This window comes from Hyperolius riggenbachi, chromosome 6 (genome assembly GCF_040937935.1).
Source record: "Hyperolius riggenbachi isolate aHypRig1 chromosome 6, aHypRig1.pri, whole genome shotgun sequence".
Lineage (NCBI taxonomy): Eukaryota > Metazoa > Chordata > Amphibia > Anura > Hyperoliidae > Hyperolius > Hyperolius riggenbachi.
This window is the reverse complement of record NC_090651.1, coordinates 269,998,425-270,070,513: the sequence shown is the minus strand read 5'-3', so window position 1 is coordinate 270,070,513 and position 72,089 is coordinate 269,998,425. Positions and strand designations below refer to the sequence as shown.

General features: G+C 47.1%; 1 long non-coding RNA gene across 4 annotated transcripts; it reads right to left on the bottom strand.

Moving 5' to 3' along the window:
• Positions 1-14,377: 14,377 nt before the first annotated feature.
• On the bottom strand, positions 14,378-41,016 carry LOC137521483 (uncharacterized). Of its 4 annotated transcripts, none has more exons than XR_011022135.1 (4): positions 40,913-41,016; positions 40,379-40,471; positions 40,203-40,246; positions 14,378-14,445 (listed from the first exon to the last, which is right to left on the bottom strand). It is a non-coding gene; the product is annotated as an uncharacterized lncRNA (long non-coding RNA). The 4 variants fall into 4 exon arrangements; XR_011022137.1 differs by lacking the exon at positions 40,913-41,016 and adding an exon at positions 40,710-40,881; XR_011022136.1 differs by lacking the exon at positions 40,913-41,016 and adding an exon at positions 40,550-40,629.
• Positions 41,017-72,089: the final 31,073 nt, after the last annotated feature.

Below are 72,089 nucleotides of genomic sequence, written 5' to 3'. Positions count from 1 at the left end.
TTAAAATCAAAGTAGGTGAAATCCGCTGCACCCTGGAGACTAGGATAGTGCTGGAGCAAGGCGACTTTAACCAAAGTAAACAGCAAAGGAAGGAAGGAAGTTCCGCACAAAATCCTAAGTAGAATGTAGTCCCAGTTTTATTGAAGAATATAAAAGCTGAACAGCCTGGTAGCTGACATGTTTCGGACACGCAGGTCCTTAATCATAGCACAAGATCATGTTAAAAGCACAACGAGTATATAGTCTAAATCCCACCCCTAACACAGGTGGATCAAATGACACACCCTCCCACGTTTGATCCACCTGTATTAGGGGTGGGATTTAGACTATATACTCGTTGTGCTTTTAACATGATCTCGTGCTATGATTAAGGACCTGCGTGTCCGAAACATGTCAGCTACCAGGCTGTTCAGCTTTTATATTCTTCAATAAAACTGGGACTACATTCTACTTAGGATTTTGTGCGGAACTTCCTTCCTTCCTTTGCATAATTAAAATCCACACATTTTATTTTGCCATTTGTCCCGGCTATTGCAACGTTAAAATGATATCCCTAGTACAGTGTATGGTGACAATATTTTATTTGGAAATAAAGGTGCATTTTTTTCAGTTTTACATCCATCACTTATTTTTAGCCCATTATTTCATAATTATATGCCCTCTTGTCATAAATATTATTTTTTTTCTTCCCTAAAGTCAGTAGGTGTACTTTACTATTTGGCCACTAGTTGTCCTCGCTAAACAAAAATCCTATTAGCGTACTTTGTACGCTACATAGGATACAATGTATCACTACATTGTAACAACGGAAATGACGCAGGTTTCCATCGGAAACCTGCGATTACATTTGCCGGCGGGGAGATTATGAATGGAAACATTGTTTCCATTCATTGATTTAACGATCGGGTGTCGGAAACCGGAGGAAATCAGCGGTGGGAGATAGTGTGGTGGCTCTATGTAAGAATAAACACTGTTTTTGATCGAAAATAGTGTTTATTCTTGGCGGACATGCTCGGATTGGCACAGGGGACTGTTGTCCCCTGCAGCCAATCACCCCTGCTAGCAGCAGCAGCGCGATCGTGGGCATCTGCCCGCACGATCACCTGCAAACTCCCCGAACTGCAGGGAAGTGACTAGGGCGTCAATGCGGCTCTAGCAGCTGCCGCTGCAGACGTGAAGCTCACGTCCGCGCAGCATAAATGGTTAAACCGTTCGGGTGTAGACAATTCAATTCTATAATCCATCTAATTTCTGCTTGTGCTAAATCTCTGTCCATGTTTATCCCTTTCCATATCCTCGTACGTTGGTCAATCACACAAAACATTAGACCAGAGAGATCTTTATTGTGCTGCTCTTTGAAATGCGCAGAAACTGAGTGGTCCTCAAACCCATTGCGTATGTTTTTAATGTGTTCATAATTTCTCTCCTTGAATGGCCGCGTGGTCAAACCCACATATTGTAGCCCACACGGGCATTCAAGGAGATATAAGACCATTTTGGACTCACAATTATAGAAGTGTTTTATAGGAAAGGTTTTTCCTTCTGCATTGCTCCTGAAAGAAGTAGTCTTACTTATTCTTTTACACGCAAAACAATTTCCACATTTATAAAATCCAGTAAAATCCAATATTCTTCATGTGGGCATTTCTGGAATGTCTATCACGTCCTGGGTTAAAGGGTCTTTCCAATTAGGAGCTCTTCTGTAAACAATCTCAGTTTTTTCTGGGATTAATTTGGCTAAATCAGGATCTGTTAAAAGAACATGCCAATGTCTATATAATATCTTTTTTATATTGTTATGTTGTTGAGCATTAAAATCTGCAATAAAAGACACACACAGTGGATTCTCTTTAGGGGTCCTTCTTTCAAAATAATCTCATAAGGGCTCTTTCACACCAGAGCCCTTTTTCAGCGTTTTAATGCAAAGTCTATACTTTGCGTTAACCAAGGTAAAAGGAAAGTCCATAGACTTTTCTTTTACCTTTCACACCCGCAGCTGCGTTTTGATGCGTTGCAGTACGACGCACCCGGGAGGATTTTATCATCGGGAATCAGCGTTTTCCCATTGAGTTAATTAATTACTACCGCCGCTACTCAGCGTCGCACCGCAGATTACCGAAGACACGCCGCAGCCTATTCAACGCGTGCAGGAACCAGCTCCTGCACGCGTTGTCTAATGTGAAAGAGGCCTTATGATCTCTCCATCTGGTTTCAGCTACAATCATTTCAAGATCTTCCTTCTTGAATCCTTTTTCTAGAAACCTATTAGTTAAGATGTTTGCTTTTTTATTAAAGCCTCCAAATCTGTGCAGTTTCTAAAAATTCATAAAAACGAACTTTTTGGTACAGATCTAAGCCAGTTATAATGGGGACAGCTGTCAAGATGGATGTAGCTGTTTCTGTCCTTAGGTTTATAGAAAGTTTCCATTTTAAATGAACAGGCCACATTCATCATTTTCAAATCCAAATAGTTGACTCATTCTCTTCTCTACTGTAATTACAGGTACATTTCATATTGGCTTCATTTTTTGTTGATATAAGAGATAAAATTCACTAGAGATACTACTTCTCCTTCCCATAAAACACCATGTTATCAATATAATGTTTCCGTAGTTTTAGGGAAGGGAATCTATTGCGGTCAATAAATTCTCTCTTCCATTTCCCATTTAGCCACGTGTAAATCAGCCAAATTTGGTGCATATTTGGCCTCCATGACCACACCCACTTTTTGGAGGAAAAAAGTTTGATGGAACCAAAAATAATTATGAATCATTGCAAAACGTAAACTTTCTACCAAAAATCCTATTTGCTTATCATTTATTTTTCTGAAGTTTCTAAATAGAACTGAGCTGTCGCAATCCCCTTCTCCTGATCTATAAATGTGTAGCGTGAAGTCACATCTGCAGAAACTATATAGCTTTGTTTGGATGAGCACACTCCCCCCAATACCCTTATAAGGCTGTCCTCACACCTACTTTGTGCATTGTTGTCTCTCAAACAGCCCAGTCTTGTGAGTATCTAACCAGTTCCAATTGTATTCCTTACCTGGTAAAAGCTCAATACACATATTTGATTAAAGTCAGATGAAGCTGCCGATAAAGACTGCCTCAGCCAACAATCTGGCATTTGTAACACTAGGTGGAACCACTTGGCCAGACGACACCCGCATGTGACATCACACACGCGCCACTCTGTCAGCCTTCTGTCCCCCCCTTCTCCCGCATAGCAACAGAACATGTAGCAGTAGTAGCAGCAGGACTCTAATGATGGTGGCAATGACAGAGGCAGTGGAGTGCAGGATGCACAATGGTGAGTAGTGTGAATCCACTCACCAGACACTGCATCTGTCCCAAGTGTGAACCTCGCCTAATTCTGCAGGATGAAAATTTGGTAGTACTGTGCTAAAGACGAATAATAATATGACACCCTATTTAAAGCTGCAGAGCCAACAAGTTTGCATTACTCAGGCCACCATAGGAAGAGTTTTGTTTCAAAAACATAGAACTTTGAAGAAGTGTCCTAAGCTGTCACTTTGTGCTTTTTAGATGTTGGATTTCTTTTCAATCCATTACTTAATTTCCTTACCGTTGGTTGCTTTTATGACATTTACGGAACACTATCGATTAACATGTTTTTTTGAAACTGGGATGGAACAAGTTTGTCAAGTGTTCATAGAGACTGCTTTTATATCTGCTTTGCCTATCTTTTCCTATAATGTTATCAAATTCCTTTCTCATTTCATTGACAGGTCAGGATGACCAGGCTGATAGACCAGTGAATCATGAGGGAAGGGGGGAGTCCCTCTCCATACATCTGTTAGCCCTGTGTTTACTTTATACCTTTAGCAGATGACAGGTCTTAGTAGCAGATGCTTGTGTCTCTAAATGAGCTGTTTGCACTGTGTAGCATAAACATTTGTAATTGAGCATGAAACCTGATTTTTCATACTAAACGGTTTAGATCAGCACGAAGCAAACATACTCCTTTGCTAATGATTTGTTCCAATGCAGCTACATCCTACACATAATGAATTACAGCTTTTGCCTCTGATATTTAAAGTGAAAAGTAGGAAAATGCTTGCACAGCTACTTAGACATTACTGGTTGTTAGGCTTGGTGGTGTATTCTCCACAGTCAGCATGCAACGCATGAGCTGACGTGAAGGAGGTACACACACTAGCACAAGGAAACAGGCTATCCCTAGTATAGTGGAGGGGAGGACTGACTCCAATAGGAGATTGTGGCGCACAGAGCCGGTGCAGATCCGACAGCCACAAACAATACTTTCGCGATAACGTCTCAGCGCAAGCGCATAAACCAGAACTGAGGAGATCAGGACAGGTAGACAGAATGAACGCTTGCTAGCTAGCCGCTACTTAGTGACAGCAAGCGTCCACAACAAGACAGACTGGAATGAGGCAGCCAATGTGTTGCAGCGATGGCGTGCCTCACAAAGACATGACCTGGTTAGGTCCCCATAGATGACCCCTTCCCCCTGAATACATGAGACTGTGAAAATTGTTTGGAATACCAAAGGCCACAGCTTTTATTAAACATTATATGCTGGTTACATTCCTTACTAAAAGGTGTTAGTATACAATAACTATTTCTTTCCTAAAAACAACAATTATTTTTTACATAACCAGCTTCCTTTTCTTCTTATCTCGGCAACATCACTCATATCGTTGAAGAGTCCCCTGACAAGGCCGCCATCACCAAAGTAGCCGCAAGCCATGGTACATCTCAGCTCTGCGGGTAACTTTATTCCGTCCTTGTTGTAATTATGCCTCCAAGTAGGCCTTGCAAAGGACCCGCCACCGCATTCTGGGAGTTGAAGCCTCAACCCCGAATGCCCCTCCATATGCTGAGGGCAGCTTCCGTAGCCTCCCTCAGCCCGAAAAGGAATACGTCGTTACCAATGTCGTTAAGATGGACGCCATCATGCCTGAAGAAAGAAGAGTCCTTTTCCAGTACTTTGTGTCGGACGGACACCCCACCTCTCTTGCACACGAACTTAGCAATGGCTTTATTCACCTTCCAACGGGCTCTGTTGATTTTAGCGTAAGGGACTGGGGGGCGCCAACGCATTCTGGGTATCATCTCTGACCAGACCACTAGCACCCTGGGGAAGAGCTCCCGCACCCGCACTATAAAATACTTTATGTCTGCCATCAGGCGATACGTGGAGAGCCAGCCTAAGTCATTCCCCCCTATGTGCAGTATCAGGACGTCTGGGGGGCCCCATAGACGTGTCAGCCTGGAGAATTTTTGTTTCATTCGTTCTATGGTGAGGCCAGGGTACCCAAACCAGTGAACCTCCCCGACTTCGGTACCCAGACTCAAGTTCCTCCCCCCCGTTGCGTTGTGCTGCCCGTCGTTCTGCCCATACCACGTAGGAGTGCCCCAATATCCATACTCTGCATCTGGGCTTGGATGTACCTGCAAAGGCAACAATTGAATCATTTTACAGGTAAGTTGCAAACCCTCCTTTTTAACCCCCCATCTCCCCACTGGCACATTCCTTCTAATGTTGCTCCACAAGGTGAGGCCGTACATACAGCTTGAACCTGTTCGACTTCCATCTGCCCAGTTTGCAAAGGCTCTCCTCGCTCATCCCCCTGGCCGCCCCTTCTGTGGCTGCTCCTATCCTAAATGAATGGGACCCGTAATCACCCGCTTGGCAACCCACAACGGTTAGGCATTGTTTTAGAACAGCAATGAATTGGTAGCGGGACAGGGATGACCCATCTTCGTGTTTAAGCAATGGGCCGTTCCGTGTAGTGTGTTTCTGTATGAACTGCTTAAATAGTGTGAGGGGGCATGCGGGGCACCCCGGAACCGCGTTCAGTGCTACCGTACTCCCTCTACCCCTCTGGTCTGTCTTTGACTTTGGTATACGTATGACTAGGGCAACCCCTTTGAGTGAAATGTCTGAGATCTGCAATGCCCCCTGGCCGTCTTTACGTTTACTAACCAACTCACCCAGGCGTAGTGCCCCATGAAACGCTAAGGAAAAGGCCAATTTGAATAACTTCTGCTCATGGTCGTTTAGACATACCTTGTCAATGCTGACGAGGATTTCCCGTAGTAACGGGAGTGTAATGGGACGTCTTTTATCTGCTGTTTTTGAGCGCCTGCGATAACCCTTTATTGCCTGCCGTATATGGAAGTCCTTCGTCACATCCCTCCCCCCATTTAGCTTAAACATGAAGGCTAAGGCCGCCATGCTTCTATCTACCACTGCTGGTGAACAGCCCTTTTTAAACATTTCACATAAAAATGCCAGCAGCCGTTCCCTATCCGCCTTCCATCCTACGTGCCTGGAACCAGACCCAGTTCGGAACCCTATCCATTGTCCCCATACCCGGGAGTATGCCCCCCACGTGGTTTCCGCTAATGAATGCTTAACCCAGTTTGCCATCAGGGCGATATGATGTCCCAAAGATGATGTGGTACCTGAACCGGTAGGGCACTTGATTGTGGGGCCAGTTCTCAGAAGCGTTCCTGCTGAAAACGAGATAAAGCATCCGCTATACTGTTAGATGTTCCCGGTAGGTGAACGGCCCTGAATTTGATATTGTGTCTTAAACATTGCAGTACAAAGTGCCTGACTAGGTTGACCACTGGCTCTGAGCTGGATGTTAATTTGTTCACTATCGCCATCACCGCCATATTGTCAGTGTTGAATATAACCGATTTATTGGCTAGTACCGGGCCCCAAATCTCTGTTGCAACCACCAGCGGGAAGAATTCTAGCAAGGCTAAGTTACGTATGAAAGGAGATCTGCGCCAGGCGGGGGGCCACCTGCCCTGGCTCCATTGGCCCTGGAAATATGCACCGAACCCAACACTTCCTGAAGCGTCAGTGAAGAGTTCCATTTGATTGTTGGGCAATGGTTTCTCCATCCACAGCGTTCTACCGTTGTACTCATCAAGGAATTTTTTCCACACCCTTAGGTCCTCCTTTCCCTCCGCCTTTATCCTAATGTGGTGCTGCGGGTTTGAAACCCCGGCTGTCAGGAAGGCTAATTTTCTACAGAAAATTCTGCCCATTGGCATGACATTACACGCAAAGTTCATTTTGCCTAGCAACGATTGTAGGGCCCTCAGAGTTAATTTTTTGGCAGATATTGCTCTTGCGATCTCTCCCCTTAAATCGGTCAGTTTATCCCGCGGGAGCCTGTACTCCATCGCCATTGTGTCAATTTCAATCCCCAGGAACCTTATTATTTCAGTGGGGCCTTCTGTCTTTTCTGGCGCTAACGGGACCCCGAAATTCTGAAAGGAATCCACCAGGGTCTCCAGAACAGTTCTACAGTCATCTGAACCTGCGGGGCCAACACACAAAAAATCATCTAGATAGTGTACCAAACCTTTTAGTCCGGACCTTTTCCTAACCACCCATTCTAGAAAAGTGCTAAAGGCCTCAAAATATGCGCAGGATATGGCACACCCCATTGGGAGACAGCAGTCTATGTAGTATGACCCGCCCCATTTGCATCCTAATAGGTGCAGGCTGTCCTGGTGTACAGGCAACAGCCGGAATGCCGATTCGATGTCAACCTTTGCCATAAGGGCCCCTTTTCCCATGTCCCTGACTAGGGAAGCCGCCTGATCGAATGTCGTGTAAGTTACTGATGCCAGGTCAGCGCTTATTCCATCATTCACCGACTCCCCCTTTGGGTGGGAGAGATGGTGAATCATGCGAAATTTACCGGGTTCCCTTTTTGGTACCACCCCCAGGGGAGAAATGTGTAGGTTGGGGATTGGAGGGGTATGGAAAGGACCAATCATACGCCCCATCTGTATTTCCTTGGCTAATTTTTGCTGTACAATGTGTGGGAATTCCAGGGCCGATTTCAAATTTTTGCAATGTGTTGTTGGGGAAGCGGTTTGCGAGGGTATACGAAAGCCATTAGTGAAACCATGTATCAAGAGATCAGCTTGCTCCCTATTCGGGTATTTACCTAGCCATGGCTGCATCTCTACGATGCTCACCGGTGACCTCCCCTTTTCCATCTTGGCCGTGTGGTCGCTGCGCTGTTTTGAGTCTTTTGAAGCACTTTTCCCATGTATGGTTAAGTCCGCCACAGGCAGAACATTCATGCTTATATCGGCAGCTAGTGCCCCATTTGCAAGCGCCGTTATTGTACAGCCAGCATGCCCCGCTCTTTCTTGGTGCCGACGAACCCGCTTGGGGACCGCCGGCGGCCCCTGAAAAGGGGTTTTGGCTCCCTCGCAGTACTCCGTACCCATAACCCCCCTGGGTCCCAGCCGATCCCGTCGAGGTGGTTTTGGGGTCTGTGAAAAGATGCGTCCATAGGGGAAGGTCTTTTTGGTCCCACCCTATTGATGGCCAGACAGCCATTCGCTGGCGATACTGTTCATCGTACTTCAGCCATGCTGTCCCCCATAGGCTCGATACGCGTCTATTATGCTGTCCAGATAGCAAAATAGGGAGGAGCATAGTTTTGGTGTCTTTTCCCCAATTATGCTGCCCATGGTCACAAATGCCTGTAACCAGTTGATAAATGTCCGTGGAATCAATCTGACCCTCCTCCTGAATTCATCCTTGTCCCTCCGATGCTCCTTCCCTCTTTCCCATTTCTCCATAGAGAAACGGTCCAGGGGGAGGAGTGAGAATATATCAAAATATTCCCGCTTCCACACCTTTTTCCTCATTTTCTTTTTTAGACGTGTCCCTAGGGGGCCTTCATAGACCACATAGGTATTTCTCTTGACCGTATCCGAAACTGAATGTTTCCACGACTGTTTCTTTTTGCTTGCGCGCGATTGCCTGTCTGCGCTGGCGCTGCTGGAACTAGAGCTGCTGCGACTTCTCAAACTACTGCGAGACTCCCCGCTAGACCCTTCCTCCTGCCCCTTGCTCTGCATTCCTGCCAGCATCTCCCTCATATTTTGCAAAAGGTGCATTTGTTCCGCGAAGACGGGGTCAGGGGGTGAACCATTCGCCTGGCAAGCAGGCTGGGTCTCGTTGGGCATGAACACCTGCTCACCACCCTCCCCTCCCCAAAAATAGTCATTTTCAATATCATCCCCGTCTGTATCCTCTTTGGAAGCATTCGCCTCACCTGTCTCTGCCGCCAATGGCGCCTCTGGTCCGGTTCCTGGTGAGCCTCTATTCCGAGCATCTTGCTCCAGGGGCTGTCCGGTGCCCTGCCGAATCATCTGCTGCAGCTGTGGTAGTAGCAGCGCGGCCACCCCTTCTACGCATCCAAGGGCCTGTGGACTCCCCTGTGTGGAGTGGTTGCTGTAAGCACGAGCCTCCGGAGGCTCTGCCGTCTCCGATCTCCGCCGTGTCCTAGCACTGCTCCTAGTGGAGCCTGCCTTGTCGTCCTTAGAATGGCTCCGATTCCTCTTTCTGGACCTTGTGTCCCTGTAAGCACAGCTCCGGCCTGAGCCTGCCATAACCCCCGATTGCTCTGTCCCCCAAACTGTGCCCCTTCTCCTCCTATCACTCCCTCCTACCCGACTGCTGGTACGCGTTCTGCCCTTCTCCGCTCCCCTGGGCTGACTGCCTCTTTCCCTAGCCCTGGTCCTACTGCGAGTCGCAGTGCCTCCCTCTGATGCGTGTCTGGGATATGTGTGGGGAAGTGTCTCAGAGGGAGAGGGAATGGAACCGCCGTGAAATGAGGGGTGGCTGGGTCTCCCTGCCTCCGGGCCGGAAAACTCGCGTGGCCTGCCGGGGCCTGATGGGGGGGGGGGGTGGAGCGATTGAAAGGAGGGGACGGGCGGTGATTTGATGTGAAGCATTGTCCGCATTGCTCGTGCGCGGATGCGCACAAACGTCCGCGTCCCCCGGGGGGCTTGGCCCGGTGCTGTGGCTGCCATTTTGCTGGCGCCCTCCACGATGTACAGGTGTGGGGGATCCGGGAGCCGGAGCTGGCGATGCGCCATTTATTTGGGGCCTGCCGTGCCGTGCATCTGATTTGCGGGCTCCGGGAGGCGGGGCCGGCGATCCGCCATTTTGTCGGGGCCTGCCGCGCCGTGCAACTGAAATGCGGGCTCCGGAAGGCGGAGCCGGCAATGCGTCATGCTTACGGGGCCCGTAGCGCCGCGCCGATGGTGCGCGGCCTCCTGGAGAATCATCTGGCTGGAGCAGTGGAGGGTTTTCCGCAAGTGGGGATGCCTCACTTTGCTGTTCGGGCGGGCGGTGGCTAGCTGGTGAGGCGGGCCGGGCAACGGATCTTTTGCCTGTATTGGCCTTTTTATTTTTCTTGCCCAGTGTTCCCTTGGGCAAGGTCTGCCCCCCTGCGCCTTTATTTATCGGCCTGCCGCTCCCCCTGGGTGTACCCGGTATGGAAGAACTGGAGGTGATGGGGCGCTGGGGCGGATGATTCGTTCTCTCCCCGGATGCCCCCCTGAAACTATCTGCCCGGGCATGAGTCCCCTGCGCATTAATGGTCCCTCTACTGACCGGGGACCCTGATGGGCTGAATCGGAAGGGAGCCCTGCGCCTTCTGGCTAGAGGTAAGTGCGGGGCCTGCAACTCCTGGGAGTCTAAATACCCCATCTGCCCTGCTATCCACCCCATGCCCCCGGTCTCGGCCTGCCGTTTTACTCTCTCCAGCAACTCTGCCAATGCTGCAGCCTCCATAATAGACTGCTCCGAGGCTGCAGAATGCACCTCTGGGCCCAGTTAAGAATCTCCCCCAATAGAATTAAAGACCTACTGTCTCTGTGAGGGATGCGTGTGTGTCTGCCTGTCCTTGGGCCTTTTCCGTAGGCTGCTGCTGTTCTGCTGCTCTCTTGTTGTTCTCTGAAGTGAAAGGAAGTGCCTTTGTTCTCCCGACTGTAATTAACAAAGGCTAGCAGATTTCTGCCCGCCTTTGTTTGTCACCTTGACCCTAGCTGACCTATCCGAACTGCCTGGGGTCACCTTTCACCCATCCCAGTCATGTGCTCCCGTCGCTTATCCCTGCCTAGCTCTGGAGCTCTCTGGACAGGATAGTCAGGAAATAGCAGGATCAAGATAGATGAACGTAACACAGACAAATATACAATAAGTATGTTTTCCTAGCGTATTACAATTACAGCTATCAATGAAACTATTTGTAACGTCTGACTAACATATGTATATATCGGCAATGAACCGACATATGACATAAGCAGGAACACTGACTAGGACTGGAGCAATACAGGGAACAGGACTCAGAAGAATTCGTTATCTCTTCGCAGAGATGAACGCAATCCACGACCAGAACCAGGAGCAGGATAACTAACTCAGCACGGGTGATCACGATACGCGCAAACTACCAAAACGTGCTGGAAAGCTGACTAACTGAACACAGGATATAAACAGTTCGTGTACGTATACATCAGCGACACTGATGTATCAACGTAACACGAATACAAGGAAAATAACAAACGTGCTGGTATGCATATATATTTGCAATGAACCAATATATGATGCAAGACCAGCAAAGTATCTTAGAACAAGAAACACGATCTGGGGCTGAAGCAACAGCAAGACAGGCTTAAACTGAAGCTATGATAACCCGAGGAGTCCTGCAGGAAGCAGATCTTTATACTGAGGTCATCCAATGGGAGCAGACATGCAGATTCCCACACAGGTGAATGATAATCAGTCACAAGCTGACAGCAGGGAAAGGCAGACAAAGCTATGCAGCTTGCATGGAAAGAGATCAGAACTGCCTGAGCTGCAGCACTACTACTGCCAGCAGTACCTGCTGCAGCAGCGATCATGACACTGGTACATAGTAATTTTAGAACACTTGGTTATTGATAGTGTTCCTTTAAATATATAGTGAGGTTCTAGTATACATTAAATACATTTCCTTACCTGTGTAACAGAGTCACCAAGCAGCTCAGGGTAACCCAAAACCACAAGGAAAGTATAGGAGACTAACAGAGAGCTAAAAGCCCTCCTAATAAAGATCAATGCTAAGTGTGGTTTTCCTTCTTAAAACAAAAGGTATTTGTGATAATTCAGCTGTAAGCGAAAATCTGTGGTTACCCACAATGCACCGCTACTGAATATGCAAATTATATCTTTATGCCCCTGAAGCCAGGCTTACATCCAGAACAGCTGGTGTATAGCAAGCCTATAGTGTGTAATGAGGCTTTTGAAATAAATCCTTGACGCAAGGTAAAAAAATGTGTTAACCAAAATTATTGCTTTATTAATAAGCATCTTGTTTAGTTCATCTCAAGTTCTCACTCTGTACACTCATCAAGAAATCTTTCCAGATACTTGTGCGCAGACAGCGGTGGCGCTCTAGCAATGCCTACCACCTTGATTCTTTCAGGATCCCAAATACAGTCTTCCTCTCTTCCACTGCCAACCATGCCACAATAGGCAGGGACCCAGGCGGTATCATATTCTTTGTGCCATTTTTTTTGCAAACGATGGCCCTGGTGATCGATCATTTTCACCCTTCCAACATTAACTCTCAGCTTTAGGATGACTTGGTCCCATTTTTCATCCAATGGATATGCAGCTGCTTTGTCTATATCTCTGCTAACATACACTCCTTTTCCTAGCATGCCATTTTTAGATCTTTTAAAACCATGTTCAATTATTTGTATAGCTGCATCCATTGTTGTGCCATGATACATGACATAGATCTTTCCATTCCTTGGTTTATCGTCAGAACGTAGTATAATTTCATGGAAGTCTGGAAGAGTCTCTTCTGCCCAAATATCATCTTCATCATATTCATAATATGCACTGGCCATATTCCCTGAAGACAAAAATATAGAGTGTTACAATTTGTGGAAGGGATACAAAATACAGAACCGGCTTACAGGAAACCTGAGATGAATCAAAAGTAAGAATTCATACATACCTGGGGCTTCCTCCACCCTCTTTCAGGCTGATGGGTTCCTCACTGTCCTCCTTCGCCACCTGGATTCTCTGCTATGGCTACCGGATTCTCTGCTATGGCTTGGGGCTTACTCCTCAAGCGCTCCTGGTCATTGGAGCATAATGGGAAACGTGCACAGCCACACTGTGCGTCTGCCCCGTCTGGCCAAATTTGCGGGAGGATTGCAGAGGATCCAGGAGGCAGAGGAGGACAGCGATCAGGCCGAAGGGGGCTGGTAGAAGCCCCAGGTACATATGAATTCTTTTTGATTCATCTCAGGTACACTTTAATCTTCCTGAACATTACCTTTAGATACTTTGCTTTTTTTTTATTCACATGTCAACTTTTCTGCTTTGGTCATTTAAGGTGATCCACTGAATAAAAATAAATAAATAACATACTCACGTAGAGGGGCCAGCGGTTGTGGCTATGCTCTCCTCTGTATATAAGCACGGCCATACTTCGTGTGTGCAAGTACGACTATACGACTATGCCTTGCACAGTAAGGCTAGGTCCACACTAGACACAGTTGCAGGACGGACACTGCAGTCCGGATCAGGGGGAAGTACCACCGTACTGCAAACTGATGAAAGTGCATCAGTTTTGCATCAGTTTTGCATCAGTTTCCGTTCAGTTTTTCCCTGACAGAAAACGTCTCTATCATTAGGAAGGAGTGGGAGGATTTTTTTGGGCCAATCGTAAAGCTCAGGCTATCCGTTTTCACATCCGTTTTTTGCCTGTGGAGCTGGAGATGCGTTTTCTCATTGCTTTTCACTAACCTTGCGTGTATCCGTGGTCCTGATCCGTTGCGTGAAAATGCAGCAGATCCGAACCTTCCGTTCAGGTTTTGAAAACGGGTCCCCGCAAACGCAAACGGATCAGTTTTTTACTTGGGTGAGGCTGGCTGCTATTTTGAACATTAGTATCCGGGACTCCGTTTTTCATCAGGTTTGAAAAACGCAGCCACGGATACGTTTCCGGACCTAGTGTGGACCAGGCCTAAGGTATAGCCACTCTTGTATGAGTGCGGCCTCAAGAACATATCCAACAAGCTCTTGTTGGATATGTTCAGAGGGATCCTACACAGCAGCGGTGGGCTCCTGGATGGATCAGGAAGGCTCTTGACCACCTATAGGCTTCCACCTATAGGTTTCCTTCTACGTGGGTATCTAATAAAAAAAAAAATACAAGTTTCCTTTAAACCTTAATTTTAGAATTATGAAAAATGATTTCCATAGTATGCTCTATACTGAGAAATGATGCTATCCTGTACACTGGCAAATGGAGTGTTTATTATATGCTAATCTTACAGTGATTCTCCATATATAAATATTCACTAAATGCTTCTGACCTGTAAATAGCTAAAAAGATAAGGAGATAGGAAAGCATTTGGAACATACCAAATCATTATACACACTTTTCAGTTATGTTTTTCTTTATGTATTCAAATTATAAATGATTTTATATATACAAAATAGAACGTCTTATGAGAGTGTTTTGCCAGACTGTAATGCTATAATGGATAATCTACATTACCTTTCTGTTATCTGAATTCAAAGAACAATACTTCAGTGGTAGTTTTCAGTGATAGGATTCTCCTTGCAGAAACATAAAGAGGAACTTTAGTGAATATAACTTCATTATTAACATTTTTTTTTACAATATGCATTAATAAATGGTTTAGTTAATGTTTGCCCATTGCCAAATGTTGCCTCTCCCTAATTTACATTCTTACATTTATCGGTGATGTCAACATTTGTACTGCTGACAAGGTAAATCACTGAGGGATTACCTCAGTGGTGAGAAGCTTCTGGATAGTACAGAGGCTTCCTGAATCCTTCTCAAGCACTGGGTTCCTCTATACATTTTTGAGCCAGTGGGTCGAACAGGCTTCTTCTGGCCTGGAGCATAGCTGGGAATGAGCACATCCAAACTGGGCATGTACGAAAAAAAAATGCATGAGAGCTTACTTCTATTGGGCATGCACAGATCATACTCGTGCATGCCCATTTTGAATTGGCTGATTCCTGGCCTCGCTCCCAGCCAGAAGGTAAAGAGCCCCCGATGACGTCACACCGCACAGCCGCCACCACCACACTGATTGGCCGCTGGAGCGGGGATATGGTGATCCCGGTGGCTGAACAATGATGCAGGTAGCCGGGGAAAGAGACTGGAGTCCCGCTGCGCAGCGCCGATCGCGCGGGACTCCAAAACAGCAGGGAAAGATAGGTAATTCACTACCCTGAGCTGAGCTCAGGATTACCGCTCTGGGCTGGTTTTTTCCTACCCTGAGCTCAGCTGGGGGTTACCGCAAGGGAGGTTGAAATCATGGTAAAATCGCTGTGATTTTAACTTAAGTCAAAGGGAGCGTTTTTTTTTTTTAAACAGACAGCGCTGATGATCAGAAAAGGGTTCAAAATGCGCACGCACACAGTGTGTTTCATGCCTAAAGGCTCGCTGACACTGCAAGCACTTGTGATTTGAAAAGCTTTTGCTATGTGTGTGTTCTGACTTCAGCAATGTGATTTTTTTAAATATCCCCCATAAAGGTCACCATACACTATTTTTTATTTATTTATTTTTGTCGATGTCCTGATTATTTGATCAAATTTCCTAGAAATCAATGCTGCAAACAATGACCAATTGATCAATTTTTAGCTGAAATTGATCAATTCGGTCGAACTTACCAGGTGGAAGATTTCGCTCTCTTGGCAGCGGGTCGGGAGTGTGTTGCTAGTGTTTGATTTCGGGACCACCGACGCAGCAGCGGAGCTACTCTCACCTGTCTGCTAGCACTTTTCTTCACCCCTTCACCCTGTCTCTTCACACCCAGTTGTGTGTCAGGTGAAAAACACTAGAGGCCAAACACCAGAAGCCTCAAGTGGTCAAGTAAGGTAGGTGCCGAGGTGCCCTTAGGTCATGGGACACACAGCTCCCCAGGATCGAAGAGAGAGAAGAAGCCCCAGCAGTGGGGAGAAGATATGCACCAGTGGACAGGTGAGTGTAAGCTCCTCTTCCCCAACACTCTGTATGCCCCCGGGGGGGGGGGGGAGGCAGGGGGGCGGGCAGATGGGGATATCCGACAGGCAATGCACACAGAATTTCAATCAATTTCATACTGAAATTTATGAAAGTCTGTGTACCCTAACTTTAGACAAGTTGTCAGATTGACCAAGAGACTAATCTTTCTGTGATCAAATCTGATTGGAGAGAGAACTGTCAGCTGCCCATACACTGCAGGCTGATTCACAATCGATTTCAGCATGAAACCTTTCGGGAATCGGCCTTGTGACACCGCTACTGCCGCCTCGCTGCCCCCGTCCCTGTGTCTCCCAATGTACCCCCTGCTGGCTCCGGGCTCTGTCCTTCATTTACATACGTCACACATGGGTCCACATTACGCAAGCAAATATGTGGCCCGCAGAGGACGGAGTAAATATAGTGTACTGTACATGATCATATTGGCACTGTGGGGGAAATAATTATTTGATCCTCTGCAAGTTTGCCCACTTACAAAGCATGGAAAAGGCTTCCAGTGGCTTCTCCCATCCTCCTCCACCTTACTGTACTAGAGCTGGGACCCCTGAAAGGCACAGCTGTGCTCCCATAGAGCATGGCCTCATTGCGCATGTGCAGGACAGCTCGTTCCTGCACAGCAGCACGGAGTCGCCACTCGGGTTTGGTAGAATATGCTGAGCCCGTTCAGCTCCATGTTACTGCACAAGCGCCAGCCACCTGCGCAGTGCGGCCGAACTCCATGGACAAGCCCTTGTCAACGGGCTTCAGGGGGTCCCAGTGCTGGAACGGCGAGGAAGAGGGGGATGGGGAAGCCTCTGGATTATTATTATACTTAGCACTGTGGCGTAGCGGTTAGAATCCCAGCCAGGTCTGCAAGGAGTTTGTATGTTCTCCCTGTGTCTGTTTGGGTGTCCTCCAGGTACTCTGGTTTACTCCCACATCCCAAAAGTATGATACATACACTATAAATTAATGTTCAGCGCTCCTAAATTAATGTTCAGCGCTGCGTAATATGTTGGCGCTTTATAAATACAATAAATAAATAAATATACAATACATACATAAACATATGACTATGGTAGGGAACAAATTGTGAGCCCCTCTGAGGAACAGTTAAGTGACAAGACAATATATACTTTGTACAGCGCTACGGAAGATGTCGGTGCTATATAAATACTAATAATAATAATAATTAGGTACAGTGGGATGCAAAAGTTTGGGCAACCTTGTTAATTGTCATGATTTTCCTGTATAAATCGTTGGTTGCTAAAAATTGTCAGCTAAATATATTATATAGGAGACACACACAGTGATATTTGAGAAGTGAAATAAAGTTTATTGGATTTACAGAAAGTGGGCAATAATTGTTTAAACAATATTAGGCAGGTGCATAAATTTGGGCACCACAAAAAAGAAATGAAATCAATATTTAGTAGATCCTCCTTTTGGGCGACGGCAAATCCCGGGCCCAAACGACCGCAATACGCCCATCGGCGGCAGCGGCAAGTGTGGATAGGCGCATGACGCGATCTGCCGCCGGCAATAGGCTCCGCCCACCCTACGCCGTAACTCGCCGGCCAATTAGCAGCGCCGGCGGGTTTCAAATGCGAGATCAAGCCAATGGAAAGTGTATAATACACTTTGTTTATGTAACAAAGTGTATTATACAGGCTGCCTTCTCCTCTGATGGTCACTTTGTCGTGCAGCCATCAGAGAGGACGGCAGCCTTGTAAGTACAGCCACACACACACACCTTTGCCCACGCAGACCCCCCGATCGCCCACCCCAGCCCTCAGAACCCCCCCTGACCAACCCAGCACATCACTGTTTGCACCCAAGCACCCCCCTAAAAACCCATCAATCACTCCCTGTCACTAACTGTCAACGCTATCCCCTAGATTAGGTCCCTAACTGCCCCCTAGGGTCTCCTGATCACCCCCCCCCCCTACCCTCAGATCCCTCCAGACCCTCCGCCCAGACCACCCCCCTGTATACTGTATACATTTGTATACAGCTGCCTTACCCACTGATCACCCACTGACCACCTGTCTATCACCCCTTGTCACCACCATCCATCAGAGCAGACCCTAAACTGTCCCTTGGGGGCACCTGATCACCCACCAAGACCCTCAGATTGCCCTGAGACCCCCCCTCCTGATAACCTCCCCAGTGCATTGTTTACATCTATTCTCCCCTGTAATCCCTCACAGATCTCCCATCGTCACCCCTTGTGTCTGCCACCCATCAGATCAGGACCCAGTCTGCCCCGTGCGGGCACCTAATAAACCCCCCACACCCTCAGATCGCCCTCAGACCCCCCCCCCCCCCCCCCAATCACCTTCCCAGTGCATTGCATTTGCATTTGATTGTGCTGTAATTGTATTTGATTGTGCTGACATTGTATTTGATTGTGCTGTAATTGTATTTGATTGTCCCGTGATCGGCTTTGATTGTCCCGTGAGCGGCTTTGATTGTCCCGTGATTGGCTTTGATTGTACCGTGATTTGAGTGCCCCGTGATTGGCTGTGATTGCCCTGTGATTGGCCTGTGATTGGCTTTGATTGGCCTGTGATTGGCTTTGATTGTCCCGTGATTGGCTTTGATTGTACCGTGATTTGAGTGCCTCGTGATTAGCTGTGATTGCCTTGTGATTGCCCTGTGATTGGCCTGTGATTGGCTTTGATTGGCCTGTGATTGGCTTTGATTGTCCCGTGATTGGCTTTGATTGTCCCGTGATTTGAGTGCCCTGTGATTGGCCTGCGATTGCCCTGTGATTGCCTTTAAATATCTTGTGATTGGCTTTGTTTTCTCGTGATTGTATTTAATTGTCCTGTGATTGTTTCTGATTGCCTCTGATTCCCCACTCGCCACCCCCCCCCCCCCCCCCACACACACACACACCCCAGATCACCCCCCTGTCACTATCCTAGTGACCTAAAAACAGTGATCAGTGAAAACGGTCACTTTTTTAGTATCACTAGTGTTAGCAGTTAGGCCAGTTAGCTAGGCCCCTTTGTTAGTGTCAGTTAGTGCTCAGCCCACTGCACCACAGTCACTAATTAGCGTCATCACTGTCGCGAATCAACATTGGTACTATATAGTATCTGTAAGTGATCATTACTGATCACAGATAGATCTATATTAGGGTCAATAGGATCCACTAAAAAAACGCAGTGTTTGCCCGATCAGGCCTGATCGGATCGCCTGCACTTGCCTTCAGCCCACCCCTCCGCAGTGACAGAATTTTTTTTCTGATCACTGCAAAAAACACTGTACGGCCTGGTGCACACCAGAGGAGTTTTTCTGAGCGTTTTGAGTTTTTAAATCTGCTGCTAATGTTATCCTATGTGTCTGTGCACACTGGAGCAATGAGGTTTTGTAAAAAACCCCATAACATTACATTGGGAAGAGCTTTTGAAAGGTTTCAAAAGCTCTTCCCAATGTAATGCTATGGTTTTTTTTTACAAAACCTCATTGCTCCAGTGTGCACAGACACATAGGATAACATTAGCAGCAGATTTAAAAATTCAAAACGCTCAGAAAAACTCCTCTGGTGTGCACCAGGCCTACAATAGCTGTGGCACTGTAAAGATCAGTTTTGATTTATTTTTTTTAATCAAAACTCAGTGACCACAGCTTTCTGCTCCTCAAGTACTCCCTTTTGCTAGGTAGGCAGTGGCGTACCTAGGGCATTTGACACCCGGTGCTGGGTATTAAAAGACACCCCCCTCCCCCCCCAAAAAAATGGGTGTGGCTATAACCTACGGCGCGCGAAGCGCACTGCGGTGAAAAATGGGCATGGCCATGACCAGATGAGGGCGGAGCTAACTAATAAAGTGAACCCGGGATGAGAGTGATATGGAGGCTGCCATATTTATTTCCTTTTAAACAATAGGGAGCCCTGCTGATCTATTTGGCTGCAGTAGTGAACTGAATTACACCAGAAACAAGCATGCAACTAATCTCGTCAGTTCTGACAATATTGTCAGAAACTCCTGACCTGCTGCATGCTTGTTCAGGATCTATGGTTGAAAGAATTAGAGGCAGAGGACCAGCACGGCAGCCAGGCAACTGGCATTGCTTAAAAGGAGATAAATATGGCAGCCTCAATATTATTCTCACCTCGGGTTCCCTTTAAAAGTGCAACGCAAAGACAGTGGGCCCAGGTTTTGGTGAGCCTTTTCCCAGAAAATTCACATAATTCAGGTTTTATCAAGAAAATACACGTAAAGTGAGTAGATTTGCCCAGAAAATAAATGCAATCATGGCGGTAGATTTGCCTAGAAAATACATGCAATCATGGCGGCAGATTTGCCCAGAAAATACATGCAATCATGTGGAAGATTTGACCAGAAAATACATGCAATCGTGGCAGACCTGGCCAGAAACCACTTCAATCATGTAGAACAGTGTTTCTCAACATTTTATTAGTATGTACCCCTTTTAAAACCCTGCACTCGTCAAGTACCCCCTAGCATAGTAAACATTATCGCAAGTACCCCTTGACAAATGTATGTATGTATCATATTACATGATAATTGGTTCTAAACAATTTCCAAGCATTTCCTATTGCTTTTATTTAGCTAAAATACTAATTTGGTGTTGTTTAAAGAGACACTGAAGCGAAAAAAATATATGATATAATGAATTGGTTGTGTACTATGAATAATTACTAGAAGATTAGCAGCAAAGAAAATATTCTCATATTTTTATTTTCAGGTATATAGTGTTTTTTCTAACATTGCATCATTCTCTAATATGTGCAGATTACACAACACTCAGCATTCAAAATGATTCTTTCAGAGCAGTCTGTGAACTAATGACCTCTCCTCTGCCAGAGGAAAAGTAAATAGTTTACTAACAGTTGAGATAATAAAAGTCAGATAACAGCTCTCTCCACGACTTTGAAAGTCGTAGAGAGAATGGCTTTTTTGTATAGAGATAACAACTGGAGTTTCTTAACTCTTTCTGTACTGGAAACAATTAGACTGATGTATCTGATCTTAATGTTTTATTTCTTAGCTGTACTACACATACAAATCATAATATCATAGTTTTTTTTTCGCTTCAGTGTCTCTTTAAATGGAATTTATTATTTTCTAAAACTCTAAATTTGTTATTCTTGGTTAAGTATAGCAAGTCTGAGTACCCCCTGGAACCATCAGAAGTACCCCCTGGGGTACGCGTACCGCACGTTGAGAACCTAGGATGTAGAAGACCTGACCAGAAAATATATGCAATCATGTTGGCAGATTTGACCAGAAAATACATGCAATCATGTGGAAGATTTGACCAGAAAATACATGCAATCATGTGGCAGACGTGGCCAAAAAACACTTCAATCATGTAGCAGACCTGGCCAGAAAACACTTCAATCATGTAGCAGACCTGGCCAGAAAATACATGCAATCATGTTGGCAGATTTGACCAGAAAATACATGCAATCATGTGGAAGATTTGACCAGAAAATACATGCAATCATGTGGCAGACGTGGCCAGAAAACACTTCAATCATGTAGCAGACCTGGCCAGAAAATACATGCAAGCATGTGAAAGATTTGACCAGAAAATACATGCAATTATGTGGAAAATTTGACCAGAAAATAAATGCAAACATGTGGAAGATTTGACCAGAAAATACGTGCAATCATGTGGCAGACCTGACCAGAAAATGCATGCAATCATGTGGAAGATTTGACCAGAAAATACATGCAATCATGTGGCCGACCTGGCCAGAAAACACTTCAATCATGTAGCAGACCTGGCCAGAACAATCGATACACCTGCTAATATAAATTAAAAAAAAACATTTACTCACCTGAAGCAGCAGCAGATCTCCTGTCCCGGCCTCCGTCCGGCGCAGCTCCCACAATCCTCTGCAGCCAGCCAGCAACTGAAACTCCCGCGCTTAGAGCAGGGCTATGGGAAAATGGCACCCGAAGCCCTGCACTGCAGACTCAAAGTCTCCAGAGCAGGGCTTCAGACGCCATTTTACTGTAGCCCTGCTCTGCCGCAGCTGTGGGCTGCTGCTGTCAGTGAACTGACACAGCGTCTATTAGACGCCGAAAGTCAGTTCACGCTGGGGGGTGCTTTAGGGGTGCTTGGAGAATGTCGCTGCCATTGCCCCAGTATAGCTAGTATAGTTGCCCCCAATATAGCTAGTATAGTTGCCCTTAGTGTAGGTAATATAGTTACTCCAGTATAGCTAGTATAGTTGCCCCCAGTATAACTAGTACAGTTGCCCCCAATATAGCTAGTATAGTTGCCCTTAGTGTAGGTAATATAGTTGCCCCAGTATAGCTAGTATAGTTGCCCCCAGTATAGCTAGTACAGTTGCCCACAGTATAGCTAGTACAGTTGCCCACAGTATAGCTAGTACAGTTGTCCACAGTATAGCTAGTATAGTTGCCCCAGTATAGTTAGTATAGTTGCCCCAGTATAGCTAGTATGGTCGCCCCCAGCCAGTATAGCTAGTATAGTTGCCCCCATACAGTATAGCTAGTATAGTTGCCCCCAGCCAGTACAGTTAGTATAGTTGCCCCCAGCCAGTACAGTTAGTATAGTTGCCCCCAGCCAGGAAAGCTGCCCCCAGTATAGCTAGTATAGTTGCCCCAGCTAGTATAGCTAGTATAGTTGCCCCCAGCCAGGATAGCTGCCCCCAGTATAGCTAGTTTAGTTGTCCCAGCCAGTATAGTTGCCCCCAGTATAGCTAGTATAGTTTAGTTGCCCCCAGTATAGCTAGTATAGTTTAGTTGTCCCCAGTATAGCTAGTATAGTTGCCCCCAGTTAGTATAGTTGTCCCCAGTATAGCTAGTATAGTTGCCCCCAGTAAGCTAGTATAGTTGCCCCCAGTATGGCTAGTATAGTTGCCCCCAGTAAGCTAGTATAGTTGCCCCCAGTATGGCTAGTATAGTTGCCCCCAGTAAGCTAGTATAGTTGCCCCCAGTAAGCTAGTATAGTTGCCCCCAGTATGGCTAGTATAGTTGCCCCCAGTATGGCTAGTATAGTTGCCCCCAGTATGGCTAGTATAGTTGCCCCCAGCATGGCTAGTATAGTTGCCCCCAGTAAGCTAGTATAGTTGCCCCCAGTAAGCTAGTATAGTTGCCCCCAGTAAGCTAGTATAGTTGCCCCCAGTAAGCTAGTATAGTTGCCCCCAGTAAGCTAGTATAGTTTCCCCCAGTATAGCTAGTATAGTTGCCCCCAGTAAGCTAGTATAGTTGATAGTGGGAAGCAGGGCTAGATGGAGGGGCTGTGGAGGGGTCCCTCACCTGGGACCCCTCCTTCTGCCTCTCTCTCCCCTCTCCAGCATAGCGGCGACAAGTGCGGGGCGGCCGGAGGCGTACAGAGAATTACTCACCTGATTTCCGCGTTCCAAGCGCTGGCAGAGTCATGACGTTACAGGTCTCCGCCTCCAATGCCGCCCACTGTGCTTCCTCTAATCAGGAAGCACAGTGGGCGGCATTGAAGACGGAGACCTGTAACGTCATGACGCTGCGCTCCACGCTTGGAATGCGGAAATCAGGTGAGCAATTGTCCATACGCCTCCGGCCGCCCCGCACTTGTCGCTGCTAATTTCTGGAGGGGGGAGAGAGGCAGAAGGAGAGGTCCCAGGTGAGGGAGGGAGGGAATATGTCCCCCCTCCCCACCGCTGCCTCCACAGCCTCTCCTTCTAGCTCTGCTTCCCCCTCCTGCTGTGCTGCTGTGGGGGGTCGTGGCGACACCCCCCTGGGTGTCTGTCACCTGGTGCGCCCCGCCCCTTTGCGCTCTATGGTAGGGACGCCACTGTAGGTAGGTGCTCTTTTTTTCTGGGTAGTCTCAGAGGAATACCCCCTAAATTTAGCAGTCCACCATGGCAAGAAAGGGGTATTCCGATGATGAGGTGTACAGGTACATCGCCGAGTCGGATGAGGACGATTGGGACGCCTCATTCGACTAATCTTCCGGGTCAGAGTTTGAACCTGTAGAGAGCAGTGGCTCACTGACCGATAGCGATGACGAGGCTGAGGTCCCGGCTAGAGCCAGGCGTACCACACCCCACATCGTTGGACCGTAGGTGACGCAGGATCAGCCTCAAGGGCAGCAGAGTGGTGCTAGTGCTGATCTGAGATTTCATGGTGGGGTAGGCACCAGCAGCACAGCATCTCCTGGACTTAGCACCAGTGCTTCCTTATAACCTGGTGAAGTGGCGAGCACCAGCATGGAAGTTGAAACTGGTTCGGTGGCACATGCAGTAAGATCCCAGTCGCAGCCACCAAGAAGACGGGCCCGTACTACCCCTAGTTTACCAGAGGTGCTGGCAAATCCCAATTGGCAATCCCCTGATTCCGCCCAGTCTGTAGTCCAGGTGGAGACAGCTAATCTAGGATCGGCCCTAGACTTTTTCTATCTGTTCTTCACCCAGGATCTCTTAGACTTAGTCGTGGCGGAGACCAACCGTAAGGCCACACAATATATAACCGCCAATCCGAATAAGTTCCTTGCCCAGCCTTTTCGGTGGAAACCAGTCCAAGTTTCCGAAATTAAGATTTTTGGGGCCTTCTCCTCCACATGGGACTAGTAAGGCCCCGTTTCCACTATCGCGAATCCGCATGTGTCTTGCGTATGCGGATTCGCATAGACAATATAAGTGAATGGGCCTGTTTCCACTTATGCGTCTGCGGGAGCGTTTTATTGTGCGGAGAAAATCTAAACGGAACACCCTGCAGAATTCGCCTGCGTGTGGAATGCAGGCGAATCGCACACAATGTATTGGGCAGCACGGTGGCGTAGTGGTTAGCTCTCTTGCCTTGCAGCGCTGGGTCCCTGGTTCGAATCCCAGCCAGGGCACTATCTGCAAAGAGTTTGTATGTTCTCTCCGTGTCTGCGTGGGTTTCCTCCGGGCACTCCGGTTTCCTCCCACATTCCAAAAACATACAGATACATTAATTGACTCCCTCTAAAATTGGCCCTAGACTACAGTACTTACACTACATAATATAGACATATGGCAATGGTAGGGATTAGATTGTGAGCTCCTTTGAGGGACAGTTAGTGACAAGACAATATGTATATACACTGTACAGCGCTGCGTAATATGTCGGCGCTATATAAATACTAAATAATAATAATAAAATGTATTTAATAGGGAAATCGCAAGCGTTTTCCCCATGCGTTTTTTGCTGCGAATTCGCATAGGTACCAATGTAAATTCACACAGGCAGTGACATGGTTAAAATCGCATATACCCTCACCTATGCGAATTCGCATGCGAATTCGCGGCAAAAAACGCATGCGGAATCGCATCCGCATGCGATTTCATCAGCGGTGGAATACAGGCGATTCTGCACCGCAATAGTGGAAACGAGCCCTAAAACAGAATGTGTTGCGGTCTTATTGGTCTACGGACCCAGTATATCACGTTCCTTTGTACTCTGCTGCCATGTCCAGGACACGATTTGAGAACACCCTGCACTTCCTGCACTTCAATAACAACGAAACCAGTCATCGAAGTGACCACCCTGCTTATGACCGGCTCCACAAAATTTGGCTCCTCGTAGACCACTTGTCATCCAGATTTGCAGATGTTTATACCCCTGAACAGGCCATCTGCGTAGACGAGTCCCTCATATGTTTTACCGTGCGCCTTCGCATCAAACAGTACATCCCAAGCAAACGTGCTCGGTATGGGGTGAAACTGTATAAGCTCTGTGAAAGGGCCACAGGCTATACATCTTATTTTAGGGTCTATGAGGGAAAAGACTCAAAATTGGAGCCGGTCGGATGCCCTAACTACCTGGGGAGCAGTGGAAAGGTTGTGTGGGACTTGGTGTCACCCTTGTTAGGGATGGTCGGAATGCCAATTTCCGTTTCCGCGGTAAATCCGCATTCCGCCATTGCCAAATTACCGATTCCGCCTTCCGCTATCAATTTCCGCATTCCAATGCGGAATTTCCGCCGGAAATCGCGGAAATTCCGCCCGACTTTAACATCGATTTTCTCAAAAACTATAAGGTCTTTTTGAAAACTTTTTTTTGCATCTTGTTCACAAGATTCAGTTTAATAAACCCTGAAAATTTGGTGTTTCTAGGACTTACGGGGGCTTTGCTATTAACTGCTAAAGTCGGCAGATTTTTACTGTAATGTAAAATGCAGAAAATAGGCAGATGCAGATTTTCTGCATTTTACATTACAGTAAAAATCCACTGACTTTAGCGGTTAATAGAAAATCCCCCTTAAGTCCTAGAAACACCAAATTTCAGGATTTATTAAACTGAATCTTGTGAACAAGATGCAAAAAAAAGTTTTCAAAAAGACCTTATAGTTTTTGAGAAAATCGATGTTAAAGTCGGGTGGAATTTCCGCGATTTCCGGCGGAAATTTCCGCGATTTCCGGCGGAAATCCGCCTCCTGCACTAGAATTACCGATTTCCGCATTCCGATGCGGAAATGCAATTTCCGATCGGAATTTCGGAAATTGCATTTCCGCGGAATCCGAATGAGCATCCCTAACCCTTGTTCCAGAAGGGGTACCATCTTTATGTGGACAATTATTACACAAGTGTGGCCCTCTTTCAGCACTTGCAGTGTGAAACCAAACATCTGGTTTCGAGAGACCCTAATACACAGGGCTGCCAAAAACCTCTCCTTTCACTTGGGACTTAATGCGTAATGTACTTCGCCACAACTCTGTGTGATTTGCACTTCGCACATTGTCCCATGGGGGAGGAGAGGTTTGTCCTCGGAAGGTAAGTTAAAAGAAAAACAAAAAAAAAACAGATAAGCAAAAAAGCTAATGTTTGGTTCACAATATCAAGGTTTCGTTTGAAGAAGTTTATAATTGTTAATGAAGTTATTGCTTTGCTGCTTGCTTGGTTTTTTTTTTGTTTTCTCTTTTTTTCCATCCATTACCCTTCCAGGTGGACCGAGCGACCGACCAACCAGCTGCAGCACTGATGGTGCATCCTGACAGAAGCATTGCACGTCTGTCAGGTTACACAAAATTGGTGCATGCAGCGCTGCAGGACGAGATTTCTCCTCCGCAGTAAAAAAAGATACGTTTGCCGAGGCATATGAGCTGAGGGGCGGTGTTGGAGTTCCTATGCTTTGGCAAGCACTTTGTATCAAAAAAGAACTCTGGGAATGATTTGTTCATCCACATCAATCAGTGTGAATGGATAAACCGGGTTTGCCAGGGCATACGAGCTGAGTGGGTGGACGTTTTTGGGTGGCAGCTCCTATATCCTGGCAGACGCCTTCCCCTCTTTTTTTCACATTTTTTTTTTTTATATATCTCTGTAAATGGACAATTGTGTGTAAAAAAATAAAAAAAATTGTCATTTACAGAGATATTTCTCCCACCCAGCATGGGTATATGTAAAAATACACCCCAAAACACATTATACTACTTCTCCTGAGTATGGCGGTACCACATGTGTGGCACTTTTTTGCACCCTAACTGCGCTAAGGGGCCCAAAGTCCAATGAGTACCTTTAGGATTTCACAGGTCATTTTGAGACATTTGGTTTCAAGACTACTCCTCACGGTTTAGGGCCCCTAAAATGCCAGGGCAGTATAGGAACCCCACAAATGACCCCATTATAGAAAGAAGACACCCCAAGGTATTCGGTTAGGAGTATGGTGAGTTCATAGAAGATTTTTCCACTAACTTGTGACAAAAAATAAAATCTTCTATGAATTCACCATGCCTCTCAGTGAATACTTTGGGATGTCTTCTTTCCAAAATGGGGTCATTTGGGGGGTATTTATACTATCCTGGAATTCTAGCACCTCATGAAACATGACAGGTGCTCAGAAAAGTCAGAGATGCTTCAAAATGGGAAAATTCACTTTTTGCACCATAGTTTGTAAACGCTATAACTTTTACCCAAACCAATAAATATACACTGAAAGACATGTAGCACAGTAAATATGGACAAAAATGTATACAGAAATTTTACTTTATTTGACAAATTTTATCACAGAAAGTTAAAAAAAATCATTTTTTTTTACAAAATTCATGTATTTTTTGATGAATATAATAAAAACTAAAAATCGCAGCAGCAATCAAATAGAACCAAAAGAAAGCTGTATTAGTGACAAGAAAAGGAGGGAAAATTCATTTAGGTGGTAGGTTGTATGACCGAGCAATAAACCGTGAAAGCTGCAGTGGTCTGAATGGGAAAAAAGGCTCTGGTCCTTAAGGGGCGAAAAGACTGTGGTCCTCAAGTGGTTAACTCACATCACAGACTTTCAATTATATTTAGGTCTGGGGACTGAGATGGCAATTCCAGAACGTTGTACTTGTTCCTCTGCACGAATGCATTAGTGGATTTTGAGAAGTGTTTAGGCCCCATTCACACTTGCGTTTTCAAATTGCCGGCGTTTTGCAGGAGTGATATTTCCGGGACTTCACGCAGAAAAATCACTGAACACTGCAGCGATTTTGGCACAATCGCGTTCAGAGCTTCTATAGCACTGAAACGCGATTGCTGGGAAATCACCTGAAAATGGTGCAGGCGACGTGTTTGCGTTTCACGTTTTTGCCGTTTTTTGGGTGATTTGCGTTGATTAGCGCAAATCGCCCAAGTAAAATGGGCCCAAAGGGTTTCATTACGCTAGCGCTTTTAAAAAGCGCTAGCGTTTGAGCATTTGCGTTGCGGTAAAACGCTCTAGTGTGAATGGGGCCTAAGGGTTGTTGTCTTGTTGAAAGATCCAGCCCCGGCACAGCTTCAGCTTTGTCACTGATTCCTGGACATTGGTCTCCAGAATCTGCTGATACTGAGTGGAATCCATGCGTCCCTCAACTTTGACAAGATTCCCAGTCCCGGCACTGACCACACAACCCCACAGCATGATGGAACCACCACCATATTTTACTGTAGGTAGCAGGTGTTTTTTTTGGAATGCTGTGTTGTTTTTCCTCCATGAATAACACCCCTTGTTATGCCCAAATGACTCAATTTTGGTTTCATCAGTCCACAGCACCTTATTCCAAAATGAAGCTGGCTTGTATAAATGTGCTTTAGCATACCTCAAGCGGCTATGTTTGTGCTGTGGGCGGAGAAAAGGCTTCCACTGCATCACTCTCCCATACAGCATCTCCTTGTGTAAAGTGCGCTGGTTGAACGATGCACGGTGACTTTATCTGCAGCAAGTTGATGTTGTAGGTCTTTGGTGCTGGTATGTGGGTTGACTCTGACTGTTCTCACAATTCGTTGCTTCTGTTTATCTGAGATGTTTCTTGGTCTGCCACTTTGAGCCTTACCTTGAACTGAGCCTGTGGTCTTCCATTTCCTTAATATGTTCCGAATCCTAACTGTGGAAACAGACGGCTGAAATATCTGAGACAGCTTTCTGTATCCTTCCCCTAAACCATGATGGTGAACAATCTTTGTCTTGAGGTCATTTGAGAGTTGTTTTGAGACCCCCATGTTGCTACTCTTCAGAGAAAATTGAAAGAGGAGGGAAACTTATAATTCTAAAGGTTTTGGAATCAATAAAATGACAACAGTGCCCAAATGTATGCACCTGCCTAATTCTATTTAAACAATTATTGCACACTTTCTGTAAATCCAATAAACTTCATTTCACTTCTCAAATATCACTGTGTGTGTCTCCTATATGATATATTTAACTGACATTTGTTATCGTAACAACCAATGATTTGTACAGGAAAATCAAAACAATTAACAAGGTTGCCCAAACTTTCGCATCTCACTGTAAGTTCCCATTTGGGGCACTATGTTTCACAACAGGTACACTTTAATAGAGAGAGGCAGAATATCATCCAAGAAGCCTGTAAAAAAAAGAATCTCTCCTTTTATGTAATGTGTTTTTTCTTCACACAATACGCTTATCTATAACCTTGGCATTTCAGCGAGAAGTCTGAATGTCTAAAACAAACACAATGTTCTAGCTTCTGTAATTAAAACAATCTTATGAAAGTTTAATTGTCTGAAATTATAACCTCCCCTATACTGGAAAGTCTCAGAGCAATATTTTAAAGAAGTACCTGAACTTCACAGTTTTATACTACAATCTTGCATACAGACGCGTAGCTTGGGGTGGGCGGGGTGGGTCATGTGCCCCAAGGCGCTGGGTCCCTAGGGGCGCCGCCGCAGTGTCCTCATTTATTTATTTTCTTAACTTTTTTTTTATTTTTTTCTGCGGCCATCCCCCGGCCCGATCACCATTTCCCTCTGTCATCACGTGACTTCACACGTCGGCGCACCGCCGCACAGCGCCCCTGATTGCAGTGGACCGCTGCGCAGAGCGGGAAACAGGCAGCCCAACCTTTCGTTCGGCCTGGGTGACGGGAGGAGGAGCCGACGACACTGCGAGCCAGCAGAGCGAGTGGTCACAGCCAGAGCCAGCCGCAGCCAGCAAGCCACCCACCACCGAGCAAGACAGGCAGCTAGTGCACAGCACGGCACCACTCACTGCCAGGCCAGCCTGCCGCCGACTGCCCGATTTGAAAAATGATATAGTCCAGACCAGTGCCAGCCAGGCAGTAAGTACTAAAAAGCTTAGCCAGCCCAAGCAGCTGCAGCTCGCTTCCCTAGTCCGCCCGGCGCCCCCTCCCCCAGCCAGGAAAAGATCATGAGATCCATTCCCAGCACAGATCAGACAGCACTAGTGGACACTGAACTGGAATATGGCAGGCAATACTTATATTTTTAATAAGCAAGCCGAGCAATGCAATAAATCCTCCTATTCTAATTGTCACCCCCCCCCTTCTTGAATTCTTCTGGTCGTGCTGTGACAGCAGCGTGCTGGGGTGGGGAGGGTGACAGTCAGAATAGGAGGATTTAATGCATTGCTTGGCTTGCTTATTAAAAATCAATATAAGTATTGCCTGCCATATATCCAGTAGCTGTAGGCTGCAATATGGCTGACACCCCTCCTCACTCCCAGACACACAAGCACCCCCCCCCCCTTTTCCACTGCCCACCATACCACCAGGCAGGCTGCCTGAGGCCTAGTGTGGGCCTCTGGCTAGAGGCCTCAGGGCCTGAGTCTGAGACCTCTGGCCAGAGACCCCACTAGGCTTCAGATAGCCTGAGCCCAGGCAGCACACCACCACCATGCCTGAGTGAGCCAGAGGCCTCCAGCCAGACCTGACCCACCACCACTGATCTTGGAGGAGGAGCTCACAATCTAATCACTACCATAGTCATAGTAATACTAATGTCCTACCATATTATTATTATAGCACTGACATCATGAGTACATAGTCATGATGTCACTGACTGTCCTCAGAGGAGCTCACAATCTAATCCTACAACACTCCTAGTGTAATGTCCTACCATATTATTATGGATTTATATAGCACTGACAGGTTCTGCAGCACATTACAGAGTACATAGTCATGTCAATGACTGTCCTCAGAGGAAATCAAATCCAATCATAGTCATAGCCCAATGTCTCACCATAAAATTATTATGTATTTACATAGCACAGTCAAAAATATTCCAGCTCTTATACTTCTTTTTTTGTCACCGCCACACCTCCAGACAGTTTTTCTGCCGACCAGGTCACTGGGATTACCAAGCCTCCACAACTGTTCCACAAGCCCTACTCTCACTGGGTGAGTACAATCCAAACCCTACACCACAGTGTAATGTTCTCCATTATTATGTATGTATATATTACTACAGTCATATCTACATCATTGCACAGGTTATGCAGTTTAATAACTGATTGTCCTCAGTCAGAGGAGCTTACAATCCAATCCATACCCCAGGCATCGTCTTATGTCCTAACATATTATTATATATTTATATAGCACTGACTTCTTCTGCGGCACTGACATAGACATATGTTATGTTTAATGGAGAAGGATCTTCAGCCAACAGTTTGCTTGGCAGGTCTGCTTACACTACTGCTAACTTCCTGTACATTTGGCTCCACCCATAGCCACTCCCACATTTATTGAGTGGCCATGCCCCTTTTTTGGCACAGCACGCTGGGCACGCCACAGGTGTCCCCTTAGGGGGCGCATTAATAGTCTTTGTCCACGTGCGCTGAAAACCCTAGCTATGCCTCTGCTTGCATAGCACATTCAAACTTATTTTCCCTGTCCTGAGAGACTGACAACTAAGGGCACTGATAAGGATTCATACAAAGTTTTGCAGACAAAGATTTGTAGACAGTCCCTATTGTCACAGACCGCGAGCCGGTCTGCGGGGGGGGTAAATCGATCAGCGTCAGAAATCCTCTTACACGGTCATTTGTTCATCACGAAGGGTAACCCGCATTCGCAATTTGATGAACTGACTCGCGAAGGGAGCGTTCTGATACCAACCGAATCACTCCACACACATATACAATTCAAAGATCTGCCAGACTGCCACCAAGCGAGTTACACAGCCCGCTACTGTAATTTTACTAGGACTTCGAGAACACTTTAGTAACCCCTAGCAGTATGTAAGAATCTGGGCCAGATCGTTATGTCTGGGCCGGGTTCTCGCATACGGGTTATAAATGTATACTTCTATTAAACACAGGGTAGCGAGTTCAGGAGAATAGGTACGATTGTGTATGTTCAGCAACAGGTCATAACCGCTAAACGATTTTTAAACGTTTAATAACACAAATGCATTACATACAGTTATATACACCTATTAACATATAAAACACAGAGCTTAAAAATAAAAGGAATAAAACAGAAAGTTCTTACTTAGTTAGCTGAGCAGTCCATTTGAAGCATGAAGAAAATAGTCCAGTTTAAACGTAGGCATTCAGCTTAAAAGTCCTTTGTACACAACATGCGCCCGGTTCTTCCGTGAGCACATGTCTGGACTTCCCTAGTCGATGTAAATTGAAGAACTGGGTGGAGTTCCTTGCAAACGCTTTTTACTGACCAGAGTTTTGGGGCGGTCACTACCTGGAAAGTAGGTGTGTTTGAGGCAGGGTTACCTCCTGGCAAGTCAGGTTACCACCCACAGACTTGGAGCAAGGAATGTACCAATTATTAATAATTTGTGTAATTCCGCCCCAGATGGGTGCATCGCAGATCCGAGACCATATTCATAAGCAGCATGCGACTCTGTATTAAATGAGACTATACACGCCTAGTCTAACGAATTTGCTCTACGCATGCCGGATAAAGCGGTTTCTCAATTGATTCCTGATAGCTAGAGAATGATAATTCATGTGAATTATAGAACTGATTTCTGGGTATCAGGAAATGTGTTTGTTGTCTTTCTGTGCCAAACCCATCTTGAATTATTAATAAAGTAAAGGTTCTCATTGTGTGAAGCTATGAGCTTGGAGGGAAATTTTGAATCTCAACCAGTGTGAGCTGGTTTTCCTTTTGGGGAAAGCTGAGCTATGTAACCAAATGGCTTCTCCCCAGGGAAGCTAGCCAAGTGTGAATTCTTTCCTGACCTGAACAGGATGTGGGGGGAAGGTTACTGTACTCAGTAAGAGAGAGAGAAATTGACATCTGTCCATTTACCCAAGACTGACAGGAACTGTGCACGATTATGCGAAAGTCGATGGCGCTAGCGCACGGCTTTTCCGTAATGTTCGTCACATCTCCCTCCTACCAGCCGGACGCACAGAGTGGGTCTGCATGACCCGCTCTACGCGGCGCTTAGCTACTGACCGGGTTCTCGACTTCTTATCTGACTGCCCGTTAGACAACTCACCAGAAGCGTAAGGCCTCATGGCCCGGTGTGTCCCAGTGTCCGCTTTGCGGACGGTGCGATGCACACCAACAGGCTTACCTCTAAAGGCCTGGCTGGGTTTGGCTAGCGCTTCCTGTAAGGGAGAGAGTCGTTGGCTGACATCCGGGTCACTTCCTGACTCTCGGGTGTCAGCCTGCGAATCTGGAAGCAGCGTAGCATACCCCTGCTCTAACTGACTACACCTTGGCACAACATTTTGGTCAGCACAACCTAGGTGAACATTAGAGCACAATTTTAAAAACGAATTTGCCTTCACCTGGGTGGCGAGGCTTGCCCCTTCTCCAGGAAGGATAGAGGGTGGACCTGTGGGCAGTTTTGCACTGGGTTGCTTCTGCAAGGGGAAGACATGCAAGGGTGAGACAGGGAAGGAACGGCCTGTCTCCACCAGCTGTTTGTTAACAGCAGACAATGGTGGAGCACTCTGGCTGTCATAGCAGGAGGGGAGGTCTAGGCCCCCAGCTGCCTGCTCTGACACCTGGCCTGCTTCCACTGCCCTGGACGGATATGACCCAGGCAAAACAAGACTGTTACCTCTTAGATTAGAGACTGTCACATTTAAACATACATCATTTTTAGCACTGTGAGATTCAGCATGAAAGCTATTAGCAACATCTGGTACAACATTAACATCACAGTTACGTTCATTTTTCACATGTACACAGGTATCTGGAACAACAGTGACAGGTTTAGAGTCAGACAAACCATGACTAGACAGCTGTCCATTAGAAACAGGTACCGCTTCCTTCCCTCCTTCCCTAGGAGGGCTAGGTACCATTACCCTGGCTGCCTCCCTCTGTCCCACCCCAAGCTTGTACAGTACCTGAGTGGGTCCAGACTGGCAATCCGGGGTGTTGATCACAGGTTCATAAAAGGATCGTAGGGTGCCAAGATCGGTGCCCAACAGCACAGGCACTGGGATGTCATCTGTCACCCCCACAACTTTTGACTGGCGGCCCCTTCCCCAATCGAGAACAACACGAGCTTTGGCGATGCGTGCGTGTGTGCCACCAACTCCCAAAAGTGTGACACGCTCATTAGGCAGGAAATTCTCCCTGGCTACAAGATGAGAGCGAACCAAGGTAAGCTCTGCGCCTGTGTCGCGGAAACCAACAGCGATCTGGTCGTTAACTTCCACGACTTGATGATTTCCGGAAAGTCGAGGATTTGCTGCTCCCATGACGAGGTAGGCGTGTGCAGTAGAGGATGCGCTAGCCACTTCTGCGCTAGGCTCTGGAGACGGCGTCCTCACCTCGGGGCAGGCAGACTTGAGGTGTCCTCTCTGTCCACAGTGGTAGCACTTCGGAACATATGTGGCATCAGGCGGATGAGTAGCAGGTGCAGCATCCGGCCTCTGTGGCTGTGGGACCCGATTCCCACGGTTAGCAGGGGGAGGAGAGCTGGGTTGCATAGGTCTCCCCCCTCTCCAGCTCTGGGCTGGAGGTTTGCGGCTGTCCGGCACACGGGTGGCCACAAAAGTGTCTGCAAGTTCTGCGGCAGCTTTGGCGGATTCAGGCTTCCGCTCCAAGACAAACTGCCGGACATCTGGAGTGCAGCAGTTCAGCAACTGCTCCTGTACGATGAGGTCCTCCAGACCTTGGTGAGAGTCTTTTTTGAGGCCCCGTGACCACTGCCTGAACACAGTCAGCAGGCGACTCTCCAGGTCGGTGTAAGAGTCGGTGGGGCCTTTCTGCAGGGAGCGAAACTTTTTGCGATAGACCTCTGGGGTCAACTGGTATTTGGCGATAATTGCAGCTTTTATCGCCTCATAGTCATTGTCTTTCTCAGCGGGTAAGTCCACAAACGCCTCAAGCGCTTTGTCCCGCAAGTTGGGTGTTAGATATCTCGCCCACTGCTCCTGGGGCAGATGATGCTGACGACAAGTCTTTTCAAAGGAGTGTAAATAAGTGTCCGGGTCGGTTCCCTTCTCCATTTCTGGGAATTTAAACTTTGGAGTCCCAAACGGGCCTGCTGTGGGCCGGAGTTCCGGAGCACTTTGTGAGGGATTTTGGCCTTGCCCTCGCAGTTTGGCCATTTCCAGGTCGTGTCGGCGGGCGGATTCTCTCTCTGCCGCCTCCTTCTCAGCAAGCCACCGGCGTTCAGAGGCTTCCCGTTCCGCCTGGCGTTCTGAGGCTTCCATTTCCGCCTGGCGCTGGCGTTCTGCACGGTCAGCATTTTCTCTGACAATCTGCATGTACAGCTCAGGATTTGTCTCCAACAGCCTTTGTAATCCAGGTTGCATTCCAGCATCAGGAACACAGAACAGGTTGGCATGGGCGGGCTCCTGCCGGCCACCATGCTCCTCAGCAGATACAGCAACCGGTTCAGCCGCGGTACCGTTTTCCTCTGGGTCTGGAAGTGGGTTGCTTTGCTCCAACCGCTCACTTTCCTCTGCCCCAGTTACAGCACCGTCTGAACCAGGAGTGTGCTCTCCCAGCATCTGCTCCGGCTGGGTATTCAGTCGCAACAAGTCCTCGATCAATTGCGATTTCTTTTTTCTATACGTCATAATGCCTTTTTCCTCACACAAGTTTACTAGGTCTGCCACTGACATTTTCTTGTATCTTGCTGCAGCCATTTTTGCCAAATAAAAGATAGGATAGGAAAAGAGATTGGGGGGGAACTCTGTGCTACACGTTTAGTCTATATAAATGGTAATGCACCGGTTATCGACCACAGATTTTTGATCTGTTCTGGCAGGTTAATCAAATAACGTTGCCGTTGATGTTCTGAACATACACAAATCCCAAAAAGCTGCCAAACAAATGTCACAGACCGCGAGCCGGTCTGCGGGTGGGGTAAATCGATCAGCGTCAGAAATCCTCTTACACGGTCATTTGTTCATCACGAAGGGTAACCCGCATTCGCAATTTGATGAACTGACTCGCGAAGGGAGCGTTCTGATACCAACCGAATCACTCCACACACATATACAATTCAAAGATCTGCCACCAAGCGAGTTACACAGCCCGCTACTGTAATTTTACTAGGACTTCGAGAACACTTTAGTAACCCCTAGCAGTATGTAAGAATCTGGGCCAGATCGTTATGTCTGGGCCGGGTTCTCGCATACGGGTTATAAATGTATACTTCTATTAAACACAGGGTAGCGAGTTCAGGAGAATAGGTACGATTGTGTATGTTCAGCAACAGGTCATAACCGCTAAACGATTTTTAAACGTTTAATAACACAAATGCATTACATACAGTTATATACACCTATTAACATATAAAACACAGAGCTTAAAAATAAAAGGAATAAAACAGAAAGTTCTTACTTAGTTAGCTGAGCAGTCCATTTGAAGCATGAAGAAAATAGTCCAGTTTAAACGTAGGCATTCAGCTTAAAAGTCCTTTGTACACAACATGCGCCCGGTTCTTCCGTGAGCACATGTCTGGACTTCCCTAGTCGATGTAAATTGAAGAACTGGGTGGAGTTCCTTGCAAACGCTTTTTACTGACCAGAGTTTTGGGTCGGTCACTACCTGGAAAGTAGGTGTGTTTGAGGCAGGGTTACCTCCTGGCAAGTCAGGTTACCACCCACAGACTTGGAGCAAGGAATGTACCAATTATTAATAATTTGTGTAATTCCGCCCCAGATGGGTGCATCGCAGATCCGAGACCATATTCATAAGCAGCATGCGACTCTGTATTAAATGAGACTATACACGCCTAGTCTAACGAATTTGCTCTACGCATGCCGGATAAAGCGGTTTCTCAATTGATTCCTGATAGCTAGAGAATGATAATTCATGTGAATTATAGAACTGATTTCTGGGTATCAGGAAATGTGTTTGTTGTCTTTCTGTGCCAAGCCCATCTTGAATTATTAATAAAGTAAAGGTTCTCATTGTGTGAAGCTATGAGCTTGGAGGGAAATTTTGAATCTCAACCAGTGTGAGCTGGTTTTCCTTTTGGGGAAAGCTGAGCTATGTAACCAAATGGCTTCTCCCCAGGGAAGCTAGCCAAGTGTGAATTCTTTCCTGACCTGAACAGGATGTGGGGGGAAGGTTACTGTACTCAGTAAGAGAGAGAGAAATTGACATCTGTCCATTTACCCAAGACTGACAGGAACTGTGCACGATTATGCGAAAGTCGATGGCGCTAGCGCACGGCTTTTCCGTAATGTTCGTCACACCTATTCAGTGTGCAGCATGGGCTTGTGTACAACGCCCTGCCCCCAGCCCCAACCTCTACCCGTCCCCAAGTGCTGTGTACTGTAGTGATGCTGCAGCAGTCCACAGAGTCAGTTCTGCTCCATCAGAAATGGGCAGAGTGAGTGTAATGAGCTGAGGCTGGGAGCACACTTGTCAGTCGGTTTTCTGTATGTGTTTTTTGAACACCATGTGTGTCTGTATTTGTGAGAACATGCGTGCAGTGATTAACTGCTGCCTGTTTTTATCTGCATGGGGAAAACACAAGTGTGCACTAGCCAATTGAATAACATTAGATCTCAATTTACCTGTGCAAAAACTGGGGTAAAGTGATTGGAGGGGGCCCCATCCAAAGTTTTGCAGGGTGGGGGGGGGGCAGTGATTTCTAGTTACGCTGCGCTGAAAGAGTGAGGCCTCATTTCCACGGACTGTTGAACTGTGTGCTCAGCAAGCAGTTGCCAGGTTGCAGTGAGAAGTTATCAGGCAGCAGTGAGCAGTTACCAGGCAACAGCAAGCAGTTGTGAGAGTTTGAGAGGCATTTCACTGCCTATCAAAGGTCCGTGGAAAACATGCCTAAAGGCCCATACACACGTCGGATTTGCGCGAACGACGGGTCGTTTGAACGTTCCGTCGTTTGCACGTTTCCGCATGAAATCCGGCGTGTGTACAGACTATCGTTCGGGAGATAAGACTGGTTACCAACGATCCGCCGGGCGGATCGCTGGTAACCAGTCTTATCTCCCGAACGATAGTCTGTACACACGCCGGATTTCATGCGGAAACGTGCGAACGACGGAACGTTCAAACGACCCGTCGTTCGCGCAAATCCGACGTGTGTATGGGCCTTAAGGGCGTATTTGCACAGGCAAAAATACAGCCAACATCATGACATTTCTGCTCTGGCTCTTCTTATTCAGCTGCAGAGAAATGCATTGGTAAGGGCCCTTTTCAATGAGCAGTTGATAGGCAGTGAAAAGACTGTTGAACTCTCACAACTGCTTGCTGCTGCCTGGTAACTGCTCACTGAGCGCGCAGTTCAGCCACCTGTGAAAAAGGCCCCTAATGGCCCATACTCACGAGGGACTTTTGTCGCCTCAACACGCGGCGCGCGCGTGTTGCGGCGACAGGTCGCCCGTGAGTATGGGCCGTCGCACGCGCGCGCACCCCGAACTGTCGCCCGCCGCTCATGTCGCCATGCGATTGAAAGTTTCAATCGCATGGCGACAGTCGCCGCCGCACCTCCCCCGCAACTGTCGCTAGTCCGCGTGAGTACGCGGACTAGCGACAGCAACCTCCATTGTATCAAATGGAGCTTCCGGCGGGGGGAGGAGGAACGTCGGCGACAGCTTCCGCCTCGCCGCTGGTCCCTCTTCCGCGTGTGTACGCGGAGGGACCTGGCGAGAAGCTGTCGCCGGCCTGTCGCCCACACGCTCACGTGTGCTGGCGACAGGCAACATTTGCAGCCCGTGAGTACGGGCCTTAAGTCCTCTCTTCCACTGGCAATTAAACTGTGTGCTCAGTAAGAAGTTACCAGGGAGCAGTGAGAAGTTACTAGGCAGCAGCAAGCAGTTGTGAGTTTGAGAGGCATTTCACTGCCTATCAACTGTCCGTGGAAAAGAGGCCTTAGGCTTCCATGTAAAAGTTTCACCTGGTAACTTGGGCAACAGGTATAGTCATTATTTGAATATCATGATTCAAATAACAGCTAAGCATCTGTCATTTGCGTGCCACTATTGCCGTCGCTTTATAATACTACCCCCATCTTTTAACTGAACACACCCCACCTGTGCCTAACACCAGCCCCCTCCCCCCCCCCCTACACATGCAGCATTACAATAACTCCTTCTACCTATGCCTCACACCAATGGCATAGCTAAGGAGCAGTGGGCCCCAGTGCAACTTTTACATTAGGCTTCCCAAGCACTCTATACATAACAATTGATACGATGCACCAAAACCTGCCAAGGACATCCACAGTGTCAGAATTGCATGTTAGTTTGTTACCATGTTAAGTTTGTTAAAGATTACTATTATTCAAAGCATCTATGGAAGTGATTATTACCAGCACAGGACCAATAAAGAGCTAATACTGTTGTTAAGGAAGGGCCCCTAGGGGCTCCTCTGGCCCAAGGGTCCCAATGCGGTCGCAACCTCTGCACCTCCTTTTGCTACGCCACCGCCTTATACTAAACCTCCACCCACCTACACATAACACTATAACCAAGCCCTGCTGTTGGTAACAGCAGTCAGCTATACAAATAGCTATACAAATAGCCAGTACTGTACTGTCATCTACTATATATGTGTGCAGCTATACAGCACCGATTGTCATCTCTGCTGCAGCTGATCTTAAGTTTTGCAATACAATAGACAAACCTATGCACTAATTAAATCCCCTGTAGGATGATAGCTGAACCCCAGCATCCCTGGCACACAAATTGCCTGACTCGATTGTAATATCCTAACCTCAGTGCATATTATTAGCTCATGTGTTATTCACAAATGATATACACATACCTTTTACTTCAGTGAGCAGGATCTTTTGCAATCAGGCGAATGCACTAAACAACAAAAAATATTTATGAATATAACTTCTCACATGTATACTGGGCTGGCCATTTGTTAATGCAAGTACAAGGTAAGCTTTAACTACCATTGTTTGTTTATGAAATGTCTCTTTCTTGCACACTTACCAGTAAACTCCCAGTTTCACAGTGGACACGTCTACAGATGCAACAGCTTTTTATAAATATCTCGTCTGCTAAGTTTCAGTTTCCTTTTCCAGCCTGCAATAAAAAAAAATTATTTCTCTAGGTCAGATAGCAAGCTACTAAAAAATATGTCTGTTTCACTAGCTGGCTTACTGTGTGAGATGCTGCAATAAGAGGAAAGTTCATTCTGGAGGGTAGGAAAGAAGCATGTGGTGTTCAGCGACAGAGATAAGAAGTTTTTCTTTACGTGATGAGTTCAGAGAAAAGCCACACAGCTCTTATCCAGAAAAAGATTATGATGTAACCTGGTCACCTGGTGGGGGCTAGCATTCCCCAGGCCCCTAGATTCTCCCCAGGCCCTAGGCAGCTGCGTAGGTTTGCCTTGTGGATGATCCGGTTCTGCTCTTATCTTGCTTGCAACTCTCTCAGCAAACTCTGTTATTGTGGTTTCCAATAAGCAAAGAAAGTCCATAGCACTAGGATGTAACAACATGCAACAGTGATCCACTTACTTACCCACACAGCTGTGGCTGCTAGTTGATGTTGACTGACGTACTCATAGTAAACCGGATAGTTAATGAATGCACAGAAAGGAAGAGAGGAGGCTGAAACTGTCCAACTGGTGCACTTTATTCAAACAGCTAACAGTGTTATAGCAAAGGCAGCATGTGCATATTAAAAATTGATGTGATGCAAAAGCTGAGTGAGTCATGGGGAGGGATTCGAAAGCACAATTCAGACTGTCACTATGGTCATTTTGCACCCAAGGGACACTTGCTCATGGGTGATCTGGGCTCAAGGAGCGGGCAAGATGCACCTTCACCTATAGAGATGGCACGAACCTCCGATTTTAGGTTCGTGAACCTCTAACGCGAACTTCCGCAAAAGTTTGTGTTCGTGTGAACTTTGCTAACCGCAATAGACTTCAATGGGCAGGCGAACTTTCAAAACTTCAAACATTAATTCTGGCCACAAAAGTGATGGAAAAGATGTTTCAAAGGGTCTAACACCTGGAGGGGGGCATGGTGGAGTGGGATACACGCCAAAAGTCCCGGGGAAAAATCTGGATTTGACACAAAGCAGGGTTTTAAAGGCAGAAATTGCATTGCTAAATTGGAGGCCTAAAGTGCTTTAAAATATCTTGTGTGTATACATTAATCAGGTAGTGTAATTAGTGTACTGCTTCACATTGACAGACTAAACTCACTGTGTGAAGTCAATGAAGCAACGACCTTATTATCTTGGGTCAGGTGTGCCCCCCAACACACTCATATAGCCAGTCATTGCTTCATTGTGATACGCAAGACCCTTCACTGTGGCAAGGTAACGATCACGAAGGGGAATTGACACATGTACATGCCTTTTTTTTTTTTTGCAGCATGTACAAGCACCAGAAAATTTTTTATAGCGGCCGCTGCTAGCAGCGGCCTTAAAAATTCAGTAATCCACCTGGAGTCCTGGACCCTGTTGGTGGTGGCGGAGAAGGCAGTCAAGCGGCCTGCAGGCAGAGATGCTGTGTGGGAACCAACTTAGTCTTGGGGCAGGCAGTCACACGGCGTGCAGGCAGAGATGCTGTGTGTGGGGACTGTCTTCGGGCAGGCCTGACCGTGCTTTGCAGACCAGGCATCCGAGGTCAGATGGACCCTGGCCTTGACCCAACGCTGTGTGTCAGAGATGAAACCACTTGCCTTTCAACATCACGGGACAGTTTGGGTATCGCCTTTTTTGAGAAATATTTGCAGCATGCTATCTTCCACTGTGGTGTGTGACTTTGCTTTTGTGTGCTGCTTTTCCTCAGGTGGTCAACCCATTGCAGTTTGTGCTTTGGAATCCTGTGCCTTCGTAAGGTAGTTGTCCCTACGCGGGTCTTGGTCTTTCCACCACTTAATTTTCGATGGCAGAGAGTACAGATGACATTGCTCTCATCTGAGGCAGACACACAAAAAATGTCCACACCGCTGAGCCCTGGGATGATGGCAGGTGGAAGATATGTCACACTTCCGTGCGGAAGCTGAGGAAGATGAGGTGTTCTGTGTTAAATAGTCAACTATGTCCTGACAATCTTGGGAGTTGAAGGCATGTACTTTATTCTGAAATACTGTACTTTGGTCGAGGACCGCACGAAATCACGTCCGCACGACCTTCAACATACCTGCTGGGTGGCTGCCTCTGCCTGTTGTTTTGTACATATTGGGGAGGATGAAGTGAAAGGTATGCACTGACTTGACTAATACAATGTGCAGTCACACAGGTGCAGTGAAAAGGTATGCAGTGACTTCTGGTAGAACAATGTGCAGTCACACAGGTGCAGTGAAAGGTATGCAGTGACTGGTATTACAATACAATGTGCAGCTGTCACACAGGTGCAGTTAACAGGTATGCACGCTCTGGTATATAAAATAGCGTGCGGTCACACAGGTGCAGTGAGGGGTATGCAGCGACTGGTATTACAATACAATGTGCAGCTGTCACACACATAGGTGCAGTTCAAAGGTATGCACAGACTGGTATATAAAACTGTGTGCTGTCACACAGGTGCGGTGAAAGGTATGCACGGACTGGTATTACAAATGTGCAGCTGTCACACACACAGGTGCAGTTCAAAGGTATGCACAGACTGGTATATAAAACTGTGTGCTGTCACACAGGTGCGGTGAAAGGTATGCACGGACTGGTATTACAAATGTGCAGCTGTCACACACACAGGTACAGTGAACAGGTATGCAGTGAATGGTATATAAATACTGTGTGCTGTCACACAGGTGCAGTGAAAGGTATGCACGGGCTGGTATTACAAATGTGCAGCTGTCGCACACACAGGTGCAGTGAACAGGTATGCAGTGACTGGTATAAAAAACGGTGTGCTGTTACACAGGTGCAGTGAAAGGTATGCAAGGACTGGTATTACAAATGTGCAGCTGTCACACACACAGGTACAGTGAACAGGTATGCAGTGACTGGTATATAAAACTGCGTGCTGTTACACAGGTGCAGTGAAAGGTATGCACGGACTGGTATTACAAATGTGCAGCTGTCGCACACACAGATACAGTGAACAGGTATGCAGTGACTGGTATATAAAACTGTGTGCTGTTACACAGGTGCAGTGAAAGGTATGCACGGCCTGTTATTACAAATGTGCAGCTGTCGCACACACAGGTACAGTGAACAAGTATGCAGTGACTGGTATATAAAACTGTGTGCTGTTACACAGGTGCAGTGAAAGGTATGCACGGACTAGTATTACAAATATGAAGCTGTCATACACACAGGTACAGTGAACAGGTAGGCACTCAATGTGCTGGGCCTGGCACAGTATAGCAATTAGCAAGGGCCAGCTGCGACAGACAGGGCTGTATATGCAAGTGTCAGTGGGCCACACAAAAAAACAACAACACATCACAAGAACATTAGCTCTGAAAAGAGCTGTTTTGGGGTGCTTTTTAGCAATAAGTATCAGCAAGGAGCAAGCTAACAAGCCTAACAAGAGCCTAAGCTTTCCCTATCTCTGCAGCAACCTCTCTCCCTTCTCTCCCTAATAGAGCAGCACACAGAGTGAGATCATGGCCGACGCTGCTGCCTTATATAAAGGGGGGTGCCAGGAGGGAGTGCAGCCTGATTGGCTGCCATGTGTCTGCTGACTGTGATGTAGAAGGTCAAAGTTTGGCCCAATGATGTAGTATAGGGGACGGGTCGAACTTGTATAAAGTTTGCGTTCGATCACGAACGCGAACCCAAGATGTTCGCACGAATAAGTTTGCATGCGAACCGTTTGGGCCATCTCTATTCAGCTATTGTCCTCTCCTTTAACCCTTTAGACTGTAAGGCCGATTAGCCAGGGCCATCTTTCCCTTTTGTATTTTAATGCTGTGTAATGTGCATGCATATCTTCCACCATTGTTTAAAAATTTGTTATTGATTTGTTCACTGCACAAGCTGTAATCCACCTTGGTCTTGAAATGTGAACTGTATTGTTTATATTCGTATTGTTATACCTTGTATTCTGTTGTACAGTACCATGGAACATGCTGGCACATTCCAAGGGACCAGGAAAAGTGGTTTACTATATCAGAAATTGACCTAGAAATGACCCAGCATGCCCTGGTACATTCTCTGCTGCAAAGGACCAACTCTGTCCTCCCAGTGAAGATACAGTACAAGCACTTGCACATTTGGTGGACTACAAGGTTAAGTATACCTTTGGGATAGAGATGGCCCGAACTGAACCGGTGAACTTCCGGTGTTTGCGTTCATGGAGAACTTTTTCCCCCCATAGTGCATCATTAGGGTCAGCTTTGACCCTCTACATCACAGTCAGCAGGCACATTGTAGCCAATAAGGCTACACTCCCTCCTGGAGCCCCACCCCCCTTATAAAAGGCAGGCCGCGTCAGGCATTGGACTCACTCGTGTGCCTGCAGTAATTAGAGAAGGGAGAGCTGCTGCTGCTGCAGAGAGAGCTATAGGGAAAGTTTAGTTAAGCTCTTGTAGGCTTGTTAGCTTGCTCCTTGCTGATTCTTATTGAAAAGCACCACTCAACAGCTCTTTTGAGGGCTAATCTTGTTCTTGTGATCTGTTTTTTTTGTGTGTGTGTGTGTCCCACATACACTTGTGTTGCATAGACAACCTTGGTAATTCCTACTGTGCCACTGCTAGGCCCAGCACATTCAGTGACTACCTGTGTGTTTGACAGGCAGCTGCAGATTTGTAATCCCAATCACTGCACCTGTTCACTGTTCAGTGCACCTACCTACCTATACCTACATGAGCGCACGCATTTTTAATACCACCAGTCATTGCACCTGTTCAGGGTACCTGTGTGTGTGTGTGACAGGCAGCTGCACATTTGTAATCCCAATCACTGCACCTGTTCACTGTTCAGTGCACCTACCTACCTATACCTACGTGAGCGCACGCATTGTTAATACCACCAGTCATTGCACCTGTTCACGGTACCTGTGTGTGTGTGTGAGTGACAGGTGCACATTTGTAATTCCAATCACTGCAGTGCATACCTGTAACCTGTTCAGTGCACCAACGTGAGCGCAAGCAGTGTAATATACCACCAGCTGAACCATTGCACCTGTTCACTGTACCTGTGTGTGACAGGTGCACATTTGTAATACCAATCCCTGCATACCTGTTCACTGCACCTGTGTGACCGCACGCTGTTTAGTATACCCGTCCGTGCATACCTGTTAACTGCCCCTGTGTGACAGCTGCACATTGTATTGTAATACCAGTCACTGCTACCTGTTCACTGCACCTGTGTGACCGCACGCTGTTTAGTATACCAGTCCGTGCATACCTGTTAGATCTATGCGCCCGAGCTCCGCACGGCTTTTGTTAAGGTTATCTGTTTTATTGACCTGAGGAAGCGGGCTGAGTCCCGTGAAACACGTTGTCTACAGTATAACCGTTATTTTAATAAAGACTCCTTTTTCTACCCACGTGAGTCTTCTTTGGAGGTAAGAGACCTTCTCATCATACCATATATTTTTATTTACTTTTATTTTTATTTATCTAATTTTATGAGTAAAATTATCTAGTTGTTGCTACAACATACTTTTGGGCGCCTCCACCAACGTGCTTCACATGATACTGCCATGGATGCCACGTAGGATCCTAAGAGACACAATGACCAAGGGGACAGTTTAGAGGGGGAGTCAGAGAGGAGTAGGAAGAGACAAGTTGCTGAAAGAAGCAGGGGGAGCTCGTCGTCAGAAACAGCTGGTGGCAGTGTCCGGCGCCATGTATCGCCACCTATGTACAGCAAGCCAACATGCCCTTCAATGTCAGCTGCTGACGCCACCATAGTGCCCACAACTCAGGGTGGCTCAGCGGTGTGGAAATTTTTTAGTGTGTATGCCAAAGATCAGAGCAATGCCATCTGTACTCTCTGCCACCAGAAATTGAGCTGTGGAAAGGCCAACACCCACGTAGGGACAACTGCCTTACGAAGGCACATGCTGAAAAGGCACAAACTGCAATGGGAAGACCACCTGAGCAAAAGCAGCACACAAAAGCAAAGCCACCCTCCATCTCCTCTTCCTCCTTCAGGTGCATCATCTTCTTCAGCCGCTTTCTCCCTTGCATCTTCACAATCACAGCCAACCTCCTCCACTCCTTCTCTCACCTTGAGCGGCTCCTGCTCCTCTGCCCACAGCAGTAGCCAGGTGTCCATGAGGGAAATCTTTAAGCGGAAGAAGCCAATGTCTGCCAGTCACCCCCTTACCCGGCGTCTGACAGCTGGCTTGGCAGAACTGTTATCCCGCCAGCTGTTACCATACCAGCTGGTGGACTCTGAGGCCTTCCGAAAATTTGTGGCCATTGGGACACCATAGTGGAAGATGCCAGGCCACAATTATTTCTCCAAAAAGGAGATACCCAAACTGTACCATGAAGTTGAGAGGCAAGTGGTGTCATCTCTGGCACACAGCGTTGGGTCAAGGGTCCATCTGACCACGGATGCCTGGTCTGCCAAGCATGGTCAGGACAGGTACATTACTTACACAGACCATTGGGTCAATCTGGTGGCCGCTGGCAAGCAGGGAGTACGTGGCTGTGCAGCGGACCTAGTGACACCTCCACGGCTTGCAGGCAGGCCTGCTGCCACCTCCTTTCCTCCTGCTACATCCTATTCGCTGTCGTCCTCCTCCTCCTCCTTGGCTGAGTGGCAGTTCAACTCTACTGGTGCTGCGATCTCCTCTCCAGCTACACAGCCCCAGCTCCCCTGGGCCTATGCTGCATGCCAGGTAGGACGGTGTCACGCCATCTTAGACATGTCTTGCCTCAAAGCGGAGAGACACACTGGAGCAGCTCTCCTGGCTGCTCTGAACAAACAGGTGGATCAGAGGCTGACCCCGCACCAACTGGAGATCGGCAACGTGTTGTGTGACAACGGCAGCAATCTCATTTCGGCTTTGCATTTGGGAAAGCTGACACATGTACCCTGCATGGCACATGTGCTCAATCTCATAATTCAGAGATTTGTGTCTAAGTACCCAGGCTTACAGGACGTCCTAAAGCAGTCCAGGAAGGTGTGTGGGCATTTCAGGCGGTCTTACATGGCCATGGCTTGCTTTGCCGATATTCAGGGGAGAAACAACTTGCCGGTGAGACGCTTGATTTGCGATAGCCCAACTCGCTGGAATTCGACCCTTCTGATGTTCGACCGCCTGCTACAACAGGAGAAAGCCGTCAAACAGTATCTCTACGACTACAGTCAAAGGACATAGACTAGGGAGATGGAGATTTTCTGGCCGAAGTACTGGACACTTGAGGAGGTGACAAACCTGGTGAGTCGCAGTGAAGGCGACATCAGCGACTTGATCCCATATGCCTTCTTCCTGGAGCATGCCGTGCGCAGAGTGGTGGATCAAGCTGTGGAGGAGCGTGAACAGGAACAGGAACAGGAGGAAGAGTTGCGGGATCAATTCTCAGCAGAAGCAGATGATTCCTCAACACCTGCGGCAGTGCAGAGGGGGGAGGAGGAGGAAGATTCATGTGGGGAGGAGGAGTCCGATGATGAGGAAGGTGTTGTTTTGGCGGAGGAGGATGAGGCGGAATAACAACCGCAGCAGGTGTCGCAGGGGGCTTGTGCTGCTCAACTTTCCCATGGTATTGTTCGTGGCTGGGGGGAGGAGGAGAACTTAGCTGACATCACTGAGGAAGAGCAAGAGGCGATGGATAGTACGTCTGCATCCAACTTTGTACAGATGGGCGTCTTTCATGCTGTCCAGCCTGTGGAGGGAACCCCGTATAAAAAAACTCAAGGGGAATGAGCTGTACTGGGTGGCCACGCTACTAGACTCTGGGTATAGGCACAGGAGCCACTCAAGGTGAGAGAAGGAGTGAAGGAGGTTGGCTGTGATTGTGGAGATGCAAGTGAGAAAGCGGCTGAAGAAGATGATGCACCTGAAGGAGGAAGAGGAGAAGGAGGGTGGCTTTGCTTTTGTGTGCTGCTTTTGCTCAGTTGGTCTTCCCATTGCAGTTTGTGCCTTTTGGTGGAGATGGTTTCAAATCACCAGAAGGCAGAAAGGATGCAGCACTTGCAGAACAAGCTGGCAACTATGCTTTACAATGTGTTCAAGGGTGATGTCACAGCACAACGGAATAAAGGTACCACTGCCAGTAATCCTCCTCCCATGTCCACACAGGCATGGACAGGACGCTCCAGCGATCTCATGGTGTTGTCAGACATGCGGACATTCTTTAGTCCAACGCCTCGCCTTAGTGCTTCTGAATCCACCCTCCACCAATGCCTGGACTGGCAGGTAGCCGACTACCTGGCCTTAAGTGTGGATGTAGACACTATGAGCAGCGATGAACCCTTGGACTACTAGGTGCGCACTGCGCAGGCTTGACCTGTGGCCAGAGCTGTCACAATTTGCCATCCAACTTCTGTCTTGCCCTGCCTCAAGCGTCCTGTCAGAAAGGACCTTCAGCGCAGCTGGAGGCATTGTCACTGAGAAGAGAAGTCGCCTAAGTCAAAAAAGTGTTCAGTACCTCACCTTTATCAAAATGAATGAGGCATGGAACCCAGAGGGCTACTGCCCGCCCGAAGACTAGGTCAGTCCCTGCACACAGCATCTCTGCCTGCACGTCGTGTGACTGCCTGCCCCATGACTAAGTTGCACCCCACACAACATCTCTGCCTGCAGGCCGCTTGACTGCCTTCTCCACCACCACCAACAGGGTCCAGGACTCCAGGCGGATTCCTGAATTTTTAAGGCCGCTGCTAGCTGCGGCTGCTATAATAATTTTGCTGGTGCGCGTACATGCCTGCCTAATTTTTCTGGCTGCACTGCGGCTGCAACAACAAAACAAAAGGCATGTACATGTGTCAATTCCCCTTCGTGATCGTTACCTTGCCGCGGTGAAGGGGCTTACGTATCACAATGAAGCAATGACCGATGGCTATATGCAGGCACGTGCACAGGGGGTGCTCTGGGTGCCCAGGCACCCCCCTTTTTAAAATCTTCAAAAAAAGGCCCCTCTCGCTGCGCAAAATAAGCTCCGCCCCCGACCGCGATAAGCCCCGCCCACTCGCGGGAAGCTCCGCCCCTGCCTGGGACACTTTCAAGTGAAGAGGCCCAGACAGGAATCCTAGTGTGGCATACTGACCTCTCCCTCCACCTAGGACCCAGTGACCACTCCCTTCCCTAGCACTCACAGTGACCTCTCCCTCCACCTAGGACCCTTACTGACCTCTCCCTCCCCAGCACCCACAGGGACCTCTCCCTCCATCTAGCACCCATAGAGACCTCTCCCTCCACCTAGGACCCACAGTGACCTCTATCTTACCCAGCACCCACAGTGACCTCTATCTTACCCAGCACCCACAGTGACCTCTCCCTCCACCTAGCACCCACAGTGACCTCTCCCTCCACCTAGCACCCACAGTGACCTCTCCCTCCACCTGGGACCCATAGTGACCTCTCCCTCCATCTAGCACCCACAGTGACCTCTCCCTCCACCTAGGACCCATAGTGACCTCTCCCTCCCCCAGCACCCACAGTGACCTCTCCCTCCATCTAGCACCCACAGTGACCTCTCCCTCCACCTAGCACCCACAGTGACCTCTCCCTCCCCAGCACGCACAGTGACCTCTCCCTCCACCTAGCACTCACAGTGATCTCTCCCTCCACCTAGGACTCATAGTGACCTCTCCCTCCCCCAGCACCCGCAGTGACCTCTCCCTCCACCTAGCACCCACAGTGACCTCTCCCTCCCCCAGCACCCACAGTGACCTCTCCCTCCACCTAGCACCCACAGTGACCTCTCTCTCCCAAGCTCTAGCAGTGATCCTGCCTACCCTAGCACCCACACTGACCTATCACTCCCCCAGCACCCACAGTGATTTTTCCCTCCCCCAGTGGCTGCCCTCCTGTCCCCTGCAGCACCCACAGGGACCTCCCATCCCAAAAGCAGCACCTACAGTGACCTCTCCCATTGCCAGCGCCCACAGTGGCTTCTCCCAACACCCAGCATCCACTCCCTCCTCCAGTAACCACACTGACTTCTCCCAGCACCCACAGTGGTCTACCCTTCCCCCAGCACCCACACTGACCTCTACCTCCCTTAGCAGCAACTATGCCATTCATAGCAGCAGCCATAGTGACCTCCCACACCCTGCACCCACAATGACCTCTGCCTCCCGAGACCCACAGTGATCTCCCCCAAAGGACCCACAGTGACCTCCCTTTCCTCCAGCACCCATACTGACCTCTACTTTCCACAGCACCCACAGTTACTTCTCCCCCCAGCACCCACAGTGACCTACCCTTCCCCCATCAACCACACTGACCTCGACCTCCCCTAGCAGCAACTATGCCATTCATAGCAGTACCCACAGTGACCTCCCACCCCCCTGCACCCACAGCAATCCCACCAATATTCAGCACCCACATTACACTCAACCAGTAATCCCCACTATAGCAAGCACCCAGTACTTGCACCAAGCACCCTGCACCCAATACTCACATCCGGCCTCAATATGGCACGTAGTACTTGCATCAAACAGCCACATGACACCCAATACCTGCACCCCTTCACCCTATAGCTGGCACCCAGTACTCACACCTACATGGCACAGTACTTGCACCCAGCTCTGACATGTCACTCACTACTCATACCTGCACACAGCCTCCACATGGCACCCACTCACATAACCAGTACTAGCACCCGATGTACCTGCACTCAGAACCCACGTGACACACAACACCCACCCAGAGCTAGCACCCAGTTCAGGCATGGCACCAAGTATTTGCACCTATATGATACCCAGTACCTGCACCCAACACCCACATGTTTCATCTGCAGTAGTTCCAGTTGCACTAAGCCTCCACTTGGTGCCCAGCACCCACACCAAGCACTCACATATGACATCCAGTACTTGCACCCAGAACTCAAAAGGGACTGAGTACCTGCAATCAACACCTACATGATGGTTGATACACACCCATACAGCCAGAATCCACATGACACCCTGTGCCAGCACCCAGAACCCACATGGCACCCAGCATCTGCCTTTAGCACCAACATGACAACAAATATCCCACTAGCCAGCACCCATCACCCATATGTCACCATGCACTCACTCCCAGTACCCACTTGACACTCAGTATTTGCACCTAAGACCCACAACACCCACATGGCACAGTACTCACACGTCACCAAGTTCCAAAGCCATTATATGCACCTAGTACCCGTCCATGGCCAGCACCCAAATAGCACCCAGTACCCATCCTTAGTCCGAACCCATATGAGACTCGGTAATCTCCCATGGCACACATCCAGACCACGCATGGCACTCCCTACTCACTCTTGTCCAACACTCACATGGCTCCCTGTACCAATTAGCACTCACATGGCACCCACTATTGTTTATCACCATCTGCTACTCATTCAGCACCCAATACTGGGTTGGGTGCTGATCAAGAAGGACAGAGGTCCCAGTAATGAAAGGTGAGTCTGTGTCTCCACAGTGGGCTCCACCTATCACTGCTGATTTGAGGGTGGTAGCACCAAAAGAGTTGGAAGGAGACACACAGTCTACCTATAAAGGTGTGTGTGTGTGTGTGTGTGTGTGTGTGTGTGTGTGTGTGTGTGTGTGTGTGTATGGGGGGGGGGGGGGTTAAGACTGCCTTATGCTTTACGAAGAGGGGGTATTACATACACAATTTAGCACAATTTATCAATTTCAAATTTGAGCACCTCATCCTTGAGGATCCTCTGCATGGCCCTGCCCCTTCCTGCAGCACCCACACTGACCTCTACTTTTCCCATCAGCCACCTCTTCCCCTCATAGCTGGCACCCAGTACTCACACTCACATGACACCAAGTATCTGCACCCAGGCCTAAAATTGCACCCAGTACTCACACCTGCACACAGCTTCCACATGGCACCCACTATCTGCTCCAAGCACCCACTTAACCCGTACCCGCACCCAAATTACCTGCATTCAAAACCCATGTGATGCCCAAAGCCCACCCATAGCCAGCACCCAGTACAGGCATGGCACCAAGTATTTGCACCCTGTCACATTCAGTACCTGCACCCAGCACCCACATGACATCCAGTACATGCACCCAGATCTTACATGGCACTAAGTTCTTGCAATCAACACCCGCATGACACTCGATACCCAACCATAGCCAGAACCCACATGACATTCTGTACTCACACCCAGAACCCACATGGCACTCTGTACTCACACCCAGAACCCACATGGCACTCTGTACTCACACCCAGAACCCACGTGGCACTCTGTACTCACACCCAGAACCCACATGGCACCCATCATCTGCATTCAGCAGCATGACAATCAATACCCCCCTAGCCAGAAATGAGGAGGGGGGGCATGCGGGTGAAGGCATTTCCAGGCCCCTTTTTTAAATTTGAGCACCCCCCACTTAAGGACCCTCTGCATGGCCCTGGCTATATGAGTGTCTTGGGGGTGGCACACCAAAGATAATAAGGTCGTTGCTTCATTATGGACAGACCAAAATCGATCAGCTGGACAGTCACTGTTTTTCTGTCATTCAGCTACCTTAGCCTGGCGACCATATGGGCTTGAAAACCGCTATTGCCTGCACTCTCGCTATGGTGCACACCAGTCCAGCACGGCCGTCACAACACAAACAGCTGTTTGCGGTGTATTACACAGTGAGTTTGGTCTGTCAGTGTGAAGCAGTACTCTAATTACACTCCCTCATTGATGTATACACATGCAAGATGTTTTAAAGCACTTTAGGCCTCCAATTTAGCATGCAATCTGATTTCTGCCCTTAAAACGCTGCTTTGTGTCAAATCCAGATTTTTCCACGGGACTTTTGACGTGTAACCCACTCCCCCATGCAAAAACTCAGATGTTAAACCCCTTGAAACATCTTTTCCATCACTTTTGTGGCCAGCATAATGCTTCATACACACTTGAGATAAAAGTCTTTGGAAAATGCAAGATCACAGACAGGGGCGTAGCAATAGGGGATGCAGAGGTAGCGACCGCATCGGGGCCCTTGGGCCAGAGGGGCCCAGAGTGGCCCTCTCTCAACTGCAGTATTAGCTCTCTATTGGTCCTGTGCTCATAATAATCACTTCTACAGATACTTTGAACAGTAGTAATCATTAACAAACTGTTCCCCATCCCCTTCTTGCACCTCTGACACTGTAGTTGCCATTGGAAGGTTTTGGTGCGCCGTATCAATTGTTATGTATAGAGTGCTTGGGGGGCCCCATTGTAAAACTTGCATCGGGGCCCACAGCTCCTTAGCTACGCCACTGATCACAGACCAATTTTACCCCCTTCCATGTAGTATGAGAGCCATACTCTACACAGTCTATTCTATGGAGCTGTACTCCCCATCAGATAAAATTTTTGCAGGATGCTGCACACAAAGATGCCCGTACACACTCAAAAGATCATTATCTGCAAAAGATCTGTTCCTGCAAAAGATCCATTCCTGCAAAATGCATTCATAGTCTATGAGATCTGCAGATCCTCATACACACTTGGTTTAACAGACATTTATCTGCAGATCATCTGCAGATCAGATCCATCAGGATGGATCTTCAGATCTGCAGATGATTGCCAGATATGCAGATGAAGGGCTTGATTCACAAAGCGGTGCTAACCTACTTAGCACGTCTAAAGTCTTTAGGCGCGCTAACCAGGGTGCTAAGTAGGTTAGCACCGGTTTTGAGAAATCCGGTGCTAACCTACTTAGCACCCTGGTTAGCACGTCTAAAGACTTTAGACGTGCTAAGTAGGTTAGCACCGCTTTGTGAATCAAGCCCGAAGTCTGTTAAACCAAGTGTGTATGAGGATCTGCAGATCTCATAGACTATGAATGCATTTTGCAGGAATGGATTTTTTGCAGGAACAGATCTTTTGCAGATAATGATCTTTTGAATGTGTACGGGCATCTTTGTGTGCAGCATCTTGCAAAGATTTTATCTGATGGGGAGTGCAGCTCCATAGAATAGACTGTGTAGAGTATGGCTCTCATACTACATGGAATGGGGTAAAATTGGTCTGTGATCTTGCATTTTCCAAAGACTTTTATCTCAAGTGTGTATGAAGCATTAGTGTTTCTAGTTTTCAAAGTTTGCCTCCCCATTGAAGTCTATTGCGGTTCGCAAAAGTTTGCATGTTCGCGAACGTTTGCGGAGGTTCGCGAACCGAAAATCGGAGGTTTGGGCCATCTCTACTTAGGGCTGGACAAATTGCTAGTACAGTATCCATGGCTCGTTAAAATTTCCATTTGTCACTGAATAGAGACAGCCACTCGCTTCCTGTAAGTGGCGCCGATACCTCCGTGGGAAGGACATGTAGTAGCACGTGTCTTGCAAATAGAGATGGCCCGAACGGATCGCTGGCGAACGGTTCCAGGCGAACTTCCGGTGGTTCGTGTTCGCCATGTAAGGCAAACTTTTCCGGAAGTTCAGTTTGCCCCCATAGTGCACCATTAGGGTCAACTTTGACCCTCTACATCACAGTCAGCAGGCACATTGTAGCCAATCGGGCTACACTCCCTCGTGGAGCCATGCCCCCCTTTATAAAAGGCAGGCTCCGCCAGCCATTACACTCACCCGTGTGCCTGCATTAATTAGAGAAGGGTCAGCTGCATCAGACTCTCTCATAGGGAAAGATTAGTTAGGCTGTTGTAGGCTTGTTAGCTTGCTCCTTGCTGATTTTTATTGCTAAAATAGCACCCTACAACAGCTCTTTTGAGAGCTAATCTTGTTCTTGTGATCTATTTTTTTTTCTGTGTGTCCCACTGCCACTTGTGTTGCATAGACAGCCTTGCTAATTCATACTGTGTGTTTGCCACTGCCAGGCCCAGCACATTCAGTGACTACCTGTGTGTGTGACAGGTGCACATTGTAATATCCCGTACTGCATATACCTACTTGTTGTGTTCAGTGCACCCACCTCATCACTGCATATACCTACCTGTTGTGTTCAGTGAACGCACCTCATCACTGCATATACCTACCTGTTGTGTTCAGTGAACCCACCTTACCACTGCATATACCTACCTGTTGTGTTCAGTGAACCCACCTCATCACTGCATATACCTACTTGTTGTGTTCAGTGAACCCACCTCATCACTGCATATACCTACCTGTTGTGGTCAGTGGCACGCTTTGCGGACATTCAGCGGAAAAACAACTTGCCGGTGAGACGCTTGATATGTGATAGCCCGACTCGCTGGAATTCGACCCTGGTCATGTTCTCTCGCCTGCTAGAACAGGAGAAAGCCGTCACCCAGTATCTGTACAATTACAGTAGAAGGACACAATCTGGGGAGATGGGGATGTTGTGGCCCAACAACTGGACACTGATGCGAAATGCATGCAGGCTCATGCGGCCATTTGAGGAGGTGACCAACCTGGTGAGTCGCAGTGAAGGCACCATCAGACTTGCCCTCCATAACAGATTCTCGTTAAAGGATTTAAAGTTGATTCATTTCACATATACAGCAGGGCCTCGAAAGTCCTCCTGTGTTGTTATTTTTGGTCACTACCTCGGGACGTGCATGCCTGCCTGCTGCCTTCCTTGGATGTGTGGTGGTAGCCGTTTCTTAGGCTCCCACTCCGGACCGGAATCGAACCAGGATTCCCCGGCCATTACCCGTGGTCACTCACAATGGCAGACTTACCCTCCATAAGATTCTCGTTGCAGGTACTGAACAGCAAGCAGAACAAGTATTTAAAAAAATAGATGTAAGCTTTAACAATGGTAAAGAAAGAACCATTGAAAGTTGATAAGGCAGTCAGACATTACCTGACATCACTGAGTGAGGAAGAGCAATCTCACCATGGTGCGCACCAGTCCAGCATGGCCGTCACTACACAAACAGCTGTTTGCGGTGTATTACACAGTGAGTTTGGTCTGTCAGTGTGAAGCAGTACTCTAATTACACTCCCTCATTGATGTATACACATGCAAGATGTTTTAAAGCACTTTAGGCCTCCAATTTAGCATGCAATCTGATTTCTGCCCTTAAAACGCTGCTTTGTGTCAAATCCAGATTTTTCCACGGGACTTTTGACGTGTAACCCACTCCCCCATGCAAAAACTCAGATGTTAGACCCCTTGAAACATCTTTTCCATCACTTTTGTGGCCAGCATAATGCTTCATACACACTTGAGATAAAAGTCTTTGGAAAATGCAAGATCACAGACAGGGGCGTAGCAATAGGGGATGCAGAGGTAGCGACCGCATCGGGGCCCTTGGGCCAGAGGGGCCCAGAGTGGCCCTCTCTCAACTGCAGTATTAGCTCTCTATTGGTCCTGTGCTCATAATAATCACTTCTACAGATACTTTGAACAGTAGTAATCATTAACAAACTGTTCCCCATCCCCTTCTTGCACCTCTGACACTGTAGTTGCCATTGGAAGGTTTTGGTGCACCGTATCAATTGTTATGTATAGAGTGCTTGGGGGGCCCCATTGTAAAACTTGCATCGGGGCCCACAGCTCCTTAGCTACGCCACTGATCACAGACCAATTTTACCCCCTTCCATGTAGTATGAGAGCCATACTCTACACAGTCTATTCTATGGAGCTGTACTCCCCATCAGATAAAATTTTTGCAGGATGCTGCACACAAAGATGCCAGTACACACTCAAAAGATCATTATCTGCAAAAGATCTGTTCCTGCAAAAGATCCATTCCTGCAAAATGCATTCATAGTCTATGAGATCTGCAGATCCTCATACACACTTGGTTTAACAGACAATCATCTGCAGATCATCTGCAGATCAGATCCACCAGGATGGATCTTCAGATCTGCAGATGATTGCCAGATATGCAGATGAAGGGCTTGATTCACAAAGCGGTGCTAACCTACTTAGCACGTCTAAAGTCTTTAGGCGCGCTAACCAGGGTGCTAAGTAGGTTAGCACCGGTTTTGAGAAATCCGGTGCTAACCTACTTAGCACCCTGGTTAGCACGTCTAAAGACTTTAGACGTGCTAAGTAGGTTAGCACCGCTTTGTGAATCAAGCCCGAAGTCTGTTAAACCAAGTGTGTATGAGGATCTGCAGATCTCATAGACTATGAATGCATTTTGCAGGAATGGATTTTTTGCAGGAACAGATCTTTTGCAGATAATGATCTTTTGAATGTGTACGGGCATCTTTGTGTGCAGCATCTTGCAAAGATTTTATCTGATGGGGAGTGCAGCTCCATAGAATAGACTGTGTAGAGTATGGCTCTCATACTACATGGAATGGGGTAAAATTGGTCTGTGATCTTGCATTTTCCAAAGACTTTTATCTCAAGTGTGTATGAAGCATTAGTGTTTCTAGTTTTCAAAGTTTGCCTCCCCATTGAAGTCTATTGCGGTTCGCAAAAGTTTGCATGTTCGCGAACGTTTGCGGAGGTTCGCGAACCGAAAATCGGAGGTTTGGGCCATCTCTACTTAGGGCTGGACAAATTGCTAGTACAGTATCCATGGCTCGTTAAAATTTCCATTTGTCACTGAATAGAGACAGCCACTCGCTTCCTGTAAGTGGCGCCGATACCTCCGTGGGAAGGACGTGTAGTAGCACGTGTCTTGCAAATAGAGATGGCCCGAACGGATCGCTGGCGAACGGTTCCAGGCGAACTTCCGGTGGTTCGTGTTCGCCATGTAAGGCAAACTTTTCCGGAAGTTCAGTTTGCCCCCATAGTGCACCATTAGGGTCAACTTTGACCCTCTACATCACAGTCAGCAGGCACATTGTAGCCAATCGGGCTACACTCCCTCGTGGAGCCATGCCCCCCTTTATAAAAGGCAGGCTCCGCCAGCCATTACACTCACCCGTGTGCCTGCATTAATTAGAGAAGGGTCAGCTGCATCAGACTCTCTCATAGGGAAAGATTAGTTAGGCTGTTGTAGGCTTGTTAGCTTGCTCCTTGCTGATTTTTATTGCTAAAATAGCACCCTACAACAGCTCTTTTGAGAGCTAATCTTGTTCTTGTGATCTATTTTTTTTTCTGTGTGTCCCACTGCCACTTGTGTTGCATAGACAGCCTTGCTAATTCATACTGTGTGTTTGCCACTGCCAGGCCCAGCACATTCAGTGACTACCTGTGTGTGTGACAGGTGCACATTGTAATATCCCGTACTGCATATACCTACTTGTTGTGTTCAGTGCACCCACCTCATCACTGCATATACCTACCTGTTGTGTTCAGTGAACCCACCTCATCACTGCATATACCTACCTGTTGTGTTCAGTGAACCCACCTCATCACTGCATATACCTACCTGTTGTGGTCAGTGGCACGCTTTGCGGACATTCAGCGGAAAAACAACTTGCCGGTGAGACGCTTGATATGTGATAGCCCGACTCGCTGGAATTCGACCCTGGTTATGTTCTCTCGCCTGCTAGAACAGGAGAAAGCCGTCACCCAGTATCTGTACAATTACAGTAGAAGGACACAATCTGGGGAGATGGGGATGTTGTGGCCCAACAACTGGACACTGATGCGAAATGCATGCAGGCTCATGCGGCCATTTGAGGAGGTGACCAACCTGGTGAGTCGCAGTGAAGGCACCATCAGACTTGCCCTCCATAACAGATTCTCGTTAAAGGATTTAAAGTTGATTCATTTCACATATACAGCAGGGCCTCGAAAGTCCTCCTGTGTTGTTATTTTTGGTCACTACCTCGGGACGTGCATGCCTGCCTGCTGCCTTCCTTGGATGTGTGGTGGTAGCCGTTTCTTAGGCTCCCACTCCGGACCGGAATCGAACCAGGATTCCCCGGCCATTACCCGTGGTCACTCACAATGGCAGACTTACCCTCCATAAGATTCTCGTTGCAGGTACTGAACAGCAAGCAGAACAAGTATTTAAAAAAATAGATGTAAGCTTTAACAATGGTAAAGAAAGAACCATTGAAAGTTGATAAGGCAGTCAGACATTACCTGACATCACTGAGTGAGGAAGAGCAATCTCACCATGGTGCGCACCAGTCCAGCATGGCCGTCACTACACAAACAGCTGTTTGCGGTGTATTACACAGTGAGTTTGGTCTGTCAGTGTGAAGCAGTACTCTAATTACACTCCCTCATTGATGTATACACATGCAAGATGTTTTAAAGCACTTTAGGCCTCCAATTTAGCATGCAATCTGATTTCTGCCCTTAAAACGCTGCTTTGTGTCAAATCCAGATTTTTCCACGGGACTTTTGACGTGTAACCCACTCCCCCATGCAAAAACTCAGATGTTAGACCCCTTGAAACATCTTTTCCATCACTTTTGTGGCCAGCATAATGCTTCATACACACTTGAGATAAAAGTCTTTGGAAAATGCAAGATCACAGACAGGGGCGTAGCAATAGGGGATGCAGAGGTAGCGACCGCATCGGGGCCCTTGGGCCAGAGGGGCCCAGAGTGGCCCTCTCTCAACTGCAGTATTAGCTCTCTATTGGTCCTGTGCTCATAATAATCACTTCTACAGATACTTTGAACAGTAGTAATCATTAACAAACTGTTCCCCATCCCCTTCTTGCACCTCTGACACTGTAGTTGCCATTGGAAGGTTTTGGTGCACCGTATCAATTGTTATGTATAGAGTGCTTGGGGGGCCCCATTGTAAAACTTGCATCGGGGCCCACAGCTCCTTAGCTACGCCACTGATCACAGACCAATTTTACCCCCTTCCATGTAGTATGAGAGCCATACTCTACACAGTCTATTCTATGGAGCTGTACTCCCCATCAGATAAAATTTTTGCAGGATGCTGCACACAAAGATGCCCGTACACACTCAAAAGATCATTATCTGCAAAAGATCTGTTCCTGCAAAAGATCCATTCCTGCAAAATGCATTCATAGTCTATGAGATCTGCAGATCCTCATACACACTTGGTTTAACAGACAATCATCTGCAGATCATCTGCAGATCAGATCCACCAGGATGGATCTTCAGATCTGCAGATGATTGCCAGATATGCAGATGAAGGGCTTGATTCACAAAGCGGTGCTAACCTACTTAGCACGTCTAAAGTCTTTAGGCGCGCTAACCAGGGTGCTAAGTAGGTTAGCACCGGTTTTGAGAAATCCGGTGCTAACCTACTTAGCACCCTGGTTAGCACGTCTAAAGACTTTAGACGTGCTAAGTAGGTTAGCACCGCTTTGTGAATCAAGCCCGAAGTCTGTTAAACCAAGTGTGTATGAGGATCTGCAGATCTCATAGACTATGAATGCATTTTGCAGGAATGGATTTTTTGCAGGAACAGATCTTTTGCAGATAATGATCTTTTGAATGTGTACGGGCATCTTTGTGTGCAGCATCTTGCAAAGATTTTATCTGATGGGGAGTGCAGCTCCATAGAATAGACTGTGTAGAGTATGGCTCTCATACTACATGGAATGGGGTAAAATTGGTCTGTGATCTTGCATTTTCCAAAGACTTTTATCTCAAGTGTGTATGAAGCATTAGTGTTTCTAGTTTTCAAAGTTTGCCTCCCCATTGAAGTCTATTGCGGTTCGCAAAAGTTTGCATGTTCGCGAACGTTTGCGGAGGTTCGCGAACCGAAAATCGGAGGTTTGGGCCATCTCTACTTAGGGCTGGACAAATTGCTAGTACAGTATCCATGGCTCGTTAAAATTTCCATTTGTCACTGAATAGAGACAGCCACTCGCTTCCTGTAAGTGGCGCCGATACCTCCGTGGGAAGGACGTGTAGTAGCACGTGTCTTGCAAATAGAGATGGCCCGAACGGATCGCTGGCGAACGGTTCCAGGCGAACTTCCGGTGGTTCGTGTTCGCCATGTAAGGCAAACTTTTCCGGAAGTTCAGTTTGCCCCCATAGTGCACCATTAGGGTCAACTTTGACCCTCTACATCACAGTCAGCAGGCACATTGTAGCCAATCGGGCTACACTCCCTCGTGGAGCCATGCCCCCCTTTATAAAAGGCAGGCTCCGCCAGCCATTACACTCACCCGTGTGCCTGCATTAATTAGAGAAGGGTCAGCTGCATCAGACTCTCTCATAGGGAAAGATTAGTTAGGCTGTTGTAGGCTTGTTAGCTTGCTCCTTGCTGATTTTTATTGCTAAAATAGCACCCTACAACAGCTCTTTTGAGAGCTAATCTTGTTCTTGTGATCTATTTTTTTTTCTGTGTGTCCCACTGCCACTTGTGTTGCATAGACAGCCTTGCTAATTCATACTGTGTGTTTGCCACTGCCAGGCCCAGCACATTCAGTGACTACCTGTGTGTGTGACAGGTGCACATTGTAATATCCCGTACTGCATATACCTACTTGTTGTGTTCAGTGCACCCACCTCATCACTGCATATACCTACCTGTTGTGTTCAGTGAACGCACCTCATCACTGCATATACCTACCTGTTGTGTTCAGTGAACCCACCTTACCACTGCATATACCTACCTGTTGTGTTCAGTGAACCCACCTCATCACTGCATATACCTACTTGTTGTGTTCAGTGAACCCACCTCATCACTGCATATACCTACCTGTTGTGTTCAGTGAACCCACCTCATCACTGCATATACCTACCTGTTGTGGTCAGTGGCACGCTTTGCGGACATTCAGCGGAAAAACAACTTGCCGGTGAGACGCTTGATATGTGATAGCCCGACTCGCTGGAATTCGACCCTGGTTATGTTCTCTCGCCTGCTAGAACAGGAGAAAGCCGTCACCCAGTATCTGTACAATTACAGTAGAAGGACACAATCTGGGGAGATGGGGATGTTGTGGCCCAACAACTGGACACTGATGCGAAATGCATGCAGGCTCATGCGGCCATTTGAGGAGGTGACCAACCTGGTGAGTCGCAGTGAAGGCACCATCAGACTTGCCCTCCATAACAGATTCTCGTTAAAGGATTTAAAGTTGATTCATTTCACATATACAGCAGGGCCTCGAAAGTCCTCCTGTGTTGTTATTTTTGGTCACTACCTCGGGACGTGCATGCCTGCCTGCTGCCTTCCTTGGATATGTGGTGGTAGCCGTTTCTTAGGCTCCCACTCCGGACCGGAATCGAACCAGGATTCCCCGGCCATTACCCGTGGTCACTCACAATGGCAGACTTACCCTCCATAAGATTCTCGTTGCAGGTACTGAACAGCAAGCAGAACAAGTATTTAAAAAAATAAATGTAAGCTTTAACAATGGTAAAGAAAGAACCATTGAAAGTTGATAAGGCAGTCAGACATTACCTGACATCACTGAGTGAGGAAGAGCAATCTCACCATGGTGCGCACCAGTCCAGCATGGCCGTCACTACACAAACAGCTGTTTGCGGTGTATTACACAGTGAGTTTGGTCTGTCAGTGTGAAGCAGTACTCTAATTACACTCCCTGATTGATGTATACACATTCAAGATGTTTTAAAGCACTTTAGGCCTGCAATTTAGCATTCAATGTGATTTCTGCCCTTAAAACGCTGCTTTGCGTCAAATCCAGATTTTTCCCCGGGACTCTTGGCGTGTATCCCACTCCTCCATGCAAAAACTCAAATGTTAGACCCCTTGAAACATCTTTTCCATCACTTTTGTGGCCAGCATAAGTGTTTCTAGTTTTCAAAGTTCGCCTCCCCATTGAAGTCTATTGCGGTTTGCAAAAGTTTCTCGCGAACCAAACCTTTCGCGGAAGTTCGCGAACTGCAAATCCGAGGTTCGGGCCATCTCTACTTGCAAAACTTTCTGTTCACACTTGAGCCAATCATGAAGCCTTTCTACAAAATGCAGCAAATCATAAAAAGACACTCTCATCTGTAATGGAATGGCTCAGATACCTCCACGGGTGGCGCTTAGCACTCTCCTTAGTTTTGCAGCGAGTAGGCCTGCTCTGATCTGCACTACAAGTGAAAATAGCCTATACTGCACTCCACACCTTACCAGGAGCATCATATCTAATAAGGGAAGAGATACCCAGGAGTGCGTACAATCTCGTAGGAGGACAGTAACAATACTTTTATCGTGATTGCAAAGTGAAAGTAATAACACTGCATCCTACTATATCCAGAGTTAGCGTCATGTAGGGTCCAAAAAACATGTTTACTATAGCAGAAGTTTTATTATATCAGCGTTTACTATACCAGGCTTTGCTCCCATAGACTTATAATGGAGATTGGCCGGGACCTGGAAAGGTAGTTTTCTATACCCAAATGTTTACTATATCAGAGTTTATTATAACGGAGATTATACTGTATATGACTCAATAATAATAGCAAAACTCAGCATTCACTATAATGGCTTATACCAGTGATCAAGAATGTATTTTGTTGACATGGTGGAATGTCTCGGATCCATCTGTTTCTGTAGCCCTTGCTGCAGCTGCCTATATATTGTCTACTAAGATTTTCTGTGCACCTGACAAGTTCTGGCCTTGTTTCCCACATTGGGCTTGATTCATAAGAGTGCTAACTGACAGCACAGCCGTTTTTGCACAAATTTTTGCATTGCGCGCAAACGTGAATTTTTGTGCGAAACCAATAACGTTTTCGCGCAAAAATGCGCACAAAAACATTATCGTTTCGTCCGAATTTGCGTGAAATAGGCCGTGCTATCAGTTAGCACTCTTTTGTGAATCAAGCCCATTGAGTCTCTGTAAGTTTTCCTCCAGTGACACCTGAATTTCCATCTGGCTACAGAGGGAAGATTCATGTGCATAGCCTGCTTCTTCTTCCAGACGATTTTGAGGATGCACCTGGAAATTCCTGTCTGTTGCTAGTTACCTTTAGCCTATATAAGAGATCTCAGAACACCTGACAAACTGCTTGAGCAAGAATTCTCTCTGTTGCCAAGCTTTGCATACTGTTTGATTAGCCAGAAACTTTGTAGTTTTGTGAAGCCACACAGCTTTTATCTTTCTTGGAACCAGTTTCATCTATTTTCTTTTCATGTAAACCTTCTCAGCAGTGCTGCTGACTCTTGTGCTTGTGGTGTACCACCAGCCTAGTAAGCAGTGTTGCCAACTCATACCTTTAATTACTGACACATATGAATTATACAGGTTTTGTGGCTAGGTAGATGCAGTTAAGGCACTGATTATGTGCATATAGCCCCAGAACCTGTATAACTTAGATGTGTCAGTAATTAAAGGGATGAGTTGGCAACACTGCTAGTAAGCTGTCACCTGTGGGCTTCTCCCGCATAGCTCTTATGGTGACACAGTGACACATGTGGCTTAATTTAAAACTTTCCTCCATGGATTACTTATTATTTCCCTCACCTTACTCCTCGACTATGTTATCAATTTTAGTAAATATTCTTAAAATAATCTCATAAATACTTGTGTCAGGCTTGTCTGGTCAATAACCACAGTTCAGACTGTATGCCCATATGACTGACCCAGAGCCCAGCCCGTAACACCTGCACAAACTCCTGCCTAACACAATACTACAATACACCCTGCAGGTAGATGTAGCATACAGTCTGACAGATAGTTAATACACCAAACAGATCCTGATAATTGTGGGCAATGCAATATGGGCACAGTGGATATACAGTATATAATATAGGCGTAGTGGATGAGGCTATCCAGGTGAGTGAATCAAGTGACAGAAGTGCCAGCTAGGCAGTACAGATAGGAGCTTTCCAGAGATAGCGTAGTCAAGGCAAGCTTAGGTCAGTCCAGGCAGAGTTCATGCAAATCCGTGTCCAAGCAAAGGTTAATCCAGGCGGCAAGGCAAAGCGTAGTCGGGGTACAAGGCAAGGTTGGCAACAGGAATCCAGCAGAAATTAAGCGTGGTCCAAATACAAGGCAGTAGTCGACACCAGGAATTAAGAAGAGGTTAAGCGTAGTCAAGATACAAGGCAATAGTCGGCAACAGGAATCCAATATAACAGTGAGCGCTACCCAGCAACAAGCCAAAGTGTAACTATTGGTGTCAGCAAGCACCGATATTCTGATTATTGGTGATCTGCAGTATCACCAATATTACAGATGCTATACCTGATTATATGGTGATCTGCAGAATCACCAATAATGCAAAGTGTAACTATTGGTGTCAGCAAGCACCGATATTCTGATTATTGGTGATCTGCAGTATCACCAATAATACAGATGCTATACCTGATTATATGGTGATCTGCAGAATCACCAATAATGCAAGTATAGCGTGACACAGAATAAACGGATGCAAGAAGGTGCTTGGTGCAATAAAGTATCTCTAGGGCACAGAAATACAAGCTCCAGCAAGCTGGAACAGCAGACAACAATGATTTACAGTGTGAATCACAAGTTTGTGGCAAAGTCCACCACACATTAATTCCTCAGAGGTGTGGTTACCTCTGAATGCCAACCCCGTGTGTGAGATCCTCCAAAGGATGTAACGGAGGAGTCTCAGCCTCTAGCAGCAAGGGTTTGCTAAAGGCGGTCGTCTCAAAGAGGCAAGCCTCTGATAGAACCCTACAGTGGGAGACGTTCCACTGAAGGGAGAAAGGTCAGACAAAATAAGGTTCGGCAACAGATCAGGCGGTAACAGTACAGAATCATGAGACAAGAGAGTAGTCAGAAACCAAGCCAATAGCCGATAACGGTACAGGCTGGCAAAGTACAGAATCAGGAAGCAGAAGAATAGTCAAGACAGGCACAGAATCATACACAGTAAATCAAGACAGTATAATATGTGTATATATTGGCGATGAACCAATAAATAACACAATATCAAATACAAGGCTGACTAGATGTGACAAGAGCCGGGGTCTTGCCGGATTATCACACAGGAACTGACTAGGTCTGAGTGCTGACACAGGGTATCGCAAACACAGACGAAGTGTGACTGAAAAGCACTTCCTTATATACTGCCTAGGAGAGAAGTCTCCACCCCAGGCAGCAACCAATCAGAGCAGGCTAAAATGTCAGCTGACCTCCAGGTCAGCTGACACGCTTTCTAAGAGTATAAAGGCGTGTCTGGCATGCGCGCGCACCCCCTAGAGGCAAGATGGCAGAGCCCTGGAGAGCAGCATGCTGGTGAGTTTGGAGCAGAGTGCTCGGACGGGTTTGCGCAGCGGATGCGGACGAATTTCTGCATCCCGCGTTGGAAAGTCCGCTTGTCGGACTGAATGCGACCATTTTTCCGCAATCCATCCGGCATTGCGGATTTTTCGTTACACAAAGCTAATGCTATCACGGGCAATGACTGGGGCGCTCACCAGGTTTAAATACTAGAACTAACCAATCAACAAAGCAGAATTGAAAACAAACCAATAACAATCCAGCGTGTCAGCTAGATCAGCTGACACGCAAGCATGAACGTCAGAGTTAATGCTTACTTCTGCGGAGCGAGTACTGGGAACGCGTCCTCCGCCTATCCAATGAAATCTGAGAAGCCTCCTGCGTTCCACTGACGTCAGCGGCTTGCTGAGACCTGGAAGTCGGAACTGCAGCCGAGTCTCAGCATTCCGTGGACCTTACAACTTGTATTTTTAGCTGTGTATACCTTTGTATAGTTTTTATCACTTGACTATGGGCTGGCCTTATCGCTGTTGGAAGTGGATGCTGCTTCTTTGCATGGGTGGCACCGTATTAAGTGGCTAGCACTCTCCCTTGGCGGTACCCAGAGTCCTAGGTTCAAAATCTTGGACTGGACGCTAGCTGTATTATATGTTTACAGATAGCTTGAATCTACAATGTTTTCCTCATTCCGGTAATTACATTTAACATACTATAAATGTACTTCCCCATAACTCAACCTTATGGGGCCTGATTCACAAAGCGGTGCTAAGCCAGTTAGCACACCTAAAAGACTTTAGGCGTGATAACCATTGCACCACACTGGTGAAAAGCCAGTTTAGGCGTGATAAGTTTAGGCATGATAAGTTTAGGCGTGATAAGTTTAGGCGTGATAAGTTTAGGCGTGATAAGTTTAGATAAGTTTAGATCATGCGCAAAGTCCCGCACGCAAAGCAGCGCCATTAAACTCTATGCGAAGTGCACCAGACTTTTCTAGCGCAAAACTTTTGATCAGCTGTGCACTGTGGTGCTAACCCAGTTGGTGCTATAGTTATCACGCCTAAACTTATCACACCTAAACTTATCACACCTAAACCATTCACGCCTAAACTTATCACACCTAAACTTATCACGCCTAAACTGAGTTCAGGCGTGATAAAGAGCTTTTCACCAGCTTGCTAACTGTTAGCACCGCTTTGTGAATCAAGCCCATTGTATGTTAGGGACATTAGACTATGATCTCAGTTATTAATGTGAATTCACAAATAAGTGTTGCAAAACCACTCCAAAAACTGTAAACCTTGTATATGCGCATAATTATATTTACTGCATTGTCTTTTGAATCCTGTACTTTGTTCTAAAACTTGATAATCTGAACTTTCACTTAAAGAGAATCTGAAGCGAGATTAAAAATTGCTTTTTACCTTATATTCAACATGGGCATGTTTGCCCCTGCTAAAACGCCGCCATCCCGCGGCAGAACGAGGAGTCTTCACCCCCGAAATCCCCCCCTGCAAAATCCACGACTTTCTTGGTCGTGGATTTTGCTGCTCATGGAGGCAGAGCTATGAGCCGCAGCCCTGCCTCTCAGCCCGTCTATCAGCCGGCGGATCTCCACCTCTCCCCGCCCCTCTTAGTGAAGGAGGACTGAGAGGGGCGGGGAGAGGCGGCGATCAGCGCTGATAGACGCGCTGAGAGGCAGAGCTACAGCCATTAGCTCTGCCTCAACAGGAAGCGCTCCCTGGACACCACGGAGGGGATTTGTGGGTTAAAGACCCCTCGTTCTGCCGCGGGATAGCAGCGTTTTACCAGGGGCAAACATGCCCATATTGAATATAAGGTAAAAAGTGATTTTTAATCTTGCTTCAGAGTTTCTTTAAAGGGAACTAAAGTGAGAGGGATATGGATGTTTCCTTTTAAACAAGGAGTGTCAGGCAACTGGTATCATTTGAAAAGGAAAAATCCATATCCTTCTCAGTTTAGGTTCCCTTTAACTGGCCTGCCCTCTGCTAGACATGATGGGAGTGGGTGTGAGGTCTACAGTCTTTAAAGTGAACCTAAAGTCAGGAAGAAAAAATTAGTTTAACTCACCTGGGGCTTCCCTCAGCCCTCTGAAGCTGATCGGTGCCCACGCTGACTCCATCAGATGTCCCTGGACTGGCCGGCGGCGACTTCCGGTTTCGCCGTCACCGGCCGACAGGCTGGAAACGCGAGTGATTCTTCGCGTTCCCAGCCAGAATAGCGCCCCCTATGCTGCTATAGGGAGGACGCAATAGCAGCATAGGGGGCGCTATTCTGGCTGGGAACGCGAAGAATCACTCGCGTTCCCAGCCTGTCGGCCAGTGACGGCGAAACCGTAAGTCGCCGCCGGCCGGTCCAGGGACACCTGAGGGAAGCCCCAGGTGAGTTAAACTAATTTTTTCTTCCTGACTTCAGGTTCACTTTAACTCTTCTTTTGGAAGGGGTGTGGGGCATGGGCTGCCAGGCTCCCAAAGTAAAGCAAAAGGGAACCTGACACAGTCCTCAAGAAGAGACAGTAGCCTATAGTCACATTACTACAGGTACAGGAGGAATAAAAATATATTTATGATTTTGTTTTAATAATATAAATACCAGTAATAATAATCCTAACATTTGTATAGCGCTTTTCTCCTCTCAGACTCAAAGTGCTTGAGAGCTGTAGCCACTAAGGCCACACGCAATAGCCCACCCTCAGGGTCGGACTGGGACACTGGGGGCCCACCAAAGAAATTTCAACCTGGGGCCCACACATCACATGATTGCGGTGAAAAAAGGGCATGACCATGCGCCAGAAGGTGGCCGTGGTCATAATGTATTATGGACAGGGCCAAATGTACATGATCTTAGCAGCATTGTAATTCATAGACACTGCTGCCCAGCAAAACTTTGCATAGAGTCCCCTCCTTCAATATAAAGTAATGTCCTGCTTTGCAGAGGTTGCGACCGCAGAGGTTGCGACCGCATCGGGGCTCTTGGGCCAACGGGGCCCTCCCTCAACTACAGTATTAGCTCTCTATTGGTCCTGTGCTGGTAATAATCACTTCTATAGATACTTTGAATAGTGGTAATCATTAACAAACTGTTCCCCATCCTCTTCTTGCACCTCTGACACTGTGGTTGTCCTTGGCAGGTTTTGGTGCACTGTATCAATTGTTATGTATAGAGTGCTTAGGAGGCCCCATTGTAAAACTTGCACCGGGGTCCACAGCTCCTTAGCTACGCAACTGCTCTCAGCATGAGTTATTACAGCACTGAGAAGATAGTTTTTGTGCTTCAGGCAGCAATTGAAACGCTGTCAGACAAGGAGGGGGGGGGGGGGGCCACCAGAGACCTGGAGGGGGGGCCCACCGAGGGAAAAAACTGTACTACTGTGGCCCAGTCCAACCCTGACCACCCTTATTGAATAGATGCTGGTTTACTGAACAGGAAGAGTCAAGATTTGAATCCTGGTCTCCTGTGTCAGAGGTGGAGCTCTCAATCAGTACACTATCCAGCCACTTCTAGTAATAACACCATTATTAGATATTTTGGCATTGTGGAAGGGTATGATGAACTAACAGGCTGTATCTTTACCATGGTCATTATGCAAACCAATGACAACGCAATGCTTAAAATAATCCATACCTGCAGTCTACATTCTAGAGATGCAGATCTGAATGAGTGATTTACCAGCCTGTCACTTCAGAGGCCCTCATTCAATTCACGTTTTCTCCTATGTTTTCTCCTAGGTCAGGGGTGTCAAACTCAAATACAAAGTGGGCCAAAATTGAACACTGGGACCAAGTTGCGGGCCGACCTTAATGTTTAGTGGCCACCAACCTCCTTTATAAAGTTCCATGGTGTCTAATGGAACCCCTACCTCCCCTATACAGTTCCCTGGTGTCTAGTGGTCCTCCCTCCCCTTTATTGTTCCATATTGGCTTCAACCCCAGTATAACATCTCTAGTGGTCTAGAGTGGGCCAAACATAATGCAAGGTGGGAGAATCACTTGAGGGCCACATATGATGGCTCTTCGGTCAAAATTTGGCACACGGGCCGGAGTTTGACATGTATGTCCTAGGTGATATTTTCAGTCCTTGTTAAAGTGAATCTCCGGACTAAAAATCTACTCCGCAGCACTGAAAAGGCTTGGTGTTTCTTTAACAGCATCAGAACTTTGTTTTTCTTACCCAAGCCTCATTTTTAGCTGTACAGAAGAAAACTACCCGGGCACTTTTCCCCTGATGCTGTGCAAAGCATGATGGGATTTCCGATGTTGTTGTTCTCATTCTGTTGTTTTGGTGCAATTTTTTTTTTTAATTTTGAATATGAGATTTGAAGCCTAGCGCGCGCAGCTGGGAGGGGTTATCAGGACACAGGGCGGTTGGAACTGTGTCTCATGCGCCCTGTCACCTGCTATCAACCAAAAAGATGGCTGCCCCATGAAAAATATGGCTGCCCCCATGAAATCACAAACATTTGCATGTTCTTTTAACCAGTTCGTCCTTTCTGGACGAGCTTTCTCGTCCAGAAAGGCACTGCTGCTTTCAATGCGTGGTGCGCGCGATCGGGCGCGCGCCCGCGCGCGCCGCGCACCCGCCGCCCGCCGCTAGCCCCCCGATCAGTGAATGGGAATATAATTCCCATTCACCGATCTAACTTCCCCGCAGAAATACAGACGCTTTCTCTCCAGAGAGCGTGGTATTTCTGCCCCCAGGAAACAACTCCTCTGAATTTTGTTTCCTGGATGCGAGATCGTTCGCATCCAGGACTTTTCTCACTGTGGCCATCTTGTGGCCAAATAGTAAACTGCACCCACATACATTTTTGATTAAAGAATTTGCTTATTTTACATGTAAAATAAGCAGTTTCCCTCCCATACCAAAAATTACCCACATACATTTTTTATTAAAAAAAAAAATAAAAAAAATACAATTAAAAAAAAAAAAAAACATCATAAATAGTTACCCAAGGGTCTAAACTTTTTAAATATACATGTCAAGAGAGTATGTTATTATATTATTTAAAATTATAAGCTTATAAATAGTGATGGGCGCAAATTGAAAAAATGCACCTTTATTTCTAAATGAAATATCGGCATCATAAATTGTGATAGGGACATCGTTTAAATGGTGTAATTAACAAGACAGATGGGCAAATAAAATACATGGGTTTTAATTACGGTAGCGTATATTACATTCAAACTATAATGGCCAAAAACTTTTTCATTTTTTCATTTCTTTCTTAATCTTCCTGTTAAAATGGATTTAGAAAAAAATAATTCTTAGCAAAATGTAGTACCTAAAGAAAGCCTAATTAGTGGCGGAAAAACAAGATATAGATCAATTCATTGTGATAAGTAGCAATAAAGTTATAGGCGAATGAATAGGAGGTGAACGTTGCTCGGATGCATGAGATTTTCGGCACTGCGGCGCTGAACCGGTTAAAACAGGGTGGGTAAGAAATGATATCACCCATCTATTTTAATAAGGATAACTAATGTAACTTAATGACAATATGTTTGTTTAGGCTGAAGTTCCCCTTTAATAAAACCAGTAATCCCCTTATTCTTTTTAAGAATCTGCCACCATCCACCTCCACACATACCTGTTGCAGAGCTGCCGTGTGCCCCCTCCCCTCTCCTTCCTCCCTGCAGTAAACGGCAGTTGGGCCCTGCATCCACAGGTGCATATTACAACTGCCTTTTAGTATACTTCAGGATCACAGGTTTTTTCCCTTAAAGGACCACTATCGCGA